Source organism: Neovison vison, chromosome 2 (assembly GCF_020171115.1).
Source record: "Neovison vison isolate M4711 chromosome 2, ASM_NN_V1, whole genome shotgun sequence".
Lineage (NCBI taxonomy): Eukaryota > Metazoa > Chordata > Mammalia > Carnivora > Mustelidae > Neogale > Neogale vison.
The window spans coordinates 9,448,071-9,509,018 of NC_058092.1; the positions used below are offsets into that span (position 1 = coordinate 9,448,071).

Here is a 60,948-nt window from a genome sequence, read left to right on the forward strand (position 1 = left end):
TTTTCTGTTCCCATCGAGTCACCTTGGCACCTTACCAAACTGGCCATATATATGGGGTCTATTTATGGATTCTCTGTTGTGTTCCCTTAATCTGCATGCTGGCATGATTGCTGTAGCATTATAGTAAGTCTTGAAATCAGGTAGACTGAGTCTTCCAAAATGTTCTTTTATAAAATTGTTTTGGCTATGCAATGTCATTCGCGTATCTGTATACATCTTAGAATAAGCCTATCAACTTCTACTAAAAAGCCCAATAGAATTTTTATTAGGATCCCTTTGAATTTATAAATTAGGGAGAATTGACATCTTAACAGTATTAAGTCTTTTAACGCATGAATATTCTGTGTCTCTCCATTTACTTGGGTATTCTTTCATTTCTTCCAGTACTGTATTATAGTTTTCAGTGTGCAGATCTCAAATATATTTTATTAAAGTTATCTTTAAGTATTTCTTGCTTTTGGATACTTTTGCAAAGGGGATTTCTATTTCCAATTTCCAACTCTTTGTTGCTAGTAGCTAGCATAAAGATACAATTGATTTTCATATGTTGACTTTGTAGCTTATGACTTCACTAAATTTACTTAGTTTTAGCAGTTTTGTTGTGGATTCCATAAGGTTTTCTATACAAATGTTCATATTTTTTGGAAATAAAGACCATTACTTCTTTCTTTTTACATTATATGGCTTTTCATTCATTCCATTTCATTGCCTTGTTGCAGTGCTAGGACCATCAATGTTGAATGGGGCGCCTGGGTGGCTCAGTTGGTTAAGCAACTGCCTTCAGCTCAGGTCATGATTCCGGGGTCCTGGGATCGAGCTCTTTGTCGGGCTCTCTGCTCAGCGGGGAGCCTGCTTCTGCCTCTCCCTCTGCCTGCTACTTTGCCTGCTTATGCTCTTTCTCTGTCAAATAAGTAAGTTTTTATTTAATTTAAAAAATTTAAAAACGAGAACAATGTTCAATGAAAAATGTGAGTGTACACATCCTTGCTTTGTGACTGATCTAAGGAGAAAGCATTCAGTCCTTCATGATTAAGAATTAATTTAGCTATACATTTTTTTTAGAATGGCCTTTATCTTATTGAAGAATTATCTTTTATTCCTATTTTAATGAGAGTTTTTAAAAAATCATGAATGGATAATTGAATTCTGCAAATGATTTTTTTGTACTTATTGAGATGAACTTATGGGATTTTTTGCTTTTGTTCCATTGATATGGTTAATTATATTGTGTGGTTTTCAAATGGGAAAGGAATCCCATTCCTGGGATACAGGTCTCTGGGTTATTAAATCACTGAAAGAGATTTAGGGGGATGGAATTGGCAGAGGCAAGGGATGGGACCACAGTAGCCCTAAGGTCGATGGGTGTGGGTCTTCACTGTATTATTATTATTTACAATATTTATTATTACTGTATACATACTATGTGTGTGTATATGTTACATATAGTCTTGTGTTTAATGTATATTTCATAATACAATTGTCTTAAAGTAAAAATATCAACAACCATATGCTAATAAATCTGAAAACCAAAACCCAAAGTGTGCATTCTTGGAAAACTATGAAATGGAAAAATTGGTGAAAAAAGAAACAGAAACGAGATAGACAAATCAAAGACATTGAAATGGTAACCAGAGAGACCTCCAGCCCTCCCCCAAATCTCTGGACACTCTCCATGTGATTTTCCTCACACTTTCGGGTAATTCCTGTCTTAAACAAGATGTTCCAGAAAATAGACTAACAGAGAAAGCTGAGCAATTCATTTTATGAGGCAAGCTGTAACCCATATTTCAAAAACGAATAAGGACATTAAAAGGAAAGTAAATTATAGGTCCATTTGGCAAAAATTCTTTATTCAGCTAACTGAATCCAACAGAGTATTAAAAAGTAATACTTCATGATCAAGTGACGTTTACTCCAGGATTGTGAGACAATCTCTGAAAATCTGCCAATGTAATTCACCACACTGAGAGACGAATGAAGGAAAAGTATACTTCCCTCAAAAATTCAGAAAAGAATTTTATAGAAATCAACTCTTATTTATGATTTTTAAATTTTTGGAAAATAGGGATGTCTATCTGGCTCAGTTGGAAGAGCCTGTGACTTACGATCTCGGGATCATGAGTTTAAGCTTCATGTTGGGAGTAGAGCTTATTAAAAAAATATACATATATATATATATATATATATAAATTTAAAAATAAAATAAAATTCCTGGAAGATAAAATGGCATATTAAAACATCAGATTCCATGGAGAAACTTTAACTGCCTTCCCAGTGAGATGTGAAATAAGATAGGACCCTCAAAGTCTTCAGAAGGCAACTATGCTCACCACTATACCACCAATGCCACCAAAGACCCTCATGACCTTTGGATTAGGGGCAGCGGTGGTGTTCTGAGTAGGAGCAGAGACCCCAGAGCCAGACTGACTAATGCAGATTCAAAACTGGCTCCATCTTAATGGGCTGTGTGACCTCACACAACTTGCTTAATTTCTCTCACCCACAATTGCCTTGCCTCAATTCACTCACCCACAAAATGGGAATAGTAACAAGATCCACCTTACAGAGTTTGACAGTGTTTGCCATGTAACAAGTAATATTATTGCTATTATTATTATATCTTAAAGAGATGTTGCCAAGTAGAAAATTAAATAAGAGAACAGAGTCTGTAGTTAGGGTGATTATAAGTCCAACAGGGTATCCCAGTTCTGGAAGTATTAATAACAGCACTTCTATTCACCCATCAAGTGTCCTGGACTGGGCAATTAATTGTAGGATCACTCTGTAACACTATACTCTATACCATTTAAGTGAGTTAAAAAATATATATATATATATATACATGCAAAATGACACTACATGTTTTATAAGGACACATGCAAATTCAAGATTAGGTCAAATAGTAGAGTTCTTATCTATGGTGGGGAGGGGAGTGGAAATGGGCAATGAGTATAAAAGGAAATAGAAGTAGATGTATAATTATACCCTTTCAAGAGAGGGGGCTCTCATGGACCAGTTACGCCAATGAGCTATGAATGAAGAATCTAGAAGAGTCCAGTTCTGTTTTTGAGTCGGGAAGAAAGATGGAGGAGGGAAAATGCAAATAAAAGAGAAAGAAGAAAGAGGAAGAAAAGATGTAAAATACAAAGTCAGTGTCTCCATTCTGCCAAACAATAGAGAAACTTCAATGGCACCCATGCCTCTCCCACTTTACATTATACTACATTATTGAGTTGGATTTTAATTACCCCCTCTTTTGTACCCCAAATTTGTCGTTATTTCTGTTTCAAAGGGTAAAATTGGTTTAGGTTAACAGCATGTTTTCTGAAGTCTTTATTTACTTTTCTCTTTTACCATCAGATCTTTTTATAGATGTGATTTATTTTTTCATTCAATAGAGCTCAATATGTATCTTAAAAAGCTTTTGTTCCACCTCCTTCCAGAGAAGTTTTCCTGAATTTAGAATTCTAAGATGGCAGTTATATTCTTAGTGATTTTAAGATCCTGTTCCTACTTGAAGGACTTTTGCTTTCCATTGATGGGACTGAGAAGTCAGCAGTAAAGGCAATTGTCATTCCCATGTAGTTATTTGTTTTTTTCTCTTGGACACTCTTGATGGAAGCTTTTTGTCTTTGGTGTTCTGGATTTCACATACTGTATATAGTATGGATTTCTTTTCCTTTATTCTACTTGGGACTTATTGGGGCACCCAGGTAGCTCACTTGGGTAAGCACCTGACTTTTGATTTTGGCTCAGGTCATTCTTTCAGGGTCTTGAGATCAAGCCCTGCATCAGGCTCTGCACTGAGCAGAGTCTGCTTAGGATTCTCCCTCTCCCTATCTCTCTGCCCCTCCCCACTTGTGCTCTCTCTCTGTCTATAAATAAACACACAAATAAATAAATAAATAAATATTCTGTTTATGATTTATTTGCCTTCTGAATCTGAGGTTTGGCCTCTTCCACCAATTCTGGGAAGATTATAGTCTTTATCTCTTGGATAAAGAGTTTCATAGACTTCTATCTCCTCCTCCTCCTCCTCCTCCTCCTCCTCCTCCTCCTTCTTCTTCTTCTAACATTTGTCTTTTTCTTTTCTTACTAGCATCTTTTCTTAAGTGTTTGATTCCTTTGTGTTTTTATTCATTTCTAACATCTTATTATTAGAGTCATCTCTGGACTGTTCTATTACCTCAAGTTTCCAGGATTCTAATCCTCCTGATTATTATGGCTGACTGACCCCAGCTCTCGGTGTGATATTTTAGAATGAGTGTTATCATTTTGGTTTGGAGAATCATCTTCACCGGGGCTTCATTTGTGGGACTGTCCTCTAGCTTGTGTTATTGGATCACCCCCCCCAAGGTCAGTTTGCAGCCTTGCTTTTTCCAAATGTCTCAGTGACATCAGTGGCATGGGACAAGTTGTAATTTTGTTATTTCTCATCTTGGAGTTTCCTGGACCACACAGTGAATGTAAAATTGGTCCCAGTTCTAAAATCAGTCCCAGTCTGTTCCTTAGAACAGGATTGAATTTATGAGGGAATTTATTTTTTTCCTACCCAGAACCATCCCTGCTCTGGCAGGTGGATTTTTAGAATCCATCCTTTCATTGAAGGTAAATCTTGATGATCCAGCTTTATGTAGTGGTAGCGGTATCAATTCCAGTTCCCTATGCTTTGCAAGCTAGTTTCCTACTCAACCCCCACTGGGTCTCCAAACCCAGGCTGCTAGGTTACCCGGGCTGCTAATGACCCCTGCACTACATCCTCCTTTGCCTCTGGCAGCCATGACATTAGGTCACATTCTTACTACCCTAGTTTCAAGCTCTGTTTTGTTCTGACATGTAAATGTTTCCTTTCCCCGCCCTACCCCATGGGTTCAGCTGAACATTAAAAGCAGTGTATATTATAGTTTTCTAGGATTCCTAAATTTAGTGTTAGGTATTTGTGCAAGAAATGGAAGTCTGAGAAGTCCTAATTTCTGTGCGTTAATCTTGGACTTGCTCATTGGAAGTCTGAGAATTCCTGGTTTTTGTGCATTAATCTTGGACATGCTCATTTTGTGGAACTGGCATATTAATTCAAATAAGTTTATTGGTGGATTCTCTTGCATTTTCTGTATAAATAATCATACCATCTACATTATTAATTTCAAATATTTATATCTATTATTCTTTTTCCTTTTCTTATAAAATTGGCTTAGAACCCTAGGGCAATATCAAACCATAGCAAAGTTAGCAGACATATTATAGCATGCAGCCTACAATGCCACTGTTGGTTCACGAGTTATTATGATATGCGCTGTAGGTTTCTGGAACATGCCCTTTACTAATAAAACATCTCTGAAGTTGTAATATTTAACATTTACTAAATATCTCTAGTGATATTAAATAATCTCCCTAAAGCTATTGTAAACCAGAATTTCTACTTTACATATAACATGTGACATAGAGATGTGATCAACAACACTACAGAGATTTCCACAAAGATATCAGGGACTGGGTATATTTTGAGGTCTTAGACTACTGTTGAATCTATTTCCCTAAAGGGTGCCAGCACTTTCAAGGCTGGTCTTTTTCACCTCTCTGGGTTCTTGGTTGCCCTTACCACTGTTCTCTGGAGATGTCCAATACTGACGCACTGAGTTTCATATTATCATATGGCCACTGCTGGAAGAAGACCTTCCTTATGAGAAAGTTCACTCATTTCCCATGTGAACAGCATTGGAACTTGTTTTTTTTACCACCCTCCCACCCCATGTGATGAGAAAATGCCCCAACTATTCATTGCCAGATCCTATGCTTTCAAATGAAAAAGGAGTTCTGCAAAGAATATAGAGATGAATTTTATCTGTTGGTCAGTGTGACTCTTTCGTAGGTACCTGTAAATCTGTAAGGGTTCAGAACAGATGTGCCACTTGGGCAAGCAGATTATTTTGGGCTGAAATCAATCAAGCTCAAAAGATTTAGGAAGAAACTTTGATCTTCCCCCTAACTGCTTAAAAGAATTTAGAGAGGACATTTTCCAGGAAGAGATCTGTCACCATTGATAATACATTGTTATGTGAATAGGGGTAGTAAACACAGAGGGATTTAGCAAAGTCTGGCTGCTAAAATTCCTCTGTGTCACATTGTTTCTGTGTGGACTAGCAAACATTTACTTAACAAACCTTTATTTTTCTATCTTCCTCTGAATCATTTCCTTCCCTTCAAAGTGCCAGACTCCTACTCTCTTCTCCTTAATTTAAGATGGCATATCTTCTTCATTTTGCCTTTCTGTCTCTGAACCTCTTTTGCATGTTCATTCCATATATTCAACATTAAATTTTTATTTTCTCCAGTTACTCTGTCTCATGTCAGTTTAATTCTTAGATCAGCCAGAAGAATTTTGAATGATAGAGGAAAATTTTTCCACCCCAGCGCATCCAAATGTTTTAGGTCAGGTTCCCTAGAAGTAGAGCCTGCTACAGGAGTGAGAATGCACAGGGTTGACTGAGGAGAAGAGTGTGAAGGACATAGGACAGGGCAGAGGAAGGAGCCAAGTAAGGACATGGTTCCAGCTGGAGCCAGCTTCCAGCTGACCATATGTGGGCTCTGGAATGTAGAATGTGCCATGGCATGTGTCCCAACTGGAGGACAGGGGGGCTTCCTTTTGTTTTCCTTTGTCAGTGAGTTATGGCTGTGGGGTGCCTGGGTCAGGACTGACAAAGGAACTCTACTTCTGCAGGAGGTAGTTCTCTAGAAGAAGCAGGAGCTGGGAGCTGTCAGCAATCAACACTCACAGCAGCTGGAGATGGGTGTGCCCAGGGCCTGGATGGGTCACTGGAGGTTCACTATCCCTGGTCAAACTTAGCTAAGAAGACAGCTGTATGGGCCCTGCTGAGTGGCCAGGAGGTGGACACCAGGCTTCCTGGACAAAAGATGATGGCAATCATCAACATTGCTCCAGGAATTTAAAACCTGGGCACTCAGCCCATTGGAGAGAGCAGCAAAGTGCAAAAGGGAGATAGAATTTTAAGAAGACACTTAAAGAAAAATGGGCAATGTGCTGGAGTTAATGGCCGCTCGCGCGAATGGCTCTTTAAATATATACTTATTCATGAGCAGGCATTGGGAGAGGTTGTCTGAAAGTTAACTTGCTGTCAAAATGTGGCATTTTTCTTCCACTTAACACGGTGGCCTGCCTTCGTGACTCCACATCTCCACACGATCCAAAGGCTCCAGGATGAGAGATATTCTATTAACTTTCCATCATGGGCTGGGCCAGGCGCCAGCTTCCTGTTTGACAGTGAAATCTGTTAGAGCAGATCCGTGACCCACTTTGATGTGGTTACAGACGGAGGGCTCAACCTCCTTGGAAATTCAAATCCCTCTTTGGTCCCTGGAGGAAGAAAGTTAGCGCAGCGTCGCGGGCTCACTTTAACGATGGCTCCTACCCGCCGTACTTCTCTGGAAAGTCTTAAGCCTCCTAAGACCCCTTATTCCTCTGGAAAAAGAAATGACACCACGAGGATAGGATGTCTTGAAGATTTACTACCTTTCTCCCTTTGTTCTTGCCTGAAGCGAGCAGATGTGCATTATTTTTCATTGTTTGGTTAAAACAGAGCATAGAGCTTACACATTCACCTTGTCTGGTTTGAACCCGTGTGTGTATGTGTGTGTGTGTGTGTGTGTGTGTGTGTGATTGCCTCTTTTTGGCACCAAGATTAAGTCCAAGATGCTGCGTGAGACAAAAAAAGGGACAGAGAAGGTGTTAGGGGTTTTTATATGCCAGGTATGCGTAGGGAAATTAAAGGGAAAAATTAGCTTTGAGGAATCAAATGCCACATCCAAGGTCAGAGAGAAAAATCAAAATTGTAAACACCTGTTAGTTTGATGCTTTTATAACCAGACTTGTAAAAAAAAACCAAAAACTTCCTTTAGCCTAATTCAGATATTGCTGGAAGCTCATGACTATATTCTGGCATAATCAAGAAATGTTACAGAAGAGTACAGCTAATAGTACTGTTTTTTTCCTCCAGAGGAGCTCAGAATTGATTTTCCATATTGTTATTTGCTGGGACTTTCTTGAACAGGATCTGGTCAATGTGAAAAATAAGGTAATTAGGGGTGCCTGGGTGGCTCAGTAGGTTAAGCCTCTGCCTTCGGCTCAGGTCATGATCCCAGGGTCCTGGGATCGAGTCCCGCATCGGGCTCTCTGCTCAGCCGGGAGCCTGCTTCCTCCTCTCTCTCTGCCTGCCTCTCTGCTACTTGTAATCTCTGTCTGTCAAATAAATAAATAAAATCTTTTTAAAAAATAAGGTAATTAAGTCAGCAACCTGTCTCCCACCCCGAAATCCTCTGCACATGGATTTGGCCAAACCCTTGCAGCTTCTCAACAATCCTTTCTGCTATCAAATCATTTCTTCCTTGTCCAGAGCAGTTTCTGCCTCCTGAACAGACACGTGTGCGGCAAGCTGACCCGCCTGAATGCAGCTCAGGGCCATTTAGGTGCTGCTTCCTCATGGACTGGGAGGCATGTCAGCGAGAGATAAATCAAAGAGCTGTCACCTTCCGTAGCAGCACATTGCAGGGACGTTAACTGGCCTCCAGACAAGGCAGGGGGGACCCTTCCCTCTCAGGGTAAAACCTCCCACAGCCAGAGATTGGGAAGGGAGTTGGTACAGGGAGCCTTGACTAGCTGCAGCATCTTGGCTCTGGGGGCTGGAAGGAGACAGGCAGGGACTTCTCCTCCCCTACCCTACCCCTCTTTACTAGAACAGCTCCTTCGTGTCCTCCAAGTCTCAGCTGCACTGCTGCCTCCTCAGAGAAGCCCTCCTGGACCACCTCTGCTCCTCCCCATCACTATTTTTTTTTTTTAAGATTTTGCTTATTTATTTGAGAGAGAGATCACAAGTAGGCAGAGAGGCAGGCGGGGGAAGGGGAAGCAGACTCCCTGCTGAGCAGAGAGTCCGATGCAGGGCTCAATCCCAGGACCTGGAGACCATGACCTGAGCCAAAGGCAGAGGCTGAACCCACTGAGCCACCCAGGTGCCCCTCCCCATCACTCTTGATGCTGGTTTCCCCCACGGAAGAACCACAGCACGATCTGTAATGATGTTCTACATTCTTGTTCTTTCTAGATGACCAGATCCAGGCAGCACAAGACCTCACTATCTCATTTATCAGCGTTGACCCCACACGGACCCAAATGTCTGCTCCGTGTAGGAACTCAATATATTGTTGATACTGAGTCTAGAGGGGTAAAGGCCGGTCATCCCTCTTCCCCCTGCCTCCATGCTCACGCCTGAGTGAGAAGACATCCGAGGTAAGTGTGTGCAGGTCCAAATGTCAGTGTGGTGCCCAAAACTCCAGGACCAGAGATGCTCAGCCCTGCTTGAACTGGCCAAGGGGCTGGGCTGCAGGCTTTGAGGATGGGGTGGAGGTGAAGGAGAGAGAAGGGAAGGAGACAAGAAAGGGTGGAGGGGCGGGGGAAAGGGGAGGGCCGGCGTCCTCCAGGAAACCTGAAGAGTGGGCAGCAGGTGAATCCCCCCTGCCCAGGGCTCTCTGGGGAGGGGATGCTAGACACACAATGGTTCATGGTCCTCAATTCTCGAGGATCTCCCTGGGGCTGGAGTCTTCGGTCAGCCTTACTCTTGTCACGCCGCAGGTTCCAGGAGTGGCCTGATCATTCATTCATTGATTCACCCATTTGCTCATTCATTCATTTCCCCTGGTTTCATGGGGTGCAAGCAGTATGACTTCCAATTTTCAACTCCCTTACCGGGACCCTACCAAAGAGGGTGAGGGACCCTCTCAGGTTACCCTCAGGGGAGGGAAAACGAGGCTGGTCTTGAACACGTCCCCCAAACCCCACCTGCTCCCACCATAGGGACACACATGGAATCTACAGACGGCATCGCCACATTTGTCCAGCAAATATCTGCTGGCAGTCGAGTCCCTGGCTGAGCGCTGCGGGATTTCAGAGAGGTATGAGTTCTAAGCCCAGGCTTGGGAGCTTCATTCATTCATTCATTCATTCATTCCACAAACTAAGCATCTACCATTTGTCCAGCACTGGGCTGGAGCTGGGGCTATGAGGTTTTCCAGACAAACGTGTCTGTACCCACAGTTCATGGTCTAAAGAGGGAGACAGCCTAGCAAGTAGATAACATTCAGAGCCATGAGAAAGAGCTCCAGGGAGGGCAGGGGGATAGATGGAGAACGAAGGCAGAGGACATGCAGGGTGGGCAGGGCAAGGGGGGGAGCCTTTGGATCTGAAGGCCAGGAAGACCTCTCTGAGGAGGTGCTGTTCAAGCCAACTGATGAGAAACCAGCCCTCCCAACCCCCGCGAAAAAGCAGTCCAGGCTGGGGAAGATCATGTACAGATCACCCTCCCAGGGCAGACCTGGCACATTCCAGAACCTGATGGAAGGTGTTCCTGGCACAAGGTAGGTAAGTCAGAGAGAGGAGGAAACTCGATAGGTTTTGAGGTCTTTATGCAGGAAGCCATGAGACTGATTATTTACAGGACTCTGACCCCTGGGTGAAATACGGACTGGGGGGCATCCAGGTAACCAGTTCTTGAGAAGGCCAAGGGGCAGCGGTGCCCGGGTGGCTCAGTTGTTAAACATCTGCCTTCGGCTCAGGTCATGATCCCAAGGTCCTGGGATCGAGCCCGGTATTGGATCCCTCCTCTGCTGGAGACTGCTTCTTTCTCTCTCTCTCTGCTGTTCCCCCTGCTTGTGCTTTCTCTAAATAAATAAAGTCTTTTTAAAAAATTCCTTTCTAGGAGAAGGAGAAGAAGAAGGAGGAGGAGGCGGTAAAGACAAAGATGATGGCCAAGGGGTGATGCTGGTGTGGGTTGGGATGTAGGACACGCTGGCTGTCTGTGTTTCTGTACCAAACTAAAACTCAGTGGTGTAAATCAACAGCTATTTTGGGGTGTTCATGGTTCAGGATTGGGGTGGGTGCAGCAGGGTCCACTGTCCTCTCTCTGATATCTCACCAGGAGTCTTGACCAGTCCTACTGGGGCCATGGGTCTGTGACTTGTTCTCTCCGTGAGGTGTCCACCATGCAGGAATGTCCAGGTAGCTCCTGGCTACCATGGTGTTGGCCCTGTGGTGCCCCGGACTCTTCCTCACCCTCTCTCATGTGGTCTGTCACCCACCAGGGCCCATCTCTCATGCCTGAGTGTCCCACAGCATGGTGGTTTAAGGGGAACTGACCTTCCAATATGACCCTTGCTTTGAAGGGGCATGAAGCAGGGTCTGCCAGGCCCCTGGAATTGGCCGTAGCATCACTCCCTCATATTCTATTCCTCAGAACAGTCTTGGGGTTCCCAACACTCACCACTGACTCCATCTCTTGATGGGGTATGGCAAAGTCATATTGCTGAGGGGTATAAGCTGTGGGAGATACCACCGAAGCCATTTTTGGAAACTCCAATCTGCCGCATATAAAATGGAGAAGAGAGAAGAGGACAAATCCAAATCCACGGAGGTTTTTGTTTTTTTGTTGTTTTTTTGTTTTTTGGGGGGAGGTAGAAGAGTTGGAGATTTGAACATGCATGTGTGGAAAACTCAATCTAGGTAGTAATACTTCATAAAAATATTTTATTTCAACTTCAGAGGAAGGAGAGATTATTTGCTTCTAGAGCCAGGACAGGCTGTCATATTTGGTTGTGCAAGTTGTGCACTGCATAATTCTGGTGGACGACATGCACCATATGATGGAACATGCCCTGTGGAGGAGAATCCAGAAAGCTCCATGGAGGAAGTGGCATTTGAGGGAGCCAGATGAGAGGCTGCTCTGGTCATCCAGGTGCCCAGAAGAGATAGTTATTGTGGGGGAGAAGGACAAGCCCCCCAGAACCTGGTGATGTTTCCTCCTTCATGGCTGAAACTGTTGACTTCTTCAGTATCAGGGGTTGAAGGATGGCACACCCACCCCAGAAATAGGGGACGGCCGATGCTCCACCTGTGTCAAGAGTTCTGCATCAAGTTCTATCTGAAGATCTTTTTTTAATGATTTTTATTTTGCTAAAAATGGATACAGTGGGAAATCATCGTTAGAGAGAACATGGTCTTTCCAACCCAGGAAACCCAAGGAACAGTTTCAGAGAAAGAACTCGCTGGTATGGAGGAATTATGTCTTCCTGTCCATCCCCTCCAGAGCTCTTGGCTTCTGGATGGTTCTTGGCATTGATGGTAGGGTGGGGTGGTATAACGGGAAAGATACAGCCACTGACTGGTGTCTCACTGGGCACGTGGCTTCCCAGTCAATGTCTCCAAAGGAAAAACAAGGGTAATGAGACCTGTGTGGCATGGCAGTTTGGGAAACATATACAGAGTACCTAGCTCAAAACCTAATCACCTCACCCTATCACCCCAGGACATATCTTTGTAGGCATTTGACTTGAAGGATCCTAGGGATGGAAGGAACCTGAGCAACGTGAATTCCCAGTCTGTGACACCCCCTTGGATCCCCCGTGGACAAGCCCCAGAGAAAATCCGGGGGGCCAGGCAGCCCATTCCACATTGAAGCAAAATCCCAAAGATGAGAGATAGTGAGGGTCATTCAGAGCCACCATTTTCTGCTCGCTGGCTCTGCGTTGCCCCTGCCACTCTAATTTTGCTTCTATTTCAATATTTTCTCTGAGTCTTCTTTCCTACGCCAAACAACAGAAGCTCCTTCTGCATTCGCTGTCTGCTGTTTTCCATTTTTCCAAAGGCAGATGTTTTTCTGTTCTTTCCACTGGGGCCTGCATGTGAAGGAACCCGCGGACCGACCCCAGGGCAGGAGGTGAGGAGGTGCTGGCTGCCTGCTTTGTGTAAAGGTGAAGGATGGCGGTCTTCAGGGCAGAGGAAGGTAGGGAAGGTGGCCGCAGTCAATCCTTGGTTACATGTAACTGTCGCCCACCGAGGGCCCCACACCTGCGCCCCCCAGCCCCAATGTCCACCTCTGCGGCTCACGCCTGGGGGTCCAGGCCCTGCCTAGTTCTCCCTGCCCTGGGCCTCTCAGCAGGGGCGGGGCCCAAAGAGGGGAGGAGAGGGAGCCCTGGGTTCCTCTGCCCAGTGGAGATGGATGGAGGCTTGACCTCGCTGAGCATCACGCTCTGCCTTGCAACCTTCATCCTGCTCTTGAATTTACTCCAGTTCTCTCTTATTCCGCGTGACGGGAGCAAGAAGGAGAACTCAGGTTGGACAGAAGTGAGTTCAAGTCTACCTTCCGGCTGTGCAGTGTAGGGGAAGCCGCTTAACCTCTCTGAGCTGCCTTTCTTATCTGTGAAGTGAGCTAAATGGCCTTTAAGGATTAAATAACGTGTGTGTGTGTGTGTGTGTGTGTGTGTGTGTGTGGTGTCAATTCTCATTATTTCTGACATTTACATTCCATAAAGTCCACGAGATGCTGACCAGGTCCGTACTGAATCATCACCTCCAGCGGAAATGTATGGTCAGTTTCTTTGAGACTTCCGGTCACAACATTTGTGCCGACTTATCAACATGTAACCTTATTTTATGTGTGTTTCTGTCTCCAGACACCTTATCTGCTAAATACCATAGATTCAGAACATCAGCCTCACGGCCCGCCGCCCTGTAACTCAGGCCAGAACAAAGCTTGTCCAACGCACATTATCTTTTCTGAGGTCCATCCTGAACCCTAGCATCTAGGAACACCAGACCGCACGTCAACACTACAATGGCTTAGGGACCATTTTAAATAGCAAAAGGACCAACAAAATGCCCAAAAGTGCAAAAAAAAAAAAAAAGAAAGAAAGAAAAGTGGCACTCCATAGGCCATGGGAAGGTTGGGCAGTGAGACCGTGACACAGCAGGGCAGAGCATCACCTGGCCCACATCAGCTGGGAACCCTCACATCGGGGGACTTGAATATCTAGTCTCTGAGCGCAGGCATGTCTGTGAATGACCACAAAAGTGCTCTAAGTACTGATTTGGGAGTTGCAGATGAATTTTAACAAGCAGAAAACTTGAAAATATGGATCCACTGAACCTAGGCGTTCCCTGCTCAGATCTGCAGCCCCAGGTGACACCTGAGGCAGAAGTTGGGGGGCTGGAGAGGGCAGGGAACTTTCCATTTGCTTCCCACACTTATTCTCCCTTTCATTCATCCCCAAAAAGCATTTTAGCTGGTCTTGTGATCCCCTCCCCTTTCATTTCCCAGACTCCCCTTAAAACAGCCCTGGCCTGCCTGGTGACCAAGTTCCTCCCAATAAGGAATAAGCAGAAATGTTGGTGGAACTTCCGGGAACTGCCGGAACTGCAGGAACTGCCTCCTTTGGAGGCAGTGGCACATCCTTCCCTTCTGTTCCTCCTTCTTGTTGGCTAGGATGCTGAAGTGATGGCAGGAGTTCAAGCAGACATCTTGGGCCATGAGGCGGAAGCCGGGTGCTGCAGATGGCAGAGCCACAGTGAGAAGGAGCTTGGATTCCTGGAATTGTGGAATGGTCAGACAATCCTCAACTGACCAGTTGCCTGATCGGAGAGAGAAATAAGCCACTCTCTTGTTCAAGCTACTGTTATCTGTTTCGTTGTTGTTGTTCGCTTGTTTGTTGTCATGTACAGCCAAACCTCGTCCCCGGACCTAATCCTAAGTGACACAGGAAGGTTCCCATCTGTCTTCCCCGTTGACCAACTCTGTAATTTCACTGGTGTCACTTCACCTCTTTGTGACTCAGTATATCCGCAAAGCTGCAGAGGAAGAAATCAGGAGAAATTAAGTAACTTTCTTGTTCTAAACTTATCTGATTCTAATCAGTCTGAAATACTTGCATTCACTGGGTAATTTTCCTAAGGGAAGTGGAAGTGGAGATGTGGTTGTCATGGAGACACCCCAGTGATGCTACCCAGTGCCAACCAACAATGGAGAAGATGTTTCTCCATTGACCAGAGGAACCTGTGCCAGGAGGGAGCCCCAGCTTGTAGTGGGGAGGTCCCTGGTAGGCTTTCCACTCAATCTGGAGGCTGGCAGCCTTGCCATGACCCAAGGAAGCCACTGTTCTTGCCCAGCCTCAGGGACCACGGGACCACACCCAGTGGGTGGTGGAAGCAGGGGTTTAAGTGAATAAACCAGAGATGGCCCCCACTGGACCAGGCAGAGATGTGTGGAAGACTGCAGTCTGGGGCACCGGGAGAAACTGACCCTAAGCATAGCCCAGCCAAAGCCAAAGCCATAGCCCCCTGAAGATGGAATTTCAGACCAAACTAAGGGCTTCTCTGCTCAGGTGGGACTAGACCCAGGAGCTGCCTTACCCATAGAGACATGTCCTCTCTGTTTTAAAAGTTTCAGCTCCGGGGCACCTGGGTGGCTCAGTCAGTTGACCATTTGACTCTTGATTTTGGCTCAGATCATGATCTCAGGGTGGTGGCATTGGGCTTTGTACTAAACTCCCCCCACTCCCCCTACTGCTTACTCATACACACACACACACACACACACACACACACTTTCTCTCTCTCTCTCTCTCTCTCTCTCCTTTGCTCTCTCTAAAAAGAAAGAAAACTTCAACTCTAACTTTAAAATTTTAAAAATCTTTAGGGGTTTTATTTATTTGGTGGGGGGGGCAGAGGGAGAAGCAGACTCCCCACTGAACAGGGAACCCAACGCAGGGCTTGATCCCAGGACCCCAAGATCATGACCTGAGCCGAAGGCAGACGGTTAACCAACAGAACCACCCAGGTGCCCCTCAGCTCTCACTTTTTAAAGACAATGTTTATCCGTGACTTGGCAAGTAAGCTGCCTGCTGTTTCGACAGAGGGCCAAGAACCATCAGAAACAGGATTTGAGGTTAGTGCTGCCAAGGAGATACAAAAGCATTCCTGTTTTTGTTTGTTTCTCTCTCTCTCCTTTACTTACTTTCCTTTTTTTTTTTTCCTTCAAATATATTTCATGTCTTTTCTAGGGCAGAGCCTGCACCTTGCTGCCTCTCTGATTACCCACCACACTATTTATATTCCTCCCCCAGAATCCTAGCAGAAAGGAGAGCAGGCTGACAACAAATCGACCGTGAGATTTCCATTGATAGTTTCTGTGTCTTCAAGACTGAAGTGGGAGTCTCTTTCTGGAACTCTTGGGCGATCAGCTCGTGAGCATACTGGCCGGTCCACGAGCAGGGTCTGCTGTCTGTGGGCTCACTCAGTGTCACAGAGGGTCCCTAGAATACTAGAGTCTCAAAGTTCTCTCTTTCTGTAAGTTAAGAACCAAGAGAGACAGATTTTTCAGACTTAAGAGACCGTTGCCACCCTTAGAAAATCCCCAGGCATCTAGGACACAGGCAGGAAGGTACCAGAAGAGGGATGCTGTGTCCAAAACCCCAGAAGAGAAGACGTGGAGTTAGCCGGGTGGTAGCTCCCAGGGGATCTGGTGTTGGTTTACCCACAGAAGAAACTGAAGCCCCGAGCCACTGCGTGTCCTGCTTCCGATCACAGGGCATTCACGAGCACTGAGCAAGCAAAAGGCATGACCTCCGATGTATGCAACAGCATATGGCCACAATGGACCAGTCTCCAAATGGTCGTGCAGAGCGGAGGGGAAACCCAACCAAAAAGAATTCCTAGTCTCTGGTTCTGCAGGTGAGCTCTCTGGCTCCACTCCAGACCCCAAGAGTTAACACCGGAAATAGACAAGACCACTTTACTCATGCTTTACGTAAAGCCCATTGTTCTTATGTTCTTATGTCTCATCACACCTTGTGAAGACAATGACAATGTTTTGCCATGACCAGAATATCCCAGTCGCCAGCCCAGAAAAGCCCTGATAGCAAGGGAATGCCTAGAAGACCACACTCCATGCGCCCCCTTTCCTGCCCGCGAACATGTGCTGAACACATACAAACCCCCACCCGTGACCCCACACTCTCCACCTGCTCTCTCGCGTGTACCCCGCTGGACCTCTTTCTAGAAAATTCTAAACGTCCGTCTGGTGGGCGGAGGGGTCGGTTGTTAAGGCTCAAGCCGGTCATTGTCCCCAGATGCCAGCCCCTGAGATAAATTTCTCCCTTCCTCTTTTCCAAACCCTCGGCCCTTGAGTTATTGGCTTCTCTTGCCATGAGCTGATCCGAGTTTCTTCAGCAACAGTGTTGGCAAAGCCAGCCGGGGGCTATGCTCTTGATTTGTTGGGATTCCCCAGGATGGAGCCGTCGGCTGCATCACTGAGCCAGAGCTTACCGGTTCCTTCCCTGAATCAGGGGCTGTGCTGGATGCATTGGTAACTGTTCCATTTCTTAAAACTTTAGAAAATGCAAGTTAATCTATAGTGACAAAACAGATCATGGCTGCCCGGGGATGGGGACAGGAGGTGTGAGGGATGAAAGCCATGTTCACGATCTTGACCGTGGTGAGGATTGCATAGGGATGGACAGATCGATAAAAACTTACCAATTGTATTCGTTAAGGGTGCCATTTATTACATGTCAATCATACACCAGTAAAGTTGTTCACAAAAAGCTCTTTCATGATAGACGCACCACCCCCGACCCCATCACATTCAGAGAGCAGATCTAAGAGTTGACTCCAATCTCTTGATACTGAGGGCTTTTCTGGCCAAGACGTCTTTCTTGGTCAATGTATATTAATGTGCTATGTGGAAGAGCAAGTCACCACAAACCTTAACAACCTAAAACAACAAAAAATAACCCCGTGCATCCTCCGTGGGTTTCTGTGGGTTCTGTGAGAGTCCCTGTGTGGTTTAGCTCAGGGACTCACAAGTCTGCTGTCAAGATGTCAGTCGAGGGGGGGGCACCTGGGTGGCTCAGGGGGTTAAAGCCTCTGCCTTTGACTCAGGTCATGATCCCAGGGTCCTGGGATCGAGCCCTGCATCCCCACTCAGCAGGAAGCCTGCTTCTCCCTCTCCCACTCCCCCTGCTTGTGTTCCCTCTCTTGCTGTCTCTCTTGCTGTCAAATAAATAAATAAAATTAAAAAAAAAAAAAAGGAAGACATAGAGACGTGCTCTGGAGGGAAGGGCCAAGCCACTTGGAGTCACCATCTGGTGTCACCGTCAATCCCCGCTTGCTTTTTACTCCCTCTTGGTTCCACATTCTAATGAGCTTCTGTATTAAAGATCACGACCATCATTTGGGGGCCCCAGTCCCCTCAGCTGGCTTGGAGTAACTCTTGGAACTTTCACCTAGACAGGAGATCAGGAGACCCAGGAGGCAGGTCAAAGCTGGAACATAAGATCATATTTCTGGGAAACAACGACTATAAATGTCAAAGGAAGCCAGGGGGTGAGGCTGGGGTTTTAAAATAAGGAGCTTCGCGTTTGAAGCCAGGGAAATAAGACCGAGGAGCTTGTTTGGGGTCAAAGAGGTAGAAAAGTACAAGTGGGCAGGGAGTTTTATGCCCTGCCCTATTGTCAGTGTTGCTGAAATTCACACACCATAAAATTAAGCATTGAATCTGTATAATCCACTGGCATTTAGGGGCATCTGGGTGGCTCAGTCAGTTAAGCATCCAACTTTCCATTTCTGCTCAGGTCGTGGTCTCAGGGTTGTGAGATCGAGCCCTGCATCAGGCTCTTGGCGGGCATGCAGCCTGCTGGAGATTCTCCCTCTCCCTGTCCCTCTGCCCCTCCCTATCCCCCCTTCTCTAAACAAAGAAAGAAAGTGTAGAGTCCTGTAATCCAGGGGTTTTTAGTACTTTCACAGTGTGGCTCAAGTTCACTATGAATGACCCCCAAACCTTTTCATCACCCCGTATGCCTTCTGGGGCTGCTCTTGGTGCTGGGAGAGGGTGGGAAATCAGCCCACTTTAAGGGATGTGAGCCCACCCTCCGGCAATGGGGAAGGCAAATTTCATCTCACACCCTCTAAGGGATTGCCACATCAGGGGTTGAAAATGACAGTTTCCACTACGTTTTTGAGTTCCTGATTTTAAAAAAGAAATCCGCCAGCCAGGGCCTGTGGACCTGTGTAAACCTGTCCTGGGAGGACCATATTTACATGCCTATATTTCTTTGGATTTAGAGACTCAGATCATGAGAAAAGAAAAGGGAAGGACTTATGAGTCATGTTCCTTGTTCAGTCTTTCATCCCAAGATGGCTTGAAGAAACATCCCCGTCACTCATGAGGATTCAGGAAAATTGAGACTATGCCTGCAAAAGGCCAAGGTTTCCTTTCCAAAGCCTTGCCCAGTGCTTTACGTCTGCCTGTCTGGGTTCGCTTAATCTGAGAAAATCCTCCCCTTACACAAGAGAAAATCCCAGGGCAGGCGCCGTGTATATCCTGGCGTTTGGAAGGTGCTGGTTGGAATGTCAAAGCCTGGGTTAAAAGCTGGTGCGGTTCACAGTGGGGAGGGGCCAACCCGCATCCTCCAGACGGGCCGTGACTACAGGTGCCCTTCAGCGCTTGCCCTGTAACACGCCACCTGCTCCCTTAGCACCCCATTGCCAAGGGCACACTGCTTCCCTAAACTCTGCCTCCCCTGGATGGGGAAGGACTTCACAATCCAGATGTGACCTCCTGGGAATTCCCACGAATTGGCTACTCAATGATTTCTGCCTAATTGATGGACAGCCTGGGATCTCTTCCTCCTCCAATGGCCTTCTCTACCCCCTACCTCACCCCATTATTCTCGGATGGCTTCCTGTAAGCTGCAGAGACACCAGAAAATGTCAGGAGATTCAGCAAATGTCAGGATTCTTGCTGCGTTGTGGAATGTTACCTGGAGCCACCATGCCCTTGCTCAAGAACATTCAGTGGCTCCCCAGGGCCCAACATGGTGGACCTAAACGCCTCTGTCTGTCTATCAAGGACCCTACTGGGATGTAAAGTGACAGCTTATAACCGACCACCTTTTGAGGGTTGCTGAATATGCCCACCTCTGGGGTTCCACCCACTCCCCAGTTAGAAGAATGCTCTACACCCTACCCCTTACTAGGAGCTATGAGAGTGTTGTGCCCCTGATTCGGTTTGGTTCTGAGTCCCTCTCCCAGCGGCAGTGGCTTGCTCCCCGCTCCCCACATACACATCCCTGTTACTTTCTACTTGTCTCCCAAGCCCCTTAGTCCATCCTGGGTCCCAGAATCTCCCTAAGATCTTGCAGGAGCTTGTGCTGACAGCGTGGAGGACAGAAGGACTCAGAGGGGACAGCATGAATTTAAAGATAGTGGTGGGGAGGGGACGCAGGTCTGAGGTGGAGGGTGGCAAAGCTACAGGAATGTGTCTGCACGGACAGAACTAGAAGTCATTTTCCTTCCCCTCACTGACAATTAGAACGGTCATGAGAACAGTAAATTTAAAAAAAAAAGAAAAGAGCAAGTGGATTTGTAAACTCTATGTAAATATAGTTGGAAAATAAAATGTCAACAGATTTTTTTAAAGTAGAAGGGTTTGTGGGGAGTCCTATCTGTACGGTCTCCTTACCGCAGTGTGGTGTGTGGCCGTGACATTTCAAGGTTCATGGGTGTAGATCTTGAGTCAGGGAGTGGGGCCGGGGGTGATTTGGCCCACCAGCAGACAGCTGGTAGAGCCTGGAGATATTTTTCATTGTCCCAGCTGGGGTGGGGGATGGTGGCATCCCATGGGAAGAGGCCAGGGATGCTGCTCAAGATGGTCCCCACCCATCCCCCCACCCCCCACCCCCGCTCTCCCCGGGACAAAGAATAATTGGGCCCAAATATCAATGGTGCAGAGGCTAAGAAGCCGGCCCTTGGACCATGATTTCCATCCTAACCTGATCAACAGGCCCTCCCCAGGCATTTTTAAACCACAAGTTTCCCAACATGGGTATGAGGAATCTGAGTTTCCAGGAACGGGGCCTGACCAAGGATTTCAAAGCTTCCAGAGGTGATAGAGTCCGTGCCCATGATTCTCCTTGCTGGGCTTGGGAGAGACCAAGAGGAAGGGCCTTGGCCCTGGTTAGCTGTGGAGTCGGGGCCGATTTCCTGCTTCCTGGAAGTACAGGCAGTTCTGACCACCCGAAAAAGTTGGGAGATGGCCATGCCCTCCCTCCCGCCACCATCAAGAAATCCCAAGTGCCCCTCAGGACAGAGCTTGCTGGGGCACCACTTGGCAGAGAGGCCCGTCTCAGGTTGGGTGCCCTGGAAGCCAACCCTGAGACTCGGATCTGTGGGCACATGACTTACCGAGTGAGAACCTTTGGAAGATTCCCGTAAGGGTTGAGAGAAGCAGAAGAACCCAGGGGAAGGAACAGCATAAGACTGATTTCAGAAGTCTGGCTTTAGCCAGTCCTCTAGGGAGCCCCTAAGCATGACTGGTCTCCCAGGACCCGTCCCATCTTAAGACAAAGGGGAGGGGCTTTTGTACCTCTGATATCCTACCTCCCATCAGTCGCTTGCCTTTGGCCTGGGAGACTGTGGGAAGGGAGTGGTGGTGTGTTCTTGCCTGCTTCTATCAGCTGGTGAGACCAACTGTATGCATCTCTTCCCAACTCCGAGTTCAGGGACCTCAGGTTGGAGACTCGATGTTGGCCATCAGGGTGATATTTACACCCCAGAAACTGGCAAACCTTTTTTTCTGTGAGCCACCGCCTCAGCCTTCCACTGCGGGGAGGGACGTCGAACTCCCACGGGGGTGGCTTCAACCACCCTAGGCAAGTGCCGGGGAAGGTTCTAGAAGGCGCCATTAGCAAAGCCCCTGGGGGAGTTTTGGGCAAAGCCTAACTGGACACTGCCTCCCAGCTGCTCTGGCATCCAGTGAACGCACAGCACACATCCTGTCCCGGCCATTTCAGTGAGGGCTGATCTGCTTTTGCCAAGTGACTCAGCTGCCCTCTGGGGAGGCAAGCGTACACCTTTCTAAAACAGGGACTGTGAATTAGAGTGAACGTTGGCTCCAAATCGGCACTTGGAGCTGCAATTCTGGCAAGAGCCTATGCCATCTGCTGAGAGCAGTGAGCCCTGCAGGGTCTGGACGGCCTCCCGCTCACAGGCTCCGGCCGGCACCAGCCTGCCCCTTGCCCAAGCCCTGCCCTCCTGGAAACAATCCACCTTCACCCCGATTGGGTCAGAGCAGGTTTTCTGAGAGCTTTCCTTCCTTTCTCCGGCCGGCCGCGGGCCTCCCCTCGGGGTGTGGTCCGCTGCAGAGGCAGGTGGTGAAGATGAGGACGGAAGTGCTGGGGCTGGAGGCTTCTTTAGCCGAAACTCACGGAGCGTGTTTTACCGGCAAGAAGCCGGGACTGTTCTCAGCTACCTGTCCCGGTGGAGGGGATTCTCCGTGCTGATGCGGGAAAGAGCAGGGTAATGAGCAGGAAAGCGGGTGCCTGGATGGTTCAGCTGGGTAAGCGGCGGCCTTCAGCTCAGGTCGTGATCTCGGGGTCCTGGGATGGAGCCCTGTGGGGGGGTTTCTGGCTCAGTGGGGAGTCTGCTTAGGGACTGCCCCTGTCTCTCTCCCTTTGCCCCTCCCCCCTGCTTGTGCGCTCTCAAATAAGTAAAAAAAAAAAAAAATTAAAAACTAAAATTAAATTTTAAGAAAAACATAAGTCAGAGCCCTGTCCACGTTTGAAATGTTCTTGCCAGACCCTTGGTGCCACTCTGCACGCAAAGCCACAGTGGAAAGGGGGGGCGGGGGGGGCGACAGGAAGTGAAGCCCTGTGCCCCTCCACTCCCACAGGGAGGGCTACCCTCAGACGAGCAATAACATGTGTTGCCGAGGTTGTGGGGGATTAGGACACGTGGAAGCTGCTGTTGGGACGGACAATGGTGCGATTGCTTTGGAAAACAGGCGGTTCCTCCAAAGTTAAAGTCACCTACGACCCCGGCATCGCACCCCCATGTCCACGCCCGAAAGAAGCCGAAACATTTGTTCAATAAAAAACCCCACATGCGTACGTGACTGTTCCCGGCTGCATCATTCACTGTAGGGGAAGAGCAGAGCCACACAAACGTCTACACCCTGAGCAGACAGAGCAGACGGGCCCAGCGGTGGAACGTAACCGCGCCGTGCAGGGGGAGCACAGCCACCGCCCCTCACTACCTAGGGGATGAGCCTGGAGACGAAGATGCTGAGCGACAGAACCTGGACACCGAAGGCCACGTTTGTACGATTCCGTTGCACAAAATGTCCAGAATGGCGAATCCGTGGGCACAGCAAATGGATCAGTGGTCGCAGGGGTGAGGGAAGGGGTATGGGGAGCGCCCGCTGCTAGGTATGGGGCTTTTCTTCCTGCGATGGGATAGTCCAGAGTCAGATCGCAGTGACCATTGTACAGGCTTGTGAGGGCACTCACGCCACTGGCTGTCCCCTTCAAGGCGGGGCTGGACGGTGTGTCCTATCTGGAGTTTTGTTTTTAATAAGAAAGAAGGAAGCCATGGGGCGGCTGCAGAGAGGGCTGGGCAGAGGTGACTAGGAAAGGGAAGGAGGCAGGGTGAGAAGCAGCAGCCTGACAGGCACCAGAGACCTCATCCCTTCCATATCCTGACCCTAAACCTCCTCAAGTTCCTCCCTTATTCTCTGTCTAGAACATTCACCCCCCACCTCCTTGCCCTAGAGCCAGCCCCTTCACCTGGTGAACTTTCTCATTCCAGAAGAAACACCCCTTCCGCAGTGTCCAAGGTAAACACAGCACAATGCAAACGAAAACAGGAGCACAGATTCTTCTGGAGAGGCCAACAGTAGGGGGAGGGCAGACTTGCCAGAGTTGACTGGGCATTTGAAAGGGGGAATGAGGCAGGGGGAGAATGGGCGGGGGCCGCAGGGTGGGGGCAGAAAAACCACAGAGGGTGGTCAGTGCACAGGTTATTAGGCAGTTAGGAAGTTAGGAGTCTGTCCTCCCCGAGGGACTGGGAGCCTGGGGCCCCGATTTCCTAATGATTGCATTTCAGAGGAATGACTCTCAAGCCCTAGAGAAAAACTCCTGAGTTATAGGACGTAGGGCTACATCTCAAAGGGACAGAGGAAGCTTTCTTAACTGAAAGCCCTGTTTAGTAAATGTTCTAAGAAGGGGAAGTCAGGGCGCATTGTCCCTGGGGACCCTTCTCCTGGCCCCTCACCCTGGGCTGGCTCCTGCTCTGGGCTCCTCACAGAGCGGCAGGCTAACTCCTTATCTTTATTTTGATCATCGTCTTTCTTGTTTTCTCTGGTAGGAAAGTGCTTGACGTCAGAGGCTGTGTCTGTCCTGTTTGGCACCGTAGGACAGTGCCCTCCTGGGGTATATACTCAGACACTGAATGCGTGCACCCATGCATGAACGAACGAATGAATGATCAAGTCCCAGCATCTAGGAGCATCTAGGACAAGGAGGTTTATGCAGGATGGGGAAAATGAGCAGAAAGTGCAGACCCACACAGTCTCCCTAAGACTGGTTTGAAGGGTGTCTATGCCCTGCTTGGGCTTCTGTGCTCTGGGCTGGGGGGTTAGTGGGGAAGCTCCAGGGGAGAGTCAGAACAGGGACCAGAAATCATCCAGGGGCTTAATCCCATGCTGGACCCATGAGGAGAGCTCTCCCCCTCCTGCTCTCACACTTATTTCTCCCAACAAGCCATCAGGCACTTTGAAATATTCAGGATTAGCAAGAGAATAAGCTGTTAGAGGGAGCTCATCAAGGGTACAGACTGACCTCCAGGGAGAGCAAATCTTTGGAAAATCAAACACCCTGACTGGTGCAGTCTCCTCCCTCTAGAGGCAGGTGGTAGACAAGGACAGGTGAAGAACATCGCCCTCTCGCCGTCGCTGGGTTTTAAGTCCTTCTTGCAGGGAAAGCCTGTCCAAGTAATTAACGGAAGTAATTAGGGGTCAGATGGTCACGGATGGAGATCACTCGGTATCCAGCCGCTGATGCCAAGGCTGGCAGGGCCAAGGAGAGGAGAGCAAGGGGGAGGGGGACTCAGAGAGGATGGGAGGGAGGCAGAGGCGGCGCCACTACCTAACAGGACATGGCAATTTGACGATCTGACCTGGGCTTGTTTTCCCGGGGCTCTCAGACAAAAGGTAAGGTGCAAAGTCTGGAGGTTGCATCCATAATCAAAAGTCTGCCCTGGGGTAGGGGGAGGAAGGCTCCTGAGCCACCAGATGGGCAACTGCTAAGGAAGGAAATACGACAAGTGGTCCCTGACATGGTTGCATCCCTGGACTTGGAACCCTGCCCCCTGCAAGGTGAAGAGTAATGTTTCTTTAACACACACTATATGGCTTGTAAATCCTTTCTTGGTTATATCCCTCACACATTATGTGTGGCTTTCAAGTCCTTGGAAAGGGTAGAAAATTTGATATCCACCCATCCACCCATCCACCCATCCACCCATCCATCCATCCATCTACCAACCCATTCACTTATTCACTCACTAATCCACCTGCCTATCCATACATTTACTCACCTACCCATTCACCCACCCATCCACCCATCCACCCACTCACCTACTCACCCATCCATCCACCTGCTTACACATGCACCCATCCATCCATCCATCCATCCACCCACCCATCCATCTGTCCATCTATCCATCCATCCGTCCATCCCTCCATCCATATATCCATCCATCCATCCCTCCATCCATCCAACCATCCATCCAACCATCCATCCAATCATCCATCCGTCCATCCCTCCATCCATCCATCCATCCATCCGTCCACTCACTCATCCATCCACCTGCCTACCCATCCCTCCACCAACCCATCCACCTATCCATCATCCATCTCCCCTTCCACCCACCTACCCATCCACCTCACAAATATTTATCAGGCTCTTGCCAACCTCACGACAGGTCTAGGCTCTGGGCATAAACAAGGTAAGCATGGACCTTGCTCTCACAGTTTACAATCAAGAGAGGAGGAAAACAGAGCAAACAGAGAGGCAGGCAAAACCCAAGAAGCCCGCACAGCGAGGAGTGCTCTGAAGTGGATGAAACAGAGTGACGTGCAGTAGAGCGGACAGGGGATGGTCCTTTAGCTGAGATGGGAAGGGCAGGCCTCGCTGAGAAGGTGACCTTTGGCCTGAGACCAGAATGAGGAGAAGGAGCAAAGATCTGGAGGAGGAACATCCCAAGCAGAGAGGACAGCTGGCTGCAAGGGCTCTCAGGCTGGAACAAGCGAGGCCCGCATGCCAAGGGGCCGCCAGCATGAGCAGTGGGGAGAGGGGCAGAAGAAGGCTGCCAAAGACCAGGACCACCCACGGTAGCATCACACAGACCAAGGGCCTTTCAAATACTCAGGTGGATGCGAATTCTATACCAGAATATTTTATTACTTATTTCAATGCTCCAGGAATACTACCCCCTGAATATTCTGGTAGGACCATCTCAGTGGCCATGGGTCAAGTGCAGTAGGCTAGTTTGGACCCAGTCTGGACCCTGCTCTGCCCCCTCACTCCCTCGCGCTTCCTTCCTTAAGGGAGGCCACCTGGTGTGGCCTCTTCAGATGGGAAAGAGTGTGCGTTCCCTGTTCGTGTGACATTTGGGGCTCCTATCTGCTAGGCCTGCTCAAGGGTCAGTGTTTAGTGATGGGGACCAGCTGCGTCTGACCTCAGGGAGCTCACGATCTCACGGGCATCTCTGGGGGCAGGGGACCCCATGGGGCAGAGGAAGATGTCCGTGTATGCCAGCGTGGAGCCCGGTGGTGGGCACGCTTTGCCCTGCATTTCTTGCCTTCCTAGGCACCTTGCAATGGTGGAGAGAGCCCTCGGCTCTCCGTGCCTCAGCAGATCCCCACAGCCTCCCCCATCTGACCCTGTAGAGAGGACATTGTCCCTATTTCCTTGAGAAACACACTGTGGCTCTGTGGGCTGAGCCAGGGATCAGGGAGGGTGATGTGGGAATACGTACCCAGGCAGGGCACTGACAGTGAGGGAAGGGTCCCCCAAGGAGCCCCAACAGGGCAGGTGGAGGCCACGCTCCCCACGATGAGGGTGAACCCACAGCAGACAGGAAGGACACTTTGTGGACATGAGTTCAGGATGGGTCTTAAGCCTCAGAGAGACTCTCCGTCCTCTTGTCTGTGGGCAGGGGAGTGGGCAGGGGGACCCGGTCCCTGACTTGCAGTCAGGCAGGTGGGAGCCACCAGGACAACAACAATGAACGAATCTTCACATGGCCTCATCTGTACCTCTGGAGAGTGGACCCCGGGGGTGTGCGGGTTACACGTGTGAACGTGGCCTCTGACATCTATGCAGACTTGTGAGCTGTGGGCTGGGGCTGGTCCCAAAAGGGTGCAAAGGATGGCTGAGCTCCTTCATTACGCTCCAGAGGTCTTCGGCCGGCTGGCCCTTGGCTCCTGTGATCGGAGCCTGGGATCCGGCTGCTGATTCCACAGTTCTCTTGAGACGGTCCCTCTTCTGTACATCTGTGAGTGCTCAGGGAGGCACCACTGGGATTCTGAGTGGGGAGGGAAGGGCCACGTTTGCAGGGGCCATTATTTCATCCTTTCTCATCGACTCTGCCAAGAAGTATTACTCTATTCGTTGTGGAGGGTCGTGGCTCGAGAGGGTCCGTGGCATGGCCAAGGGCGCCTGGCTGTAAAGACAGAGTGGACAGACCCCCTGTTAGAGGGCCAGCCGTCCGCTACCCAGGACTCTGCTGGAGGCTGGTGGACGCATGGTGGTTTCGCTCTATTGTACTGGGTGACACACCTGGGAACAACGATTCCTGGTCAACCCACTCCTAGCTCAGATACCAACGAAGCTCCAGGCGGCAGATACGCTCTTGAGGAATGGTCCTGAAACGGGTATGAGGTCTTACCAAAAAGCACATTGTATTTTTCCCAAGACCATAACACAGTAACCCGCACCCTGGAAATGTGTGTTTTCCAAAAAATAGATCCCATTGGCAAATAGAAGAGTGTTCGTGTTCATTTTTTAGAAATCCTTCCCCAGAAAAAAACAATTTTAGAGTTTGGATGCGTGTTTTATTAGCCTGGAGTCTGAAAGAACAAAGCTACCTTGTTGGCTGCAGGCAAAGGAAAGCCGCAGGGGTCTGCTTTGGGGTGGTTTTACCAGACAGGATTCAACAGACCACTTTTGTGATGAATGAGTTACTTAACCCTCAGGCTACTAAAAAGGAGTTTATAGCCAAGGCCAGGGCTGGCGGCTGACTCGGTTGGTGGGTGTGGGATGTACATGAAGGAGGCTTAGAGACTTGATGTGCTCCAGGGTCCAGTTAAATTTAATAGCTTAGAAAAAACACCCGTGCCCCACCACTGTTGGAAAGTAGAATCTGTGCCTATAACTTTGGCCCTCTGAGCCTGAAGTGGGACATTGCTGATAGGAGGGGAGGAGGCGAAGGAGGGGGAGAATGGGGAGGTTGAAACATAGATGTTCCCTGCAAAGCCTTCTCTGTGGCTGGTGACGTGTGTGTGTATTTTTCATGCTTTCTCTACAAAGCCCTGTGGAGCAGAAGCAGTGGGCCCTAAGGCCAGAGCCAGGGCCTGTGGTCGCCTCTTGGCCCCAGCTGTGGTACCCAGGCCCACCTGTGGCAACCCATGAAGCCGGGACAAGGGTTAAAAATACACTTCGCATACACACATCGAACCATTGTAAGTCTTCAATGAAGATAAAGTGCTAAAGAAAATATTCCATCAGCAACCTTCACAAACTACCTCCTTAATGAACGGAAGGCCAGCTTCAAATGATTCTTACATTCCCAGACATTCTGCACCAGATTGTGCACGGGGGGAGAACTGAGCCTCTAAGACCTCCCTGTTTCTCTTCCTAGCTCTGCCTCCATCCCACACCTCTAGGGGTCTTATGCACACTTAAGTAACATCTGATTTCTATTCCCATGCCCCCAGTCTCTACTGCCTGACCATTTATTCCGTCCTGGAGGAGGGATGGTGGGTCCATATCCTTTGATGTCATTTGTGCAGCGAGTTCTGGAGTCCTAAGTACCCAGAGAATGTTCTAGAAGAGGATGCCCGTTCTGAGTGGTTATGCACCCTGGGCCCCATAGATTCTTCATCCGAGGGGGGAAGAGCACAGCTCGACAAAGGCTAGGCTAGGGCCCTCTAAAGTGCCAGACCCAACCAGAGGCCCCCTTCTCTGGGTTCATGGGCTATAGGGTCGTACCCACTGTCAGCCTAATAAAAGACGAATTCATCTGTGTTCCTACCAGAATCCTCCGTCACCCTTACATGGCATCAGACATTAAGGAGAGCGAGACAAGGCGAAATATTTTGGTGGTTTTGATTGTCCCGAAGAAGTCTGAGACACTGGATGGGAGACTCAAAAGAAATTCATCCCGGGAGCACCCACCTGCTTCTCCTGGAGCCCAGGACACAGATCCAAGAAAAGGACCGCCCCACGCCGTCCCTGCCCAGCCCGCCCCGCCGGCCTGCGCAGGGAATGCAGCCCCGTGGAGAGACAGGCCGTGGCCAGAGCACCTGTGGCCAAATCCCGCTCCCTACTGGCTATGTCCGGGCAAGCAAGTTACTCCCAGGACCGAACCAGTTCTCTCAATGGCCACGTGGCGGCGATGTATCTGTAAAGGGGAGGTGATCGTGGTACCTTGTCTGTGATGGTTTGCCTCATGGGTCAAGTCGGCTGGACTGTGGTGCCCGGACGTGCAGTCTCACGTGCTGGGTGTTTCTACATCGGTGTTTTTAGAGGAGATTATTTAAATCGGTGGACTCTGGGTAAAGCTGATCGCCCAGTCGTGATACGGCCTCATGGAATCAGCAGAAGGCTCTATTGGAACAAAAGGCCGACCTCCGCGAAGCAGGAGAGAATTGTGCTGGGGACAAGTGTCCGGACTTGACTCGCGAGACTGGCTCCTCCCTGGGTCTCTGGCCGGCCAGCCAGCCCTGACAGTTCTGGACTGGGGAGCTTCCACAGTCACACGAACCAACTCCTTAGAATAAATCTCTTTCTCTATGACATCCTTTTGGTTCTGTTTCTTGGGGGAAGCCGGACTAACACACCCCCTTCCAGGGCTTGTGAGCCGCGTAATGGGGGTGGCCCAGCACCTCGCAGACAGCGTCCTCAAGGCGCGTGAACTATTATCATAAGCAGGAGCCCAGGCTTCTTAGTCCAACTATGAGTGGGCTCTAGCTCTGCCATGTTCTGTCACCCGCCCACCTTCTCTGGGCCTCAGTTTCCTTATCTATAAAATGGGTTTACTAGTGACTTTCACCTGGAGTTACGAGAATGCTTAAAAAAAGCTTGTGTTTGTAGAGATTCTGGTATAGTGCATAGAATTCATTCATTTCCTCTTTTTTTTTTTCTTTACCCAATATGTATGTTGGTTGTGCCACCAGAGTGTGCCAAGCATGGCTCTAAACCTGGGGACACCAATGACCTACGTCCCGGTGCTTGGGGAGCTCATGTTCCAGGCCAGAGAGGTAGACCAGAAGCATGTAGACAAGTGGGTAGGATAACCTCACATCCTGGGTGGGGGCTGTGCAGCACACAGTATGGGGTGCTGTGATGGGGAGACGCTGAGGAGGGGACACAGAAGACTCAGGGACACTTGTGGAGAGCTGAGAGGTGGTGTTGCATCATCCTTGTTGCCAGTGACAACTTGAGACCCCAGAGCAAGTCAGGGATCACTAAACCCCTGCTGACACCCCACTTCTCGACAGGCATTTTCCCAGTTAAGCCGGAGCTCCTGGCCAGTGTATTTTCTTGGGCGTGGATGTCCCTCCTGTCCCCAACCACCCGAGTGGTTTGCAAGTTTTATATCCAGACAGTGACGGTTTCAGCTGGCAATGATTTAAACCTCTTCTTCCCCAGAGTCATGGTTCTTCGAAAACTCTGGGGTGCAGCTGGCAGACGTGGGGGGTTGACTGACGCCCTTTGAGCGCCCACCACCAGCTCCGGGTCGCCCCTCCCCCACTCACTTGTTCCCTCAGTGAACAATTCCACGCTGTGCAGGGCTTGCATTTCTAAAGGGTCACACTATCAGGAATAGCATAGACTCAGGAGGTGGGAATTCATCCCCTGGAGCCTCATAGAACAAGGCTGTGGTAGGAATATTCCAGTTTGGGGCGCCATCTCCCTAGGATTCCGGGAGAACCAAGTTGTAACTTTGGCGGGGGCTCAGTTGGATGCAGGGTCTTTAATGGTGTCCCTCTGACGGCGCCCCTGGGGGTGGGCATCAGACACTGTGACAACGGGCAGAGATTCTGACCCCACACACGCCTCAGTGAGTCTGTGGCCAGGCTGGGGAGGGGCCAGCGGTGTCTCGAACTGTCGTCCTTTGAGCCCTTGACGCACACCCTCCACCACAGTCTTTCCCTCAGTCCCTCCCGAAGCTCACCGTCAGCAGAGCGCCTCCCTCCTGACTGAAAACCTTCTGCACGAGCCTTCATTCACAGTGAGGGGCACACGGTGGCTGGACCCTCAGGCCTGACATTCACACAGCACCTCACGTTGGTGACGACAACTTTCAGGCAGCTCATTCTATTTTCTCAAGGGAAGTGGAACCTGCACTGAGGGGTAGACTCCAGAGGTGGCTCCCTCTGAGGCTGAGGGGCCACGGCGTGTGACAAAGATGCTGCCCCCCCTCCTCACCTGCCCAGTGACTCTGTGACAGGACAGCTCCCTGAGCAAGGGGTCTCCTCCCCTTGAGACAACAATGCTGAGGGCCGCAAGTCTCCTCAAGACGGGGGAAGAGGGAAGAAGGGTAGAGAAAGAGAGCAGATGGGGAGGCAAAGAAGGAGGGAGAGAAGGAGGCAGGACTCAGCTTGAAGCCACCCGCCGAGACCTGCCCTGATAGGACGGTTAATTTTATGCATCAACTTGCCTGGGTCCAGGGTGCCCGGAAATGTGGTTAAACATGATTTCCGGGTGTGACCGGAAGGGTGTCTCCCGATGGCAACAGATTACGTCTGCAGACTGAGTGAAGCAGAGGGTGGTCCCCAGGGTGGGTGGGCAGCATCCAGTCTGTTTTGGGGTTCTGAACAGAATAAAAAGGTTTAGGAAGGGAGAATTACTCCCCCCCACCACTGTCCGTTCACTGTCTGCCTGAATGCTTGAGCTGAGTCTTTCCCTGCCCTCGGTCTGGAACCTAGACTAGCAGCTGTCTTGGTTCTCAGGCCTTTGGACTCAGACTGGATCTACACCCCCGGCTGGCCTTGGGTCTCCAGCTGGTCACCTGTACGTAGTGGGACTTCTCGGCTTCCATACTTCTGTGAGCCAATCCTTTGTAATCTAGATGGACGGATGGTTGGATGGACAGACGGAGAGACAGTAATAGATAAGTAATAGATATATAGAATACATATGTCCTGTGGGTTCTGTTTCTCTGCAGAGCCCTGGCTAATACACCCAACTCTCCGTTCTTGAGTTTAACCACTACTCTTCCGCGGGATCTCATTTATATCTTTCATAGTGCTTGTCTCTACCTGCCATTACAGTTCGGTCTCCTTGTTTGTTTTGTGTCCCCCCCAACCCCGGTAAGAATCGAGGCCAAGAGAGCTGGGGGCTCTGTTTTCTTACTCAATACCCCCCCACACACACACACCACCCAGACCGGTGCTTGGCCCTTTGCAAGCGCTCAGTCGGTATATGTGGTCACAGAGACGGCAGGGAGCAAGGGAACAAGGACACAGAAGGAATATATTGTGAGACACAATGGAGAGGTGTTTCCCAGCAACACCCCAGGGGCTTCTCTCGAGCCCCAGCTACGTCTCAGTGTCCAGCAGGGTCTGAGGCTGCAGACGCTGTCACCTGGTATCAACCCGCCGGGCTCGTGACACGGTTTCGTATTATCTCTGCCCCAAAGTGCCATCTTGCACATCCAGGAAAGCCGTGCCTGTCACAACGTGCGCTCCCAAGAAATATCACACACACCCTAAGGCCACAGAGGGAGGGACGTTTCTCAGAGGCCAAGTCCTGGGTTTGGTTGCTTTTTTTGGTTTGGTTTGGTTTTTAACATTTTGTTGGTCGGGTGCAACGCGCTTTTTGGAATCCTGGCCTGGAAGACAGCTTGCTGCAAGTTCTGGAGATGACAAGTCCGGACCGAGGCCAGCACAGAGACGGGGTCAGGCATTAATGGGCCGAGGAGGGACTGGAACTGGGGGGCCGGGGAAGGAGGACGATTGGTCATATTTCGGGGGGCAGAGTGACGGGGCATTGAGGCCCTCCAGACTGTATGACCCACCGTCCTTCCTCTAGGAGTTGCTTCCTGAGGCGGAGGATGAGGGTGAGTCCTGCCGGCCAAAGTCTTCCTCCCCTGCCTACCCAAATACGGCAACGAACACCGCTTGGCCTGAGCTTTTCCCTCCGTGCTCCTGTAGCCAAATGGGGGTTTGTCCTCCGCACCTCCCGAGGCTGCTGAAGCCCATTACAGCAGGAGAAACCCGGATCCAGGGACAGGGCCCTGGACACGGGTCCCCATCCGAGCCGCTGCATCCCGCGGGGTGGAGGGAGCCGCTGCTCCCTCTCCGAGTCCAGGCGCAGAACAGGTGCACAAACCAGCTTGGCGGTGGGAACTGCAGGCGTCCACACCGCCTGACTTGGTGTTCAGCCATCAGCGGGGAAGCCTGACCGGCCGTCTCCTCCCCCATTCTCGCATCTCCCGCGGGGCGGGGAGGCAGGTCCCCGCTGAAATCTTTCCTGAGCTCCTCCTGCATGTTCTAAACTCTGAGATAGGAGGTCCCAGAGGGCGGCGGGGGCGCGGCCTAGGCGTGCCGGGGGCGTGGCCGGGGCGTGGCTACGGGCACGCCAGGTGCATGGCCAGGGGCAGGGGCTTCTCTGGGCCCTGCCGGAGGTTGACTCCTACTAGCTTCCCCCTTCCCCTCTTCCCTCTCCGCGTGGAGAGGAGCCCGGCCTGGGCTCCGGCAAGCCAGGAAGGGAGGGGGCGCCTCAGTCGTCCTCATCCTCGTCCTCATCTTCCGTGTCCTTGTTGGGCGCGCATCTCTGGAAACACTGCACCACGGTGGCCAAGAAGAAGCTGGAGATGATGGCAGCAATGGACACGGCCACCCCGGAGAAGATGATGATGAACAGGTCCGTGAGCGACAGGCTGAACCTGCACTCGCTGAAGCTGGCCTCGGACAGCTCATGCAGGAATATCCTCCTGTTCCCCAGGGGCAGGGAGCACTGGATTTCCTCGCGGCCTGTGGAAAAAGCAGGCGGGGTGAGAGAAACATCTGCGGGCCAGCCTAAAAGTTGGCAGGGCAAGGGTTTGCCAAGCGCAGAGTGGGAGTGTCCCCCCACACCCCAAGAGCAAAAGGGGAAGGGGGAGTTGATTAAAATGGAATTTAACTTTTTAAAAAGCCGCAGAGGAATCCCCATGGGAAAAACAGAAGGCCTTGGTCTCCCTCGCCCCGCTCTAAGATATGGAACTGGGTTTTAAACCACCCCGTGGCCACGCAAAAGGAGATTCAGGCTCAGAGCGTTTGTAGACCTTGATCCAGGCCTGGGTACTACCTGGCCTCCTGGGAAGTGGGGGGCGGGGTGGGGGTGTCAATGGAAGGGACCGGGGGAAGTGCCCACGGATGAAATTCACTCCATTTTGGAGTGCCACCTTCTGGGCCATATGCCGTTCCCCTTGTCCTCAGGACAAAAGTGAACACAACTCCACTACAAGGGTTTTCCCTCCACAGGAGCGGGGAAAATGGGCTCTCTCTGAAGGTGGCCTTCCAACAGCAGTTACCAAAGCTGTGAAGCTTCTGTGAGCTTCAGGATCACCTGAAGAGAGCTTTAAAATGCAGGTTCCCTGGAGAGTTGTCAAGCTTCTGGGACGCTCTCCCCCACGATGCCCAGAGGAGCCCTGGTAACCTCTGTTTTATGTACTGAGGTTCCCTTTAAGATTTCACTTGGAGAGTGGCTGATCCGAAAAGAAGTTTCCTCCCTCCAGTCCAGGAAAATCTGACTGCTGAGTGCATGTGAGAAAGTGTTTTAAAACAACAGTAATGAGAAATCTAACCTGAGCTTACCAGAGGCCAGACACTGGTCTAAGCACTTCACGTACAATAAAGCATTTCATCTGCCAGCCAGTGAAGTACAGGGACAGCTCGGAGGACTGCAGGGGGGAGGGGTCCACACCCTCCTGCTTTCTAGGGAGCCTAAAGGAAAACTTGCCCAAGGCATGAAGATCCAAGCACCATGCCAATGGTTTTCCAATTTAACACACATTTAGTGGACACTTTATCTTGTGCCAAGGGATTGGTGGCAAAAGAAAAAAGGGGGGGCCCTTAATCTCAAAGAGTATAAATTCTGGAAGACAGACACACATTCGTGCCTTCAACGCGTGTTTATTGAGTATCTCCCACACATTAGGCCCTGGGAATACAGCAGTGAGCTCAACAAAATCCTTGCCCTAATGCAGCTTAGGTGTAGACAACTGATGAGTAGATCAAGAAATACACAAATGTTGGGGCGCCTGAGTGGCCCAGTCGGTTAAACATCTGACTCTTGATTTCAGCTCAGTTTGTGATCTTGGGGTCAGGAGATCGAGCCCCTCATTGAGCTCCATGCTCAGCGGGATTCTGCTTCTCTCCCTCTCTCTCTCTGCCCCTCCCATTGCATGCACGCACACGTGTTCCTCTCTCTCTCTCTCTCTCTCAAATAAATAAATCTTAAAAAAAAGAAATACATAAATGCGAAGATGACACACTAGGGTAAAACGAGGGGTGTCTGGGAAAGAGGGCCATCTTTAGATGGGGTGTTCGGGAGGTACTATTTCAGCAAAGATCTAAAGAATGAGATGGAACCAGTCACAGAAGAACAACTGAGGCAGAGGAGGCAGGAAGTTGGCAAAGAGATCAGTGTTCAGCAACACTGTGTAGCCAGGGGCAGCAGAGTGGGCAAAGGAGTGTTTAGTATGAAGTGAGGTGGGACACGTGGACGTGGGTTGAGATGAAGCCCAGACTTGCCAGGGTCTCCAAATGAATATCCTGAACAGAGACCCCACCTCCAGCACCAAGCCTGTTATGGACTGAATTGTGTCCCCTTCACCCACGCATTTGTTGAAGATCTAACTCCCAGTGTGAGTGTAATTAGAGATAATAATGGGATAATTAGGTTAAAGGAAGTCAGAAGAGTTGGGCCCTAATCTCATAGGACTGGTGTCCTTCTAAGAAGAGGAAGAAACAACCCAGAGATCTCTCTCTCTCTCTCTCTTTCTCTGCATGTGCACAGAGGTGAGGCCATGTGAGGACTCCAGGACACAAACAAAAGAGAGACTTGTGTGAGCAGTCAGCCCCCAAAGGCTATTTGTTACCAAGTGTAATCTACATACCCTGACTGATACACAATATGAACTGTATACAAAGTCAGGTTACTTCCATGATTTCACAAACTTCACATACAAGAAAATGTGTCACTTTAAAATGCATAAAGAGATCAGGCCTTCTGTTTCTGATCTGGAAGAGGAGAGAAAGACAAAGCAGTAGAAACTAGCATCCGTATTGCACTCAGTACATGCGAACTCTATTCCAAGTGCTACAAACATACCAACTCCTCATTCCTGCCACAACTTCACGCGGTAGGTAGTACAAGCATGCCCATTTTACGGATGAGAAGACTGAAGCACAGAGAGTTTTCATAACTTGCCTTCAGCTTCCCGGAAACATGAGGACACCATTTTGACATGTAGCTCAGCTGCCTACAATCTCCCCTTCCCCTTGGCTTCCTTGCAACTTTTAGGAAAACCCACAATTGCTCTCTTTGTCAGGGCTTCCATTTCAAAGAGCTGGCCCTCAATCCATCTCCAGAATTATATGAAAGTCAGAATGATCTCTTCACACCTCACAAGGGAGTTGGCTTCCGTGGAGCGTAGAGCAGCCTCGCTAATTGCCCAGCAAACCTGCAAAAACCCTTCGTGTCTTTGTTTGTATCTCTTTCCTCCTCCAGCTCAGAAGAAGAGGCTTCCTCCTTCCTTCTGTCCTGGCCCGTCTTTTCTGTGATGCTGTCCTCCCTGTGGAAGCCGTTGCCATGGCAACCAGACTCCGAGTCCCTCCTCTCCCTGATCCCGCGCCCACCTCACATACCCCGGGAATGAGCTGGACGAGAGCGCTGCATGGTTCTCCAGTTTATGCTGGGCTCGCTTTTGACTTTCTTTTTCTTAAAGAAGCCCAACTTCCGTTGACTACTTATGAGCCTTTTAAATGCATCTGAACAGAATTAGGAGAACTTGAAGACAGAGTCATATTGGGCTTCTCTTGGGCTTCCCTTGTTTTCTTCAATGGAAAGTGGACAAATCAATTGACCAGCCTCCTCTAAACGCCCCCCTGCCCACAGCCAGGGATGTTATGAACATAAATGAGATGAACTCCAATGAAGCACAGGCTGTTCCTAATTGCAAGATATTTGCAATCTTCAGATCTGTACCAAATCACTACTATTGCCTGGAGAACCTTCCTAGCAGTTCTTGCCTTTGATAAGCTGTAGTCACTGGAAAACACCCACAACGCAACAACACAAGCCCACAGAGCCTGCCGTTTAAATCCAGCCTCTGCTCGCCAAGACTCCTTGAGTCCATTCTGATTTCCACAATGGTCTTTTTTTTTTTTTTAAACATATTTACAAAGTGACACTTTTGGAGAATGTCAACCCAACATTTCTCGGTAGCTAGAAGAAACAGGTTTGTTTGCAAACCACTGCACACCAGCCCACCCATCGTGGGAGAATCTAGAACCACACTTGGAGTGAGCGCGATGAGATACACTGTCTTAATGGGTTTTCGTAGCTCACAAAAGGCACAGAAATAAGAAGAGTCGGACAAAGAGTGTCATCCCGGCAGACAAGGCTCAGCAGAGGGGGCAGGGCGCTGCTGCTCATGTCCCAGGCTGGCTGCAGAACTCCAGAGTCAGGACAATCGGACCTTGGGTGTATCTTCTCTCCTGCACAATCTTACTCGAGACTAGAGTTTCTCACCCTCGCCAGTACTGACGTCTTGCGTCAGTTAAGTATTGTGGGAGGGCGATCCAATGTGGGGCAGAAGGTTTACCAGCATTCCTGCACCCAGTAGGACCATCATAAATGTCTCACAACAGTGCCACGTGGGGGCAAGGGCAATAAAGTCCTTCTGGTTGAGAACTTTAGGGGAAAGTGCCCGGCAAAGGAAGTTACCTTCTATGCCAGGACCACTCTTGGTGACTGAGCTTAGCTATTCAATGGCTTTCTTTGATTTGTGCATTACACACAACAGGTAAGGTTTTATGCTAGAGGCTGTGATGGATACAAAAAAGGAAGCAGAGGACAGAAAGAGGGAGGGAGGGAAGGAAGAAGAGAAAGACACAGTTCTGGCCTGAGAACCTTCCTACTAATGGCAGGGGCACCAGGGCAGGGCCAGTGGAAAGGGGGGATACGGCATGGGCACATGAGGGGAGGGAGTGCGTCCCTGGGATGTCCCTGCTTGATTTGGAATGTTCTCCCTCCCTTCCTGACCCCCATCTCCTCAGCTGTCTGAGTTAAGATCAGTGAACAAAAGCCCACACTGTACAGCATTTTGAGTGTGCCGGGCACTGCTCTTAGGTCTTTACATATATTAGGTAATTTGATCCTCACGCCAGCCCAATGACGAGCCTGCTACAACTATCCCCATTTGGCAGATGATCCAAACAAGGAACAGAGACATTAAGTGACTTGCCCAAGGCCACACAGCAGGGGAATGGCCAAGCTGAGACTGAACCCAGCCAGCCTGGCTCGCATCCATACTCCGACCACCACCCGGCCCGCCTGGACTCCCAGGGCTGCCCAGCCTCACCCAGAATCTCACAACAAGTTCCTTTCACGCAGACTGTCTTTTTTTTTATTATTTAAAGATTTTATTTATTTATTTGACAGAGAGAGATCACAAGTAGGCAGAGAGGCAGGCAGAGAGAGAGGAGGAAGCAGGCCCCCTGCTGAGCAGAGAGCCCGATGCGGGACTCGATCCCAGGACCCTGAGATCACGACCTGAGCCGAAGGCAGTGGCTTAACCCACTGAGCCACCCAGGTGCCCCAGACTGTCTTTTAAAGAGATGCTCTAGAACTTTCCCAAAACTCTCCTGTCTTCTCCAGCCCTGACAGAGGTCTCCCTTGTCAGGAACACAGCTCTCAATGCAGATGTGCAGGGATGCCCCCCTGCCCCCCCACCATTGGCCTGGTGATGGTTTTATGAACATGACATAAGGGGACATCTGGAAATTTACCATGGTGCATTTTTATTCAGGTTTTTAAGGTTTCAAATTACACCCACACCTGACTCCAGATATCTGAGGAGGCTCCCTGTATTAGCCAAGGTTCTCCAGAGACACAACCAATAGAGTGTGTGTGTGTGTGTGTGTGTGTGTGTGTGTAAGAAAAGAGATGTATCATAAGGAATCGGCTCACTCGATTATGGAGGGTAAGTCCCAAGGTCTGCACCCAGTAAGCTGGAGATCCCAAGAGCTGAATACTGGCAGGCTCAACACCCAGGAAGCCAAAGTTCCAGTTTGGGTCCAAAGGCAAGAACCCATATCCCAGCTCAAGGTCCTCAGGCAGGAGTTCTCCCTTACTCACAGGAAAGTCAGTTTTGTTTCGTTCCTCTCTCTCTGCTTGCCTCTCTGCCTACTTGTGATCTCTGTCAAATAAACAAATAAAATCCCCCCCCAAAAAAATCCCATTTAAATCAGGAGCTGAAGCAGCATTTTCACACAGACACAACTGTCGGGCTGCTGTAATGAGACAGGACACATGCCGTGAGCCCCTTCACCCATCGTCCCCCGCCCCCGCCCCCGCCCCGACTCCTGTGCAACCGTCGGAGTGTGCAGCCTCTGGGCGGTGGCTTCTGCCTGTCCCGCGTCCCAGATGCAGCCCAGAGTGAGGGGTATGGCCAGAGTTGGGGCCAAGACCCCCTACCCATGACAGAGATCTCGTGAGAGCCTGTAGTCTAGAGCTATGGTCTTCGGGCTTTGGATGTTATACGCTGGTAAAGAAAAAAGTGAGAGAGAAAGAAAGAAAAAGAAGAGAGAAACGGAAAGCGAGAGACGGTGGGAGGGGAAGGAAAGGAGAGGGGAGGGGAGGAGAGGGGAGGGAAGGGAATGGAAGGGAAGGAAAAGGAAAAGAAACAGAGAGACTGACACAGGACTACAGCTTATAACTTTGCCCTGTAAGAACATTCAGAACATACACCATCATCACCACCATCAATATCATCGTCAACATTTTATAAGAGAAACTTCTGTATGCCATTAAAGTTAGGACGTGTAGGATAAGATGAGAAGGGGAAACACTTAAGAACCACTCAGGACGCTGCCCTCACTGTCCTCCCTTTGGAAGGGCCTGTGGATGCCTGGACAGACCACCCTGGATCTGGGGCCGCCTTGGGGGGCGCTGTCTGTATTCAGTACTTCCCATTCCACCTGGAGCCATTCCTGGGTGGGGAGGTCCATGTCCTTATTCCTCAAGAGTAGATGTCTGCGAACAACAGCTCTGGGGCCACACCTCTCTTGCTATGTCCCCGCCCCATATATTTTTGGGAGTCAAGTCACACCAGAAGATGCCTGGGCCAATTGGTTTCCACGTGCTTGCGGGTGACTTTTCCACTATAATGGTAGATCTGAGTAGTTACAAATCCCAAAATATCTGCCATCTGGCCCTTTTGAGGAGGTTTGTCAATTCCTGTTCAAAACTCAGGAAACTCCTCCTACAGGAAGTCTGCCCTGAATGCTACCTACGTTCCCCCTTTCCCTGAGTCAGGCTTCTCCTTCCTGAAACTCCATACATCCTCCACAGGGTGGGGAGCCCTGCCCACCATGTCTGCACCCACAGCTCCCAGCTTAGAGCCCGGCACATGGTACACAAATATCACAAAAACTAAGAAAATCCAGAACAGGTCAGAAATGTCTAGGTGGGAAGGGTCCCAGTGCGTGATGCCCAGCCAAGGTCTGGAAGGCGGGCTGCGGATCTGTCAGAAAAGCGATCAGAAGCCACTGACTTGTTTGTGATGAGGCCGTAGGGGCTGTTAGTCAAACACGCAGGTGTGTGGTGGACAACACCTTTCAACGCTGGGGTCTGGAAACACTAACTTAATAGGTTCTTAGTGGCAAAAATGTTGGGCGCTACCAATTTTGATGACTTTTCACCCTTCTTCAGTGAAGTGCATTCAAAGATGTGAACTCCTCCTACTTCTTACAGATGTGGGGTTCCACAGATAACCCCCAATCCTCCCTTCATTAGCCACAAGTGTTTTACGGAAAAACTTACATCCCATCACTCTTCAGCTCAGAACCCCTCCCTCTCAAGCATCTTCATCCTTCTCAAAATGCAACCCCAAGTATAGATTCTTAGCCTCTTTGGTTAGGTTTATTCCTAGGTATCTTATGGTTTGGGGTGCAATTGTAAATGGGATTGACTCCTTAATTTCTCTTTCTTCTGTCTTGTTGTTGGTGTAGAGAAATGCAACTGATTTCTGTGCATTGATCTTATATCCAAAGGGGCACGTGCACCCGAATGTTTATAGCAGCAATGTCCACAATAGACAAACTATGGAAAGAACCTAGATGTCCATCAACAGATGAATGGATAAAGAAGATGTGGTGTATATACACAATGGAATACTATGCAGCCATCAAAAGAAACGAAATCTTGCCATTTGCGACAACATGGATGGAACTAGAGCGTATCATGCTTAGCGAAATAAGTCAAGCGGAGAAAGACAAATATCATATGATCTCCCTGATATGAGGAAGTGGTGATGCAACATGGGGGCTTAAGTGGGTAGGAGAAGAATCCATGAAACAAGACGGGATAGGGAGGGAGACAAACCATAGGTGACTCTTAATATCACGAAACAAACTGTGGGTTGCTGGGGGGAGGGGGGTTGGGAGAAGGGGGGTAGGGTTATGGACATTGGGGAGGGTATGTGCTTGGGTAAATTGGAAGGGGAGGTGAACCATGAGAGACTATGGACTCTGAAAAACAATCTGAGGCGTTTGAAGTGGCGGGGGGGTGGGAGGTTGGGGTACCAGGTGGTGGGTATTATAGAGGGCACAGCTTGCATGGAGCACTGGGTGTGGTGAAAAAATAATGAATACTGTTTTTCTGAAAATAAATAAACTGGAAAATTAATTAATTAATTAATTAATTTTTTAAAAAATGCAACCCCAAATCCTTACTGCCTTCCCTCCAAACCCCTCACTCTACCTTTCTTGCCATTCCTTCAACAACCCCAAGCACCGGCCTACCTCAGGGCCTTTGCACCTGCTCCCTCTACCCAGCTCACTCCTTCACATTCTTAGGGCCTCTGCTCAGGTGTCACTTTGTCGGAGATGCTCTCACCACCCCCACGATCATTCTCCACCTCCCCCCACCTGGCTTTATTTTTCTCCAAAACACCCAACCACACCTGCCATATTGCCTAGATATGTATTCATTTATTTTCTGCTTCTCTGACGCTCCCCACTCCAGTGTCGGCTCTGTGAGGTCAGGCTTCTGGTTTTGTTCCCTGCTGTATTTCCAGTATCTAGAACTTTCAAAATATATTTTTGAATGAATGTATGAATAAAGATAAGATGGGAAAATGGCTTAGCGGTGTACCACAAGGAGCTTCCTAAGTCATCACCGCTGACAGACAGGCCATTCCCCCTAACAGCTGATGATGCTGGACCAAAGTCCTTTTCCCCAAATTCATCTGCAGGTAACTCTCTGCTCCCTCCAAGGAAAGAGAACCTTTACGTATTTTTCCCATGCTTTTCCCTCTTGAGGGGTGGAAACTTGCAGTGCTCTTCAGGAACAGATGTTGTGGGAACAAAAAGCCCCCCACAAGTAGTGGGGGCACATCAGCTAACCCCCCCTGGAGTCTTACCACATGCTAAGTGTCCTTCTAAGCATCCTGCACTGTCTACGTTGCTTTAACCCACAAAGCAGACACTGGGACAAGTACAATGGTGACTCTGGCTTGCAGGTAAGGAAACCGAACCACTGCGTTACTTGCTTAAGGTTCTGCAGCGGAGAAATGGTAGAACCATAATTTGGGATCAGGCAGTCCAACTCCAGACCTGGGCGGTTGGCCGTTACCCACCCTTATTGCCTTAAAAGTGCTTGCACAAATTACTGCAGGGGATATTAAGCCCCCAGTGGTTCATATGAGGATGCCGAGGCTGTACCGTGAATGTGCAGACCCGATCTGGAGCCCGTGCTGTCTCCAGCAGCAGCCCCCGCGCAGGGTACTTGGTGGAAAGAACACCCAAGGTCATGCTCAAGGGTCTGGATGTTGTCTTCCTCTCCTACGGCTGCCCTAATTGTCACACACTAGGTAGCTTCAAGCAAGTTTATTCCCTCCCAGTTCTGGGGGCCAGAGCCTGGAGCTGAAGTGCCAGGACGGCCGGGCTCCCTCCGAAGGCTCGAGGGCAGGGGAATGCGGCGTGGCCCCCTCCAGCTCTCGTGGCCCCAGAGACTCCTCGGGTTATGACAGCATGTCCCCACCCTCTGCCTCTGTCACGACTCTCTCTTGTAAAAACACACCTGCCGTTGGATTTAGGGCCCATCCGAAATCCGGGATGAGCTCATCTCGAGATCTTTAGTTACCTCCGCGAAGACCCTTTCCAAATAAGTTCCCATTCACAGGACTTGGCCATATCTCTTGGGGGGACACAACTCAACCCACTCCGGGTGTCTTATGTGTGACACATAAGTCACCTGCTGCCCTTGGGCCTCTCGACCTCCCCGTCTCCGTATCTGGAGGCTGCTCCCAGATCTCCTTTTTGGGCCATCCCCTTCCACTCCTTGGGCACCTCATGAAAATGTGTGGTCCTTCCCTGGCCCCGGGGGTCAGCACGTGACTGACACTGGGCCACAGTCTCTCTGATTCGATAAACTGAATCCTGAGTGGCTTGACTACGAAGGTGGCCAGAGCGCTCCGTCCGGCAGCCCTGCCCCACGGGAACAGTCCCCTGGAGACAGGCCTCCTTCCTTCTGCGGGATGGCTCGGCCCCCCCGCCTGCTGCTGCTCTGTCCCCTTGACTGATGACTCCTCCCCCGCAGCTGACACCTTTGCTGGAGAGGGTGAAGAGCTGCCACTCTCCCGAAATAGACGGTGACACAGCGGATGGTAGATTGAGATTAATCTCTTGCCCCTTGCCAACAAACAGGCAAGAGGATGAACGGGCAGCCAGAGGATCTCTGGGGCCCTCCCCGCTGAGCCAGCGTTCCCCACCCAACCCCAGACCTGCCTCACCCACACCAACGACAAGCTCTTCCAAGCACTTTTGTCATTAAAAATATATTTTTTTGTTTTCCCAACTCCGCGTAGGCAAAGCCTACGAAATCACTGGAAGAACAGAAATAAACAAAAGAAGGGAGGATAAAAGGACCCACACATACATATTTAACACGCTGGCTTATACCTTTCTTGATTTCTTCTGTGCATCTGCGTACAGACATCACCCAGGTAGAAATATACTCTGCCGCTCTGTTGGGTAAGCACACTGGGAACCTCTTTCCATCCGACCAAGGTCATTGCCAAATGTCTTATTGATTGATTGATTGATTTTTAAGCAGACTCCACACTCAGTGCAGAGCCCCAGGCAGGGCTTGAACTCAGGACCCTGAGATCGAGACCTGAGCTGAGATCAAGAGTCAGACACTTAACCAACAGAGCGACCCAGGCGCTCCCCCCGGCCCCAAACATTATCTTAAATGGCTGCAGGCACTGTACTGTGTAGCTGAGCCATGATTTCCTTCTGCAATCCCAGGGCCCTTCCCGTTTTTTCCTTACTAGAAGCAAGGCCGCTATGGGCACCTGTATACACATTCTTAATTATCTCCCCACGATGCATTCCCACAAGCCGAGGACCGTCCCTGCCCTTGTGGCGACAATGGATTTTGTTACTCGTCCATCTTGGCTGATCTCGTAAGCCATAAAAGAGCATAGCTGCTCATGTAATCTGCATTTCTCTGACGACGAGTAGAACTCAATGTTGTATCATGGGCTCATGGGCCATTCGGAGTGGTTCTTCTGCAAATGGCCTGCCCAAAACCTACAATAAATGCTTCAAGGTGTGAGAAGGCCCCAGTGTCAAGGAGCGTTGGGGAGAGAGTGTGGCTGATTCTCTCCACCCAAACTAGCCAGAGCAACAGCTCCCAGGGAAGGAGCCTCCCCTCCCATCCCTGGAGAAAGGACCAGCATGAAGGCCCTCTGGGGACTCCTGGGCATTCGTCCCACTGCTTGTGACCAGAGCTCACCCTCCTAGCACTCTCCTCTCCAACACTCTGGGGTCAGAGGGCTCCCTGTGGGCCAGGGGCTGGCTTCCAGAACTCCAAACCCAAAGAAGCAGGAGACAGAAAGAAGCAGCGCGTTCTTTCGCAGGCCAGGTCAGACTTCCAGCCTCGGCTTCCCGATTTCGCAGCCCTGCAGAAGGTTAGATCCAAAGGTATCTGCACCTGTCACCCCACCCCACATCTCCCTTTTATTGGACCTGAAGGTGCGGGTCCCATGGTTCCTTGCTGCAGCCTCTTGGCGTCACAAAAGAAGATTTTGCAGGGAGGCACCCCTGCATGGACTGCAGGGGGGCGGGGTGCTGGGAACACCAGCTCTAATTTTCTATAGTGCTGGCCCTTGTTCTCCACCATAACTTTCATTAAATATGGGCTGCGGCATCAGGGGAAATTCCCAATTGTCCCCCTGTCTCAGCCGCAGACACTTTGCCTGATTAAGTAATCAGCTGGCGTCCACCAGAGGAAGAGGCAAATCGCAGCATCAGGTCAAGGGCTCCTGCTTGGGACTGTCGCCACAGACCGCGTTCTGTAGAATGGGCAGCAGAGAGCAGTCAGTCCTACGCCAGGGTTGGGACTCTGCTATGCTACCCTCCAGCCTGACTGGCAGCCCTGGACCTCAGGACACCCACATTAGTCACTGCACGAGGACAGAACATGGACAGACTCACAGTGCCATTTTCCCAGCCTGTCCTCCTCCTGGTAAGAAATGAGCAGGGATGATCACTGAGGGCTGAAAATCTCTCTCTGCGAAGGCGTGCATGCATCTCCACGACCACCACCAGCATCAGTGTCACTGCCATCACCTTGACCATCACCACCATTATTACTTCCACCACCTGTCCATGTGCAGCATCTCCACCATGATGTCCACCACCCGTCCTGGTTCTACCATCTCCACCATGATGTCCCCCATCTCTGCCATGTGTACCATCTCCACCACAATGTCCCCCACCTGTCCTGGTTCACCATCTCCACCATGAGGTCCCCCATCTCTGCCATGTGCACCATCTCCACCATGATGTCCACCACCCGTCCTGGTTCTACCATCTCCACCATGATGTCCCCCATCTCTGCCATGTGTACCATCTCCACCACAATGTCCCCCACCTGTCCTGGTTCACCATCTCCACCATGATGTCCCCCATCTCTGCCATGTGCACCATCTCCACCACAATGTCCCCCACCTGTCCTGGTTCTACCATCTCCACCATGAGGTCCCCAACCTGTCCTGGTTCCATCATCTTCATCACGATGGCCTCCACCTGTCCTGAGTTGTGGGATGTTTGAAAGTGACCACAGGTCAGGGGGTGGAGGGAGGGACAGGGGTGTCATTAGAAACAACCTGGGCGGGCAGAGAGGCCCTCACCTTTATCTAAGGCTCTGTTTTCACATGTGGGGAAATGGGAAACCAGGAAAGGCCAAAGGAACCCAGACACCTCGATTTCAGCCTGCAAGACCTGTTTTGAACTTCTGGCCCACAGAACTGTAAGATCAGAGATCTGTATGACCTTAAGGCCCTAATTTTGTGGGACTCTGGTACAGGAATAGTTTCCTATAACACAGCCCCCAAGATCACAGAGTGATCTTGTCAGAGGCAGAGCCCCGCCTGGGAATGGACCCTCAGTCCCGAGGACCCACATCAGTATCACACTGAGACATACTAGATGCTCAGCGTGAGCCTCTGGAACTGGGGTCCTCGGGGAGGCAACACGGGCATAGATTTACGGCTGATAATAATAACAGCTGGTGTTCATTAGGGGCTTTCAGTGTGCCAGGCGCTGTGCCAAGCTATGAATATTATTGTCCATATTTTACACACGGGACAACTGAAGCACAGAGAGGTTAGTTATCTGCCCAGGCTCACACAGCTAGTATATAGAAGAGCAGGGTTCAAGGGGTGGGGTCTCTAAATGCAAAGCCTGGGTTCTCAGACACTCTGCCACATGCCCATCTGGTGACTGGTGAGCAATATGAGGCTACGGCAGCCTGGAACTGGGGAGGGGGGGCTGGGCTAGACCTTTGTCTGCGTTTCACTAGTTCGCTGCGTGGCTTTGGACAAGTCACTCGATCTCTGAGCAAGTTTCCTACCTGAAAATGAAGAAGGATAAACTAGATCACCCCACAAGCGGAGCTGGAGTTTTCTGGAGCGCGCCCTCCGGGAGAGCGGAGTTTTCGTCCAGGTCACTGCCACGGCCTTCCCGCTTGCAGCCAAACTCGTTTTCATACGTGTCTCGTCTGTTCCGGTTTCTGCGGAGACACTCAGGTGATCTTCGGATTCAGGCCAGGTTCCGAATCTGGAAAGCTCCCTGACCAAGTCTGGTTCTGAGCCCAAAGCAGAGGCTCTGGACCCGAGACGATGGGATCACCGCAAGGGGACCCCAGCTTCCGATATGAGAGTTGAGAAGCTGCACAGGGGCCCATGACGGACGGAGATCCTGGAGCCAATCTCTCCGGGTCACACCTCCACTCTGGCCGGTGACCCGGGCAGAGCTACATTAACCTGTCTGTGCCTTTGCTTTCTCACCTGTCCAATGGGGAGATATTGGCTGGAAATGTACTCCTTGGACAGCACCAAGAGCTCTGCCGTCCCCTGGGGTAGCGCCTGGTCACATGCTGACAAGGTCACAGGTGTCCAGTCTGGACTGAGTTGTGCTGCAGGTGTCAAATACACCCCAGACTGTAAAAACTCGGTGTGCAAACACAATGGGAAAAGATCTCATGAATGACTTTTCCCCTGACGACAGGTTGAAAAAAATTAACCTTCCGGATCTGCTGGTTCAATAAAATATTAAAATTAATTTCATCTGTTCATTTGTGGCTCACTTTGTCTTTCCAATGGGTGGGGCTGCCCTGGGCTGCTTAACTCAGGGCCTGGAACATGGTCAGACACTCTGTTAATGAGCTATGGGAATAGCCTGCTCGAGGCAGGGAGCAGAGAACACCCGATCAAATAAACAAGAGCCTGTTTTACCTTTACTGCTTATTCCCCTTTAATCAAATGCAGCGGAGGGATTCGCTTTGACATCATAAGCGAATAAGCCGTCATGACTGACGGCTGGACACCATTTTGGAGGTTACTGAACCCCAGCTCCTGGGGGTTTGCTGGCCATCCTTGGTGTTCCTTGACCTGTGGACACATGGCCGTGACCTCTGCCTTCTCCCTGTTGGCGTGTGCCCCAATTGGCCCTATTTATAAGGACATCAGTCCTACTGGTTTAGGGCCCACCCTTGGGCCCATATCCTAAGTAATTACATTTGCAGTGACCTTTGTCTTAATCATGTTTTTGACTTTCTGTGTTTTATTTAGCTTTGACATCTTGGGGCCCCTCCCAGGGTCCGCCACTTCCTAGAGACAGTAATCAACCAGCCTGAAAGCACATTTTTGCTAAGCAATCCATCCAGTCCCTGTCCACACCCCCATCCACATTTTTTGGTCAGATTCTTGCAGTCTGGAATTCTCGCCAGGGCCAGGGACTGGACACTAGGGGACCCCCCACCCCAACCCACAGCCTGCCCAAATTATTCAAACTAGCCAACCCTGCCCCTTCCTCCTGCAAAACCCACAATAAAGATTCTTGATTGCACTTTCCCGTAGGTCCCTCTGTCCCCTGACGGTCCTTGGTGTCTCCCTGCTTGGCTTGCACACTTCCTGTTTCTAGAGATCTGTATTAAACATCTTCCTTCATACAGTCATTTCTGTGTCTGCATGTCTCACCACATCTGATTAAAACAAGCCCCAGCTACATTTGAAATAACCCTATCGCCAAATAAGGTCATAATCTGAAATACGAGGGCTTGAGATATGAAGTAATCAGATCTGAGTACCTATGATTTTGGGGAGACATCATTTAACCCGTAGCACCCCCCTGCCATCATTCCTTGCTCAAGAGTCTTTAAGAGCTCCTCAAGTCCGGGTCCCAGCCGGCGAGCACCGCCCACCCAAGCCCACCCAAACCCAGTTATTTGAAGGGAGTCCAACAAAGGGGCTATTTACAAAGGCGTGGACTGCCCTTCAGAAGTCAACAAAGTCCGTGCAGTCCCCAGAGCTCTCCCACTGGGGAGGGGCAGCCTTCCCTGAAGGTATACAGGGAGTGGACGGTTATCCGAACCTGGAGAAGCAGGAAGACAGAGCTGTGGCTAATGTAGATGTGTGCACCTGTTTGTCTGTCATGGGTCATATTAATAAAGGTAAGGTCGGGGAGGGGGAACATAATATTTAGGCATTGTACCAAACAGAAGTGCACATGGAAGAAAAGGAAGAAGTGAAAAACTCTATGCCATTCTGGAAAAGGCCAACCGTGGAGATAATAAAAAGTTTAGAGCTTCCAAGAGAGGGGGTTCAGGAGGGATGGGAAGGGAATAGACAGATGGAGCACAGGACATTCTTAGAACAGTAAAATTACCTGTATGATACCATGGTGGTGGATGCCCAACACTAACCGCCTGTCCAAACCTATCTGTACATCACCAAGAGGAAACCCTTGCATAAACTGTGGGCTTCCATTAATACTAACATAATACTATCAGTGCTGGTTCCTCAATTGTAACATATGGACCACACTAAGGCAAGGATCAGTAATAGGGAAACTGAGGGTGAGGGGGCCTATGGGCACTCTGTGCATTGTCTGCTTAATTTTCCAGAAACCTAACACTGATCTAAAAATTAGCCTATTGGGGCGCCTGGGTGCCTCAGTGGGTTAAAGCCTCTGCCTTTGGCTCGGGGTCATGATCCCAGGGTCCTGGGATCGAGCCCCGCATTGGACTCTCTGCTCAGCAGGGAGCCTGCTTCCTCCTCTCTCTCTGCCTGCGTCTCTGCCTACTTGTGATCTCTGTGTGTCAAATAAATAAATAAAATCTTTAAAAAAAAATAAAAAGTAGCCTATTTTTTTTTAGTAAAATAAAACCACTCTTTCAGCCAGAGAAAATCTCCAGTGGCACTTGACTGCCTACCCTTTCCAGCCATTTTTCTTTTTTTTTTTTTTCCTTTTTAAAAAAGATTGACTGATTGATTGATTGATTGAACAGAGAGCGACACAGCGAGAGAGCGGGGCATAAAAACATGCTGTCGGTTCCGTTCCCACCCACCCTTCTCCCATGACTCCCACCTGTTGCCCTGAAGGGCATCTGGCTTGATTTAGAGCAACTGACAGAGGGACGAGACCCACAGGCCCCACTGCTAGCTATGGACGGAGTCAGGACGAGGAACCCGATTCCTGCCTCTCTCTTTGGTTTGGGTTCACCTCTGAGAATCTTCCCTTTAATCTCAAGGGGCCCCCAGCTCCCTCGAGGTCCTGACTCGTGCCCTGGGCACTTATCCCATAACCAGCCCCGAGGATGGGGGAGATGGCGCCCCAGGCGGTCCCTGATCAGCAGCCTCTGAAGCGCAGGGACCAGGCTGCGAACCAGCAGCGAGCACACGGTCCCCGTCTATGTGGATCTTCGGACACTTGGGGTCTGACCGTCAGTGCTGAAACCCAGTGGGACCTGTGAGGCTGTGAGCATCGCTGGGCTGTTCTCAGGGGCCCGGGAACGTTAGGGGGCGTATCTGCCATCAGACAGTGCACTGGGAGCAAAGCCATGGTCACGGATGCCTTGCAGTGGCCTGCCCATCCCCCTACCTAAACTCTGCCCCATGCCCCCGCCCCTGTGTACGTGTCACCGCAGCCATCCCCTCCCTTGACGGCACGGAGAGGGGTGCAGCCAAGCCAGATGCAGCCTCCTCCTGGGACCAACAGAGCTCCGTGTCTCCGGGCCTCAGCGGGTCTCCTGGATGGAGCAGCGTGGTTTTGCCACGTGCGTGACAACGTAGAGAAAGTCCATCAATGTGTGGAGAAGAGAACGAAGAAGTGTGAGAGGCAGAGAGGAGAGCACGAGAGAGGGGTGCGCCCACAGCCTCCCCGAGCTCCTTCCACACTGGGTGTGGCCCCAGGGACTGGGGACACAGCCACGAGAAGACTGATCTCTGGGAGCGTGTGTTTCTGCAGGGACACAGATATCTTGTGGACAAGGGAAAGTGGCCCTCAGTGAGTGCTGTGACATAAATTCCACCAAGATGTGTTGGGGGTGGTGCGGGACGGCCCAGGCAGGGTGGTCAGGGAAGGCTTCTCGGAGGTGGGGACATCTGAGTGGAGGCCTGAGGAAGACTGTGTGGCTGTCCACTGGAGAAGGAAATGTCCTAGTGGGAGAGGGAGCTACAGGTTCGGAGGTCCTGGCTGGACACTGGAACTTGGCATGCTCCAGGGACAGATGGGGGTCCGTGTGGCCAGGGGAGGGTGTGGAGCAGGGATGGACAAAGAAGTGTGGGAGGGCTTGTGGGGCATGAGAGGGAGCTGGCTTACCGTAAATGCTGTGGAAGCCATCAGAAGGTTTCCAAACATGCCATATACCGTACCAGCCTCTGGGCATTGAAGGACGAAAAGGACACATTCTGTGCCCTCCAAACAGGCTTGACAGACCCGGGACCTGGCCACGTCATGCCGCAGTCACAGCGATATTATGGAATCCAGTAAGGTCCCTCAGGAAAGGCTCCCCACCTGGCCTTGGGGGCCCAGAGGTTTGGAGGCTGGAAGGCTAAGTAGAAACCAGAAAGGTAAAGAAGTAAAAGTAGGGATGGGGAGGGAGGGCGGGAGGCAAGGATCCGGGCACCTGTAACAGCCCGGGCAGAGGCCTAAGAGCAGGAGCCCAGGACAGCGCCCCAGGACCGCATCATGCACGCGGGACAGACACGGTACCCCACAAAGGCACCCGATCCAGGTCCTCACGACAGATGTACCCACGTCTCCTGCTGCCAGGTCATCGACACTGCCAGCCCGGAGGTGACCAGGCCTGCCCAGCCTTCCACACCACACGGAATACCGCAGGATTCTGGGAGAACGGAAACTGGTCAACCCCTGGCTGTGGGGCCTCCTGCTCTGGGGCTGAGTCACGCAGGCACCCGCCAGCCTCAGCCAGCAGTGACACGGGCCTCTCCAAAACAGATCCCCGGCTGCATCCCCCCGGGACTGCCCTGGATGGGCAGGAAGGGGAGTCCACTGGCCCCCGTCACCCAGCAACGAGGCCGCCCTTTGGGTTAACGGACAGTATGACACAAGCATGTGACATTTTCAGAGAGATCCAGTGTTTGGGACGGAGTCGCAGGACTCGGCTGGGCTCCCTGGGAGCCCACAAGACAAGGCAAGGTTGCCTTAGGTCACGTTCACGGCTCACTTTCCACTGGGACTCCAGAGCCTGGGGCCCGCCAAAGCCGACACTCGGCCCGGACACCGGGGAAAGGTGACACCCCGTGACTCCACTCTAATTAACAGACGAGTTAAAAACGCATTAGCTTGTGCACGCAGGACAGGTACAGACCTGTCAAAGGCACGAGAGAGGTCACGTGCCAGAGGGCATAAGATCCCTGTCTGCCTCTGCTGCGAACATGATTTTCTCAGGCGTATAAACACACCCTAAACATCCACCCGACTGGTCAGATTAAAGCAATACGATGTCGCTGTTTTGCCTCCCAAATAGAAAACATGTTTCCAAGTCATAGCACACCACACTGGGAAAGAGATGGCGAGACAGGTCCCCATTTGCCAACGGCACCAGCTGCCGGGGGCGCAGTTGGGCAAATACGTTGCTAGGGGTTTAAAATAACCATCGACCCTCACCCCGCAGGTGCACTTCAAAGAATTCATCCCAGAGAAATAAAATACCAAGAGGTACCCCCATGCTTTACGCATATGGGAGATTTGGTTTAGCGTTGTTTATGTACAAAAAAATAAAATAAAATAAAGGAAAACAAGCCCCATTTCCAACAACAGGAGGGGTTCAACGAAGAGATCCATAAAATGACATATTACGAGGCCATGAAAGGTTACGTTTTCAAAGAACTAATGGCAGGAAATTCTTGCGGCTCAATAAGAGAAAAAAAAAACAGTAATAAGATCTACAGTACCACAGCAATTTGTTTAAAAATGTATATGCACGTAAGAATAAAACCGGAATAAAATACAGCAAAGCTTTAATAGCGGTAGGATTCGGGGTGGTTTCTGTTTCCTTCACGATACTTCTCTACATTTCCCACATACACAAGGAGACTGTTACGTTATAGTTAGGGAAATAAAACTGCTTTGATTTCTAAAGGGAAAGAAATAGAGTCACCTTGGAATCACCTGGGAGAAAGAACCCATGTTACCTCCAGCAAGCATCAGCGTGGTCCCTTTGGCTGAAGCACGGGTTACTTGGCAGTATGACAAGACGACCCCACTTGTCTGACTAAGCCAGGCCCTCATGGTGTCGGACATGAGAAAAGGAAGTGGGGTTACTGGCAAAGGGGGGGCAGCTCCCCCAGGGGGTAGTCAGTCGGGCCAGGAAGAAGGGGTTCATCATGGAACCCTTTCAGGACCTTGCTGCCAGGACACCCCTTCTTAGTGAGGGGTTTAGGAACCCACAGGGGTTGAGCCTTCAAATGCTTGAAGGGTCCTGGCCCTCTAGTGGACCTTCTCCAGGAGGCTGTCCCCTAAGGGGCCAGGGTTACAGACCCAAAGCATGAGCTGTGGCCCCCGGTTACTCCTTCCCGGCCCCCAGCCCATCCCTCCCCATAGCTACATGTGTCAAGGTCTTGGGGTGCAAGATGAGGTCAGGTCTCTTCGGTGGTACCGCAGGCTGTGACATGCAGGCCATGTGCTTCGTGGTTAGAGAGGGAAGGGAAGGAAGGAGCCTGAGCAGTTGGGCCTCCCACTCTGGGACCGGCACATGCCTCCCCTGTGACCCACTCTGGGGCGTGGTGCAGGCTGTCACCTGGGTCGTCTACTCACTCTGTGCACCTCTGAAGCTCATCACAGAGGCAGCCCCACCTTGCCTGTTGCTATGGTTTCTCAAAGCCAGTAGCCATGCCTTCTTGTAGCTCCCGGAGCCACACTGGGGGTGGGTGAGATGTCCCGTGAGCCCAGAGTCCCGAATGGTTTGGGCGCTCTGCCCTCACCCTGCTGCACCGAGACACGGCCCCCTAGATTCCAGCAGAGGGGTCTCCAGAGGGACCTGGTCTCCCCAGGCCCTCAACTTCCCAATCCTTAATATGATGACAATATTCCCTTCCCTTGAAACCAGACAATTTTAGAGTTAGAAGGAGCCTTGAAATCCTCCTACCCACACTCCTTTGCTTGCCAAAATAAAAAAATTTCAGAGGTTTCTCTTGGTTCAGCTTCTAAACCAAGACAAGACCTTGGGTTTCTAGAGATGAACCAAAAGGCCCTCTCACCTCCAAGCGGTTCTCAAGCTTCAGGGTACACGGCAAGTCCGGAGTGGGGATCGGGAGCCGGATTAAAAATGCAGACCCTGGGCCTCACCCCCCAAGCACCCATTCAGTAGGCCTGTGGGGAGCACAAGAATCTGCATTTCAACCTAGTTCTGTGTGTCTTCATTCCCCACCCACCTCCCTGGGCTCCTATAAGGAAACTGGGTACGAGGCCTGCAGGGAAAAGCTTTAAAGCCCAAGGGTGTTACCCAGCTGCTCCCCATCTCCTCCAAACACTCCCCACTCTCTCCCCTCTACTCCACGGCTCACCTGAGTGATTTCCAAGGACCCTTGCTTCCAAGTCTGGAGTCCTAACTACTTAAAGAGAGATGGTCGCTGTTGCAAATTGCCTGGAATCCACTATCTCACGGGAGAACCACCAGCCCAGGTGAAGGATCTGGGGCTGGGAGGAGGTTGGCCAGTTGTGACCCGAGGCAATCGGAGATTGGGAGGGGGCAGGGTTGGGGACAGCCTCACCCTCCCTCCTGATCTATCAGAAAGAATTAGGTGTAGGGTCAGACACTGCTGAGTGCACTCGTCTCAGCCACGGACTACATGACCCCGTGACCTTGTGCAAACCACTTCCCTTCTTGGCACCTTGGTGGATAAACGGTGGGTTAAGTTGCCTGCCAGTGGGTTATGTTACCTGCCAGGCACAGTTGAATGAAAGGGGATGGCACCTGTCCATTACCAAGTGACATCCATCGCAAGGTCAGGCCACCAGGTAAAATATAGGATGGGATATTTTATGCTGAATCTCAGAAAACGGCAAATAATTTTGTGTGTAAGTATATCCCAAATATTGCGTGGGACATACTTATACTAAAATAGGATTTGATGTTTATCTGAAATTCAGAGTTAACTGGGCATCTTGGGGGGGGTTCTAGTTTGTTTTCTTATTTTAGGTTTGTCTGCTTTGGTGCGAAGTCGGCTGAGGGGCATTTTGGCAGGCCTCCCCTTGCCCTCTTCCTTCAGCCCCAGCGCCAGGGGGACAGATCCTCCCAAGCCCCCAGACTCGGCCCTGCTTAAATTAACCCCCAAACGAGCCTGGATAGAGGGGATCTGTTGCCTCCAAGGCACCCCTTCCTCCCCACCGGGGTGTGTTCCGTGACGGAGTGCTCCCATCAGCATGGAGACCGCACAGGAGGCTCGCCCGGCTGACGAAGGCATTTCTGAAACTGTCAGCGCTAGTCAAGGTCACTTGCTCTGCTCCGTTCTGCTTCTCTGGGGGAGGAGGGAACGGGGAGGCGAGAGCAAGGCAACCCGGACAGGATCCCTTTGCTCCTGCCTTTGAGCCCCCTCTCCTGGGAGAGGCAGGGCACTTGCCTAGAAAACCCTGGAGCTTAGGCCTCATGGAACCCCATTTTCCTGGGCAGGAAGTGGGTGGCCACATGGTAGGGGGAGGAACCTGTGCCCCCCAGCTGTTGTTAACCCTCTGTGCCGTCGCCCCTCTGGGCCTTCCAGTTAGAAGAGGACAGTCACAACAGCACCCACACTTAGATCGTGCTGCTGTGTGTCAGACGCTGTTCTAAGAACTTCATAAATAATACCTTTGTAACCCTCCCAGTAACCCTAGGAGGGGGGCACCAGCATCATCTCCATTTCACAGATGAGGAAATGGGGGTGCCGAGGGGTCACACAGCTAGCAAGAGGTCGAGGCAGGATTTGAACCAAGGCTGGGCCCTCACCCACTTTGCCCGGCGCCTCTCGGAAGACAGAAGGAACGCAAGGCAGGAGGAGGAGGGAAGGGACGACGGGGACGGGTGTCTAGCAAGCTCCGAGGCTGTGCTAAGCCATCCCGCACCCCCGACGGAGCTGATCTCACTCAAACCTTACCCCAAACAAGGTGTGGGATACTGTTCCGGCATGCTGAAGACGGAGGGAAACTGAGGCTCTAAGAGAAACGTAAGCAGAAATCAGAACTCAGCTGTCTTGCATCAAGGCCCAGGCTCGTCCCCTCGCTGCCCACCTGGCTCTGGTTCATGGTTCTCTGGACACTGCTCTGGCCACACACGTGGCAGCCCGCAGTGAGGCCACAGCTGCTCTTGGCACACACAGACTCCAACCCCCCTCGAGGTGCCTGAAGTCCTCAGGCTCTCTTCTCGCTGCCTCCGTCTCTCCCCACTGAACCAGACCAACCCTCAACCAGGGCCAGGACACTGGTCCTTGCTCTGAGCCTGTCCATCCTTTCCCCCAGCCACACATCCCCACCTGGTGTCCCCTTTTCCTCCCTCTATCACGGGCCGGCCGTCTGAGGAATAACATCGCACAGTCTCACTCTTCTTTGCATTCACCCGAGTTGGCTGGTTTTGATCCTGACAACCACCAGGTCAGACGGACCACCTGGTGTTACCCATGTCCTATTTTCATGCAGGAGGAAGATGGGGCTCAGAAAAGTTAAGGGTCCCGGCCAGACTCACCCAGTCTTTCCACCAGGACACAAACCTCTGTCTTCTGACTCTACGACCAGGACTGTGTAGGCATCTCAGAAGTCAACCAAAGCATTTTAGAAATGAGAAGTCAGAAACCCAGACAGGACATGTGGCCTGTTCAAGGTCATAGCCATCCATCCGTGGCAGAACTGAGAATGAAGTCTGCAGCTTTGAACCCTATAGCACCTTGCCCTCAAGCGAGAACACATGGAACTAATGAGACCCACTCAGCTAACCACAGAGGTTAATGATGCCCATTCCACCCAAAAGCAAAGACAGGAGAGATCAGAACCAAGGTACCCCCTTCCACAATGAGGTTTTTATCTGGACATTCCTGTCTCCAGAACAGTCTTCTACTGGGGCAGGGAAGGTGAATGAGGGCAGGTCAGGCCTTTTTAGGACTTGCTCCCCTGGTCGAGGCAGCCTGGGCTGAAAATGCCAGTTCAGGGGCATGCGTCTGCTGGGGACTGATGGCCCCGATGCCTGGGGTTCATGCTTAGTAAAGTACGGAGTGAAGAAGGGACCACAGGAGTTCAGGGCATAGAGGAGCAACATCCTCGAGATCCAGGAAGTGGAAAAAAGATATAGCAAAGTTCAATCCACATCTATGTCACTTTTTATAACGTGTGCCTTACAGCTCTGGGTCCTATTCTGTCAAACCCTTGGGGGCAAGATCACTTGGGACTGAGAAGCCTGGAAGCCTGGGATCCACGGGACAGTACGGACATTCTGCCTGCTCCCCGTCCTGGGGCTCATCTCTATGGATGCTGGGGTACCCTCTTCTCGGCTCTGCCTCTGCTTCCCTCCCCTGGGCTTTCCACGGCCCCTTGACAGATGTGCCCTCTTTGTTTCCATCTGCCAAAGGGATCTGTATGTCCATCCGTGTCACCACTGGAAAAGCAACCAGGAAAGCAAAGGGTGCACCAGCCTGCTAAGGTTTTCCGCGTTCAGCTTTTCACATCTCGGCTGAAAAACCACAGAGCTGCAAATCTTTACTGCATCTCCAGCTTTTAGCGGGCTACCAGTATTCTTCACCAGGAATATTTCTCATCGCTTTTGGATGGAAGAGCAAACCTGGGAGCTCAGAAACAGACCTGCTCGGGCTCTGGAAGCTACTGGAGAGACCCTAGAATTGGCTGGATCTTTCGATGTTCCGCGTAGCAAGAACAGCGCTCAGCCTTTCCCACACAGGAGGGTGTCTTCCACTTAGGAGGGGCCCATAAATAACCTGCACCCACCAGTCCTGGGACCCAAAGGCCAGTGAGTTGGTCTCAGACATGGGTAACAGAAAAAAGGGAGGCCCCTAAGTTCGGAAACTGAGCTGCTGGAGAAACAGGTGGAGAAGCATAGCACCAGGGCTCAGAAACTTCAGAGAATCCAGATGTGAGCCTCCCCACCCGCTCTCCCTGGAGGACTCCCAGGCAAAGTTCAGGCTGGAAATCTGCCAGGCTTATACCTGAGCAACTGTCCTGGGGCAGTTTCTCCCATGCACTCGAGCTGGGCTTCCAGACCTGACCCAAGATCCCTGCCCCCCTGGATGCTCCCTGACCCCCCTACCCTCCCATCCCCAGCCCGGTGTGTAGCCCAGCCTGCCTGCAGGCTCACCTTTCGGCAGCTTGGACGCGTTGTCCTGGATCCAGGAGAAGAGGTGGGCAAAGTCGCAGTCACAGAGCCAGGGGTTCCCGTCCAGGCGCAGGGTGCGCAGCGCGGGCAGCGCGGCCAGGGCGGCCACGTTGAGGCTGCGCAGATTGTTGTCGTTGAGTTCCAGCACCTGCAGCGACTCCAGGGTCTCGAAGGCGTCCTCGTGCACGCCCGCCAGCTTGTTGTTGGCCAGGCTCAGCTTGACCAGCCTCCCCGCCGAGCGGAAGGCGCCAGCGCCCAGCTGGGTCAGGTTGTTGTAGCTGAGGTCCAGGAAAGCCAGCTTGGCGGAGCCGCTGAACGTGCCCTCCTCCAGCGAGCGCAGCGAGTTATTCCTGAAGTCCAGGTACACCAGGTCGCCGTAGAAAATGAAGAAATCCTCGGGGATGTGCTGGATGCGGTTGCCGGCCACCAGCAGCTTGCGCACGTCCAGGGGGAAAGGGTCGGGCACGCTGGGCAGCCCGCGATCGCGGCAGTCCACGGTGTGCGGGTCGGTGCAGGCGCAGCCCGCGGGGCACGCGTGTCCGGGTCGGAGCAGCAGCAGCAGCAGGAGGCTGCAGAGCTCGAGAGCGGCGGCGGCGGCGGCGCGGCTGGTGGGGGCGCGGGGGGCGGCGCGGGGGCGCATGGCCGGGGCAACCCGAGCGAGCCGCGGCGACTCGGACCCGGCTCTCGGAGCGAACCCTGGCGCGGGGCGGCAGGGGACGGCGTGCGCCCGGGCGCGCGGGGGCGACCGAGCTCAAGGCGCACGGACTCGGGGAGTCCGGGGCAGCAGGGACCGAGACGGGAGAGTCGGGGAGGGAGGGGCGAGGACTCGCGAAGGACTTACCGGGACAGGAAATGAACCCGCTGGAAAATCCCAGGGAGAGGCGGGGAGCGATAGAGGTGGCCGAGTGGCCCCCGCCAAAGCGGCCCCACCCGGGCAGCTTTTTTCTGAGACCGGGTAATAAGACCCGTCGCGTGAACTTGGCCAGGAGAGCTCGACGACTAAGTTCGGTTACCGAGCGCCCCCCACGCCAGCGATTTCCAGAGCGTGTCTTGGGGGCCTTGCCCCGCACCCCAGCGCCCTCCTGGTGCCAAAGAGCGCTCCCCGTGCGCCAACCCCATTGCCAAAGGGAGCCTGGGTCCCTCTGGCTCTGTGCCCGGGGCAATCCCGGCGGGCTCTAGAGCCGCTGACCTAGGGTTGGGCGGAGCTCCTGAGTGGCTCATTTTTCCCTCCTCACTCCGCCCACCCGCACTTGACCCATCTCAGGGAGGCACTAGGGGTCAAGTGAGGCAGGCAGCTGTGGCCTGGAAGAAGCCAGGGCTTGTCAGCACTTTCCATGCTGGCTGGAACCTGTCAGGAACCGGAATCCCCCCTGGGCAGGATTAGACCTGGCTGCGGGTCTACCAGAGGCCCAAGGGAGAGGCACTGCGGGGGGGAGGGGAGGGGACAGGGGTCTGGCTCCCAGTGGTGAGGCCTCTGTTCCAGGGCCTCCACCTCTAGGGGAACCCTGTGTCCCATCTGTGGAATGGGAAAGGGTGATAAGTATGATACTGGCAGGAGATTTCCCTCCAGGGAACAGGACTCTGAAGCCAAACTCCTCCCCCTCACCCCCCAGCTCCTTTAGAAATGGTTGAGAGGTCCCCACAGAGCCACCAAGAGTTTGCCCTGCTGCTGGCTATTTTGGTCCAAATACCATGGAATTGATAAGCTCCCACGGAACCAAAATAACCCAAGGAACAGCTGTTGGGCAGCGGGCCCCCAGAGACCCTGCCCTGGTCTCTGGCCCCCACACAGATGGGTAAAGGCTCAGATTCTAAAACCATAAGAGCTAAGCCTCAGCCTTTTTCCAAAGGTACATGCAGTCTCCATGCCTTCCAATGGATCAAAAACCTGAGCCTCTGGGACGGAGCCAACAGCTCAATAGATGACAGGTGTTTGCAGAAGACCGGGGTGGGGGGTGGGGAGGAGGGTAGGTGGAGAGTTCCAGGGAACAGCTCCTGGGGTCCTCCAGCCCATTTCCTGCTTCTACTCTGAGCCACCATGCCAGACCTTCAGAATCCTCTTTCCCAGGGTCCCCCGCTTGCCTTTATCATCCCCAGGTGCAGAGGATCCACCCCGGCTCTGGCATCATCCCCTTGAAGAGGCAGATGCAGGGGCGGGGGGGATCATCTCAATCCTCCTAGAGTGGGGGAGCGTACCCCAGGCTGCATACATGTTGTGTTACTTCAGTTTCAGACAAAGCACGGGCAGGTGGCAGAATAAAAAGGTCCCCCTGTTGCAACGCTCCAGGAGCGCCCCGAACCCATCTGTGACCCTCTCCACCTTTCCAGTCTCAGGCTTGGTTTCGGCTGCTCACTCCGGTACTGAGGAGAGCCTCTTTATCCCTGGCTTGGGCCCTCAGGATCACAGCTTCATGGCATCTGTGTTTGACTGGGTTCCCAGCTCACACGTGCGGACCCGTGCCTCTGGGTGCCTTTGTGGGCACCAGCCCTTCCTGCCAAGGAGTCTGGCTGGCTGCGGCCCTGGCCTGCGAGTCGGGCTCCTGAACCTGGTCCTGGCCCCACTGCTAGTCAGAGAAACTTTCACGGGCCACCTGATCTCCCCTGGGAAACATTTCT

General features: G+C 51.1%; 1 protein-coding gene across 1 annotated transcript; it reads right to left on the bottom strand.

The window, feature by feature from the left end:
- Window positions 1–33,493: 33,493 nt before the first annotated feature.
- LRRC38 (leucine rich repeat containing 38) lies at window positions 33,494–58,972 on the bottom strand. The gene is made up of 2 exons (XM_044236740.1): window positions 58,315–58,972; window positions 33,494–33,932 (listed from the first exon to the last, which is right to left on the bottom strand). The coding sequence occupies exons 1-2, from the start codon at window positions 58,970–58,972 to the stop codon at window positions 33,679–33,681; spliced, it is 912 nt and encodes a 303-aa protein (XP_044092675.1). The 3' UTR covers window positions 33,494–33,678.
- Window positions 58,973–60,948: the final 1,976 nt, after the last annotated feature.

Excerpts from the sequence above, each read along its gene's own strand:
- LRRC38 (XM_044236740.1), bottom strand. The coding sequence starts at position 58,972 with ATGCGCCCCCGCGCCGCCCCCCGCGCCCCCACCAGCCGCGCCGCCGCC. Across the intron at positions 33,933-58,314 it reads CGCGTCCAAGCTGCCGAAAG|GCCGCGAGGAAATCCAGTGC; the intron begins GTGAGCCTGCAG and ends CTTTTTCCACAG.